The 64,657-nt window shown below is 38.5% G+C and overlaps 4 protein-coding genes across 7 annotated transcripts; 1 reads left to right on the forward strand and 3 right to left on the reverse strand.

Moving 5' to 3' along the window:
• Positions 1–1,395: 1,395 nt before the first annotated feature.
• Positions 1,396–17,296, reverse strand: kdm5bb (lysine demethylase 5Bb). Of its 2 annotated transcripts, XM_062426607.1 has the most exons (28): positions 16,940–17,296; positions 15,427–15,504; positions 14,746–14,868; positions 14,485–14,655; positions 13,883–13,939; positions 12,548–12,697; positions 12,317–12,410; positions 12,081–12,199; positions 11,421–11,579; positions 11,120–11,239; positions 10,872–11,030; positions 10,518–10,699; positions 10,183–10,345; positions 9,944–10,063; positions 9,148–9,342; positions 8,709–8,890; positions 8,427–8,551; positions 8,123–8,273; positions 7,918–8,032; positions 6,899–7,254; positions 5,882–6,020; positions 5,624–5,803; positions 5,377–5,538; positions 4,417–4,902; positions 4,235–4,319; positions 3,909–4,114; positions 3,564–3,818; positions 1,396–1,874 (listed from the first exon to the last, which is right to left on the reverse strand). In XM_062426607.1, exons 1-28 carry the CDS (start codon positions 17,111–17,113, stop codon positions 1,737–1,739), a joined length of 4,644 nt encoding a protein of 1,547 aa, XP_062282591.1. In that variant the 5' UTR covers positions 17,114–17,296; the 3' UTR covers positions 1,396–1,736. The 2 variants fall into 2 exon arrangements, with proteins under 2 accessions (XP_062282591.1, XP_062282592.1); XM_062426608.1 differs by lacking the exon at positions 13,883–13,939.
• Positions 17,297–21,132: 3,836 nt separating this feature from the next.
• Positions 21,133–25,786, reverse strand: tuba5 (tubulin alpha 5; the record flags this gene model as incomplete). The annotated part of the gene is made up of 4 exons (XM_062427144.1): positions 21,133–21,426; positions 21,502–22,182; positions 23,449–23,597; positions 25,552–25,786. Coding segments are annotated over 4 exons (1,359 nt in total), but the record flags the coding sequence as incomplete, so codon positions are not given.
• A 5,833-nt stretch (positions 25,787–31,619) lies between these two features.
• Positions 31,620–41,886, reverse strand: LOC133988038 (kelch-like protein 12). 3 transcript variants are annotated; one of them, XM_062427565.1, is made up of 13 exons: positions 41,625–41,886; positions 41,415–41,528; positions 38,520–38,746; positions 38,050–38,203; positions 37,653–37,870; positions 36,399–36,548; positions 36,166–36,280; positions 35,977–36,083; positions 35,693–35,888; positions 35,403–35,561; positions 35,206–35,304; positions 34,911–35,097; positions 31,620–32,634 (listed from the first exon to the last, which is right to left on the reverse strand). In XM_062427565.1, the coding sequence occupies exons 2-13, from the start codon at positions 41,470–41,472 to the stop codon at positions 32,508–32,510; spliced, it is 1,797 nt and encodes a 598-aa protein (XP_062283549.1). In that variant the 5' UTR covers positions 41,473–41,528; positions 41,625–41,886; the 3' UTR covers positions 31,620–32,507. The 3 variants fall into 3 exon arrangements, with proteins under 3 accessions (XP_062283549.1, XP_062283550.1, XP_062283548.1); XM_062427566.1 differs by lacking the exon at positions 41,415–41,528; XM_062427564.1 differs by having other exon boundaries at positions 41,415–41,886.
• Positions 41,887–44,226: 2,340 nt separating this feature from the next.
• Positions 44,227–54,358, forward strand: ptpn1 (protein tyrosine phosphatase non-receptor type 1). Its single transcript, XM_062427632.1, has 9 exons — positions 44,227–44,496; positions 45,943–46,033; positions 47,488–47,588; positions 48,992–49,090; positions 49,234–49,371; positions 49,546–49,755; positions 49,957–50,118; positions 50,279–50,439; positions 51,900–54,358. Exons 1-9 carry the CDS (start codon positions 44,440–44,442, stop codon positions 52,198–52,200), a joined length of 1,320 nt encoding a protein of 439 aa, XP_062283616.1. The 5' UTR covers positions 44,227–44,439; the 3' UTR covers positions 52,201–54,358.
• Positions 54,359–64,657: the final 10,299 nt, after the last annotated feature.

A 64,657-nucleotide genomic window follows, 5' to 3' on the forward strand; every position in this document is an offset into this window, starting at 1 on the left:
GTTGAATATTTAAAAAATTGAGGAAATAACTCTTAAAGGTCTGACTTCAGATGTAAACTCCTTTCTAATCACCAACATTTTCCTAACTAACTTAAATTTAAGTACACATTTTTTCTCAGTAACTGTAACAGACTACAGTTACATTAATTTTGTAATTAAATTAAATTAACAAAGTAATGCAGGTCCAATCTGGCCCACTAGATAAATTGCTGAAAAGGTCATTTTAGTTTTTATGCTGATCTGATTGTTTTTTTCCCACCCTGACCAGAATTAAAAATACATACATATTGAGGTCATATTAAAATCATTCATATATTGAACATATATTGAATAATCTGTAAAAGACTGAGATATAATAATGTTGAAATTGCAATAATTTTACTTAAGACATCTCAGGCTGTATATCTGTTTTGTAAATAAGCTTTATTATAGTAAAATTATGCTATATATTTTCTGTTTTGTTTTGTAAGTCATTATACAATGGTCAGAACTGAGATAGAATTAGGCTGTATGTGGCCCTTGAGCTAAAATGAGTTTGACACCCCTGATGTAACTAGTTACCCCCCTAAACACTGTCGACGGTCCGGTCTGGAAGTCGTGTGTCACCATTAGTAACTTCACCTGACCAATTAACCACAATCTGAGTGAACTGAGATAAAACATGAGGTGAAAATAATTGTTATAAATATGAATTAGACACAGAGAAAAGAGATAAATATGCTGCCTCTGAGTTAACGAGGACATCTAGTGGTTTTCTTTCTGCATTGAAAGGACGAGACGTCTCCATAGAACAAAAGGGCTTTTTTTATTCCACAATATAAACTTGTAACATCTTCAGCTAAACCCCCACACACCCCCCCTTTTCCCTTCCCCCTCCCTCCCACCCAAAAAAAGTCCTTCCTGCAGTATCCTACGCCGGGTTACACAATGAGAGCAGAGTCTTGTTCCTTCGTCCTGCTACATCCCGACTCCATCTGTCCGTCCCTCCGTTGCTTTCTTTCTGTACATCACACCATCAGCTAAAAGCACCAACACAACTCAGCGGCGATCATCAAAGCCATTAAAAGTCAATTCAGACAAAAAAATTATTGCTCAGATAAATAAACCTATTCTACAAAAAATAAAATAAAATAAAATAGAAATAAAATTGGGAATAATTATATTAAGATGCATGTACCAAACACTGGATTCAAAAGAAAAAAAATGTAATAGTCTTTTTTTAAATGTCTTTTTTGCTGTGATAGGGGGATAAAACTTTGACCCCTTAGCTCTGGTTTAACATGCAAGGAGGTTCCAGAGAAGATAATATTAACCCTTGATTAAACCGTCTTTACTGTTGTAAGACCCCGCCCCCTTTGTGACGGGGGTCTCATGCAGCACACTTCACATCCTCTGTTTTATTTATTTTTGTTTTTTTGTTGTTTTTTTTATCATCATTATCATCGACAACCACAAACATCTCATTAAGAAGAAAGAAATATATATAATATATATATATGTAAAAATACAAAAAAATAACTAAACATTATAGTTCTGGACAACGAGTCAAAGAGGAGATAGCACCGTTGTTACAAAAGGGTCGGACAGACGGGACAGGAGGGGGGTCGGAGGGGGGCAGTGGGTGGGGTGTGAGGAGGGGAGGGGGGTGATACGGGATCAGTGACTGGTGGCTTGTAATAACGGACTGACGAGCGGCAGCCATCCTTCAGAAAAACGTCTCTCCTTCCGTCCTCTCTTCATTTTCTCACACGGCCGTCGTTCAGTGTACACCTGACGCAAATGTAGTCCTCCTTCTCTGCCATCTCGGGCGTGACGCCAACGCAGACCTGGTGGAACCACTGGTTACAGCTGCCGTCGCACTGGACCCAGTCCACCTGCAGGAGAGACACACGGGGGGGAGGGGGTTTCAAAATTAAGATATTCTTTTAAAGTCGAACCAGAAAATTCACTTATATTGTTTTTAATAGCTTTCAGCAGTGATTCAGGATACAAATCTGTGTTTTTTGGCTTGTAATGTGATAGAAAATGTTCATTTAAGATAAGAAAGAGAGTTTTCATTGAATTGGAGCCGAGCCACATTGCTCTGGGAATGAAAACAAAGGATTTGCCCACTGATATCAAAACACTTATCTCTTCCTGTTCATGTTGCTCCGTTTGCTGCTATGACTCATAAATAATGACATGTGGTTTTATGTGTCCAGAAAGTCACAAAGTTTGATTGGGTGAAGTATTGTAAACGCCTCTGACACATTATGAGCAAAAATGTGAGACTATTTTACAGGAAAAGATGTAATACTGTAAAAATACTGATTTAATGACATATTTGGCATATAATAAGATATAAATAAATATTTAACACAGGGACGCAGGATTTTAAGTGGGAAAAAGTAATTTTCATTTCACTGGGTCTTAATATTTTGAGTTTTACACGTAGCATCTTTATTGGTGGAAAATCTGCAGAAGTGTGATCGGATTTCTGCGGGTCTGCTCATGAGGCCAATTTATGATTAGTGCTGTATAAATAAAATTAACTTCACTTTCTTACAATTACTGTGTTTAAATAAAATCCTCTTTCTCTCCTCTAATCCTTAAGCTTAATGATTCAATAATTAAAATGTAATGCTGACAATGTTTCAGCTTCGTTTTGCTCGTGTTACAAACTGTTTGTGCGGAGTTTGAAAGATGTGTGTTTACTAGTCAGGGAGGGTCTAGATAAGATGCAGTGCTTTCAATTCTCAACCTATACCAAGTAATAAAAGTCAGGATATCTCTACCTCTTCTGCGAAGACTTTGACAATTAAAAGAAAACAATTTGTCCCACAACTGCATACAAGAACGACATTAATCTGCTGGAATAACCCTTTAAATGTGTGTAAATTTATTATTAAACATGATGATACTGAGAAAAAGAACCAACCTAATATTGCATCATCAAGTGAATCTAGTAATTATTAAAATGTAATTTTCACTGGACTAATACATGTTGATGTAATTATATAAAGAGCTATTTTGGGAATCATTAAGTCTTTTGTGTCACATTTGTGGCAAAAATGATAAACTATTACACTGACATTTTATAGACCAAAGAAGTCATTAAGAAAATAGTTATTAGATTAATCAATAACCCAAAGAGCTGATGCAGCACTGGCTCATATAAATGAATTATATATTATATTTGGTGAAGTTCAATAAGGAGGATTTTTTTATCCTCTACTGGCGAGTGGATCCTGATCTAATCTGCCACATCTGGTTTCCCACGCTGTCAGAGTCCCTTTAACTCATCACACCTGTCAATCATCTTTCTGCCTGAGCTGGTTGGTTGGCTGGCTGCTCTTTAAACATTGCTGTGATCCTGTAAATCTGTCCTTATGAAACTCAACTCATCCATTAATGAAGACGTTTTATGTTGATAAAGTCCGCCCACCACAGTCTTCCTCTGCTGCTGAACTCGATGAATTCACAGTATAAAAAACACCTGATAGTGATTCTGTACTTAAATAACGTCTCCCTGAAGTGGAAAGGTAACGAGGCTCCGCTGTGAACCTGACAGACGTTTTTCTCACCTCGTCGCCCTCTGGGAGCTGACACCTCTCCGCTGGACACACGGCCATCTCCTCATCAGAGTCGTCGGACTGGGAGAAATCAGAGCGCAGAGAGGACGAGGTGGAGGCCGGCCTCTTTTTATTGATCTTCTGTCTTTTGTGAGAGTGCTTTTTGTCTTTCCCTCTGTGCTCTACATCTGGACTTTCCCTCTCCAGATGCCGCTTCACTTTCTTTTCTGAGCCAGTCGTAGATTCCCTCACACTATTGACATCGTCCTGAAAATAAAAAAAAACAACACATTTAAACAGATATTCAGTTTTTAACAAATTTTTTCAGGATGTTCACTTGGCGGTGAGATTCTGTACCTGGTTCAGTTGCAGATTTTTTCCCTGAGAGTTAAACTGCACGTGGTTGTCACAGTCTGAATCGTCCTGCGATGGCGACATGCATCTGTTTGTGTGCTGGCTGGTGGCTCTGTCCAATAAAACGTGGTAGAGACTCTGGACTTCAGGCAGAGACACCTGCAGCAGGAGCCCCTCCACCATCAGCTCCTCCAGCTCCTGACTCAGACCTGAAACACAGAGAACACAACGGACCACTTAACAAGACTCCAGTTTTCATCTCTTACCATTAAAGATAAATGAAACACAGCACGGGGAATGATTTTTCTTTGTAGTAACACGAGACTCACCCTGCAGCGGTATGCATCTCTGCTCGGTGTAGAAGACAGTCTGAGCATGGCTTGTCCTATTCCACTCTGGAGTCAAACAAGGAGCCTAAATCCAAAACAGGAAAATCACAAACTTCACATTTCTAAACGTTTTTTTTACTGAATTGTTATAAAAAATGTGTTTATAGGAGATGATGAGTGACCTGAGTGTTATTTTGAGTTTCGTTGCTGCTTGACGCCCAGCGTGTGAGAGTCGGAGGAGTTCCCGGTCGCTCTTCCAGTTCTGGTAGATTGAAAGAATGTGAGATCTCTTGAGCTCGATGCTGCCAGTCAACCGTCCTCTCCACCAGATAGTCCAGCGCGTCGCCCTCCGGCAGGCGCACACCTATGTGCCGCAGAGACGCTAGCAGAGGGAGGACTTTGTTCAAGGGGGGCTTTTCTGATCGCTGGCACTGCGGGCAAAGCCACGGCTGTGTTTCGCAGGAGTCCGAAGGGTCTCGGACGCACACGCTGTGGAACGCGTCCCTGCAGAGTTCACACTGCAGCATCGCACCCATGGGCGCCTTCTGACAGACGCACACCTTCAGGTCCATGCAGTCCGCTGTGGGAAGGAGCTTTGACTCATTTGCTGCCCTGAGAGTAGAGTAAGCCTCCATCTCTCTCATCCGAAGCTCCTCCAGAGTTGCCATCTGGTGATGAAAATAAAGACGGAGTGAGAACGTTTCCTGACGGTGAGAGCTCATTAATCCCATCGACTGCAGCCCTTTTATGTCTGCAGGGTCTAAATGTGTTCTTATTATAATAAATCCAGCTTTCTTTACCTTTGTTGTATGTTACATGTTTTTGGTGTATTGTCCTTTGTTTTTCTTTTGGTATACTTTTACTTTATATAATTATAATTTGTTCATTAAATTCTTAATAAACATTTGATCACAAAAATAAATAAATCAATTCAGCTTTCCATAGAGGCTGCATCATGGCTCAGGGTTCACGTTTTACCTGCCTGACCGCAACCTGACGGACATTTTCTTGAGCTTAATGTTAGTATTGCTTAATCACAGGTGGCCTACACTCTGTGCCTGTGTAGACAAACATGGAGGACTGAAGCGGCTGCTCTGTTAATGTGCTCTCAGGCTGTGCAGATGATGTGTTCAAACACTTACTGCAGAGGTAGAATCCTTGGTCTCTGAAAGCGCCTTTTCCACGTCTGTGAGAGTGTTGAGCCTTGGTGTTTTCTTTTTGTTAGTTTTGGGTGATTCTTTCCCTTTCTTGGCCCTCCGCTTTGGAGAACCCATATTTCCAACCTCACATCTTGGACACAGGACCTGTGTTGATCAAAATCACATGAGTCTGACAGCTGATACCTTTATGGGTTTAATATTCATTTAACTAGATTTTGGGGATTTTTACCTCCAGTAGGCTGAGGCTCGAGACTTTCTGAAGGAACGTTGCAACTGTGGATTCTTTCCATTCTTGCACTTCAACCATTAAAGACTCCAACCTGTCCAAAGGCTCCAGGTGGACCTGAATGGCTTGTCCTCGTAGAACCATATCAGACAGACTGTCCACCAACAGAATGCAGCCACTGGCCTGAAAAAGAGCGAGTTATGTCAGTGTTTAAGTCAAAACCACACCAACCCACGGCAGAAATATCAAGAGTGCACTAACCTGAAGCTCCTCTGCTTCCTGAAGCCACTCTCTGGCTTTTCTGATGGTGTCTTTCAGTAGGAGACAGTTTGGGAGGTAAGCGGGGATGCCGGATGCTTTCTCGGCAGCAGCACTGAGGGTCTCAATGGAGTGTGGCGGTCTGGTGGGAAGTAAAACATAATGACATGATAGACTGTTGGTTATAAAGCTTGACCAAAACCTCCATCACCTCCAGGTTAAGAACTAAATGTCATGACATTTTCTACAGACATCCTCACAGGACGCTTTCAAAAAATATCTTTCCAAAAGACATTTTAAAAAACATTGAAAATATCCTGTGCACACATTTTTATTATTAGGTACCTTAAATCTTTCAGTGATTCACAGAAAACCAACACTTTTTTACATGGAGTACAATCTTTAGAACATAAAAACTGTCAAACGTCTCGGGCAAAACACTTGAAAATATGATTTCAAACAACATTTTAAAGCTGTGAAGCTCAAAAATTCAAAGCTGCGATAAACTAAGCATGGTGAAGGAACAAAACACTTTTAGAAAATGTAGAAATTTAAGCCCCAACTTTTAAATTAGTTAATTTGATAATGGAGAGAAGAAATGCACATTCCTGACAGCCATGCCATTAAAAGCCTTGGAGAAGCAACTTGTGACAGTTAATACTGAACAGCACTGAGTACCAATGGAATGAGGGCAGAAATCAACATGATGCTCACTTTTTGTTGATCTTGTTGAATATTCTAGCAGCAGCATTAGCTGGAATTAAAATGAAGCAAAATCAGGAGCACTGACGTAATATTACATTATTAAGCTACAATCAGTGCAAAGACGTGGACAGAAAGTTACAGCTAAGACTGACAAAATAACATTAAGAAATGATTTGCATATGTTTTTTTGGATTAAAGCTAGTGTTAACAGAGCATGAAAACCTATCAAAGTTTTCTTGTTTGACGCTTTGAATGTTTTTCCACCTTGCAGCTTAGACGCTAACACCACGACGGATCAGTCAGTGCTGCCCTCACCTGGCTTTCAGCAGACTGCTCGCCTTGTCCTCCCAGTGCTCGGACACAGTAAGCAGCTCCTGAAGGCGTGCCATGGCTTTCTCCACGGACGGATGAGCCGCCAGGCCGACTCCCTGGTCGATGAGCCTCCTCATGGTCTCCAGTGTCAGGGTGGAGGGCTGGGCGCTGGCCTGCTGCACCCCTTCCAGCCAGCGTGCCTGCTCCAGCCTCACTCTGAGGCGAGGCAGCTCCGGCAGCTCCACGTCGAAGTCGAAGCTGACGTCTAACAGGTCCTGGATCTCGCTGACGCTGGGAACTTCATCTGCCAGGACCTTCTCACTGTGCTGCTGGAAGTCTTCGATGCGATTCAAGAGCTCCTACAAACAAAACAAATGTAATTATATTCAGAATTAATCCTTTTACATACCTGATTTCTGACTTTATTATACGAGTTTTAATTTTCCTTGACTTGCTTTTATTTTCTTTAAATATGGTTTATCTATTCTTACTTTTTTCTTACATTGAAATGGTTTTTACTATTTGTTCTCTTTTAATACATATTTATTTTGATTTGTGTATTTTGCCAAAACCGTTTTGCAACTTTTTGAAGTTGACACACTTTCACAGTCATCCTGTTGGGAAAGTTTCCCTGACTGTTAATTTAAGAAGAGGAACATTCCTCATCCTTGATGCCTTTCCTCTCATAAAAGTGAACCACTTTCATTAAAGCAGAAAATAAATCCTCCATTTATGAAGGTTGTCTATCAGTCACATGTTCACACACTGTCCTGTCTGACTCTTTGAAGCAGCAATGATTTCTTCTGACAGCATTTTTAAGACTGTTTGTTTGTTTGTTTGAGCTCCTCATCGTCTGTTATCTTGAATATAAAACAATATAACACCACCTTTTCAAATGTAATTTCACAAATAAAATATGTCTTACATTACATCCCACAGTCAAACTATGCAGTTGTCTTTGTGTGGTTTGTCTAAATGTTTAACATGAATTTCATTTGATACATTTCTCCACGTCAACCTACCTTCAGCAGCGGGGCTTGAGGAAGACTGCAGGGAAGGTTATACAGCTGCCGCACAAATGAACTCAGCTCCTCTACCGTCAGCTGGCTCCGGGATTTCACAGTTCCACACCGATATCTGGAGGAAGGCGTCCAGTGGATGAAATAATTAACCTCAGTATTCTGTGAATACAAATAAACCTGCTGTAGTAAAGTGTATGGATGTTACCTGGTCTGCCTCTTGCCGTTCAGTAGCTGCTGAGCCACCAACGAGCATTTGTCTGCATCTTGTGTGACCAGACGTAACCGACGCAGCAGGTCGTTTTCAGGGAACCGCTCGGACTCTGATTCAGAAAGAAGGGAGCGAAAGACGGGCAGGCCTAAGGGAGAGGACACCTTGTTAATCACAGTTTGGTACATAAAACAACATTCACAGTTTATATAACCTAATTTCTGAATAACCACTGGCTTTGTTTGTGACTGTGATCATTATTAACATTTGCTTTGTTTTCTTATTTGTTGTTGCTGTTTACCTTTCTTCTTTTCCAGCTTAGCCTCCAGAGTCTCTGACACACGGGAGGCCCAGCTGTCATACAGTTCAGATCGCTCCTTCACAGCGCTCACCATGGGTAACAGGTCGTCCAGTGTGAATCTGTAACTGCAGAAGGAAAGAGAGCGCTGAATTTACACTGAATAGATACACAAATCTACTTCAAAACATGCAGATTTTATATGATAAAAAACATTCAACACATTCTTACATCTCTGCGGCCGCTCATCTCTGTTAACTGTCATTCAGCTCCAGTGGGACTTACTTCAGTGTGTAGTTGGTGATGGGGCAGGAGCAGAGATCGGCAAGGTGGTGTAGACACACCAGCATTCCTGGGCTGCAGGGACAGGTGACGGCAGACAGGTAGCAGGTGGTCCTGCACTTGACACACTGCCGCTCGTCGTCTTGGAGATCGTCATATTTCGCCTCCTGGCTACGCAGCATCCCCTGAAGATGTGAGACAACAAAAGGTGTTGAGAGGCAGTTAAGTGTGATGTGGTGAGCGTGTTTGCTCGAGTGAACATGATATCTGTTTACGCTGTGTTTAACTTGTTATTGTTGTAAAGAAAGCCGTGAACCTTTTACAAACTACCTACAATTCTTACAAGAAAAGAATCTGCACACTGAGAAATGTAATTCTGACAAAACGTTCACAACATGTGCAGTAAAATGGTTTATGAACATCATAAAATGAAGCATCCTACCATTTTCTTCACTTTGTCTCTGAGCTGCTTCTCTTCTCGGATCATGACAACCATGTCTCTGTGGACAGACGACGCCAGGACAACATCAAGCGTGTCTGCCTTCGAAGCCATGTTGCACACCATCTCATCATGGGAGAACACATTGTACCGGTGCAGTATTCGATAGTGGTCAACACACTGCCTGCCGAGAGGCATCTGGTGTGATAGAAAAGAAATGAGTTATTAGGACAGTTATGTAATGTTGAATCTACATTATCTATGTTTAATAAACACAAAGTTTGAATTGATTGATTGAAAGCCAGTTCTCTATTTTTCTTCTCATTCTTCATTAATCTGGTTGCAAAACATTTCATGGAAATGAATCATTCAGACTCTTAGGTTAAATACATATGAACTAAGAGGGTTTGTCTGCCAAACAGAGGGGAGATTTGGGGTAATTGCTGCTAAAGAAGGACTCTGGATTTCTAAACTGGGAAGTGTTGAAGCAATTTTGATGCGATCAATGAAATGTATATAAAAAGGAAAGTGAAAACAGCCTCAATGAACGCTGGAGAAGAATTGTGCAACTTGTTTCCATCATGATGTTTTAAAACAATAATAACTCATATCAGTATGTGTTTGCTGCGCAGCCATCACTCTAGCTGTTGTTTTTATAATTTAAAATCATTTACAATTAAAAAAATATATTGAATATAAGTTCCCTTCTTATGAAATGATGCATGAAACAGATTTTTCATTTATTTTATAAAGAACTTCAATGTGCTGTTACAGCTTACAGTAATAAAATGATGCATACCCAATCAACCGTGCAGAAATTAACCGCCTCAGCGAAGTTGAAACCCTGATTGAAGCCGCTGTGGTAGGCTCTCGGAAACGTGATGACAAACTCACCAGCACACTGGTTTGTTCTGTAAATCTGAAAGACAAGTAAGACAAAGAAAATGATTTATTTTTGTGTTAAAGAAAGCTGCTTGTTGCTGTGGATGAGATGTGGAGAGCATCAGTGCAGGTGAGAACAGCCATATGAACACATACTGGGACTCCGTGGTCCATCAGGGTGTTGGGGTTCATGATGGTGACCAGCTGGTGAAGCAGGTCAGGCTGAGACTCAAACAGCTCTGGGGCCAGTTTCTTCATCACATTCTCCAGCTGCTCTGCGGCAAAACCAGGAGCTCCATACCAGGTTTTTGGTTCCCCCCTTGAAGTAAATAAGACAAACAAGTGAGTATAAGTGTTTAGAATTGAGTGTTTAGTTCACTCGAGCCAAAAAATGAGGAAAACCCCCCCAAAATCTAGACCAGATTTTGGCAGCAGAAGCCACCACAAAATCTAGAAAAGTTTCAGTATGAGCAGATGTTTTTCTCAAGTACCAGTGGAGGTAGTTGATGGAGTAACTCCAGTGATCCTCGATGTGCCAGCAGAAGGAGGAGAAGCACATGCCAACATAAAGCCACGGCAGCGTCATCCCACAGATGTCAGCTGTCACATGAGTCAGGACAGAAGGGTTCATCATCGCCAGGTTGTTGAGGTTCCAGCCACACTTGAGGTATTTCTGCAAGAGACAAGACATATTCAGATCAGTACATACACAGTACATATCATTTAATTATACATTAGACTGATGCTACCAAATACACTGACACATTTTCATTCCACAGACAGAGCTAGACGTTTTTAAATGATTATTTCAGGGGAATATTTTCAGTGTTTTGTCATCAGTTTACCTCATCGGCCGGGGAAACTTTAAATCTTCCATTAGGAATGGGGAATCCGCTCCCAAACTCCTTTGAGGCAATATCTGCTCCATATTCTACAGTAACATCCTCCTCGATGGCTCCCACCAGGCGCCAGAACTCTTTCTCCACCAGCTCTGTAGGTACCATCTGCAAAATACATGAAAGGGCCATTATGTTTTAAAATCATCAAAGAAAGAGAGGCCGACAAACCTACTTTGAAACCGTTTTCTACTTACATGAACTGGCATGTTGAAGTAATCAGATTTGAATGCATCAGCCATTTGCCCAAATGCACGCAGGGAATAATCTCTGTACGCCTGCTCAAAGCCGAACGCCTCATGAGGTTTGCTGCATTCCTACAAGGAAGATTTAAAAAATGGTTGAATAAATATGTCAAATGTATTTTACAGCTGTTCGATGGCTTTCATAAACATTTAATAAACAAACTATCTTTTATGAGTAGACACACTTATTTTGTTTTATAATTTGCAGCGCTCATTAATCTAGAGTCACTCAGACATCGCAGTTTATCTTTACCTGAGCCAAACACTTGGGACATCTCCAGTCTCCTCTGGGGACGTCGTGTAGAGGAGGGATCAGGCAGAAGGTGTGGTAGCTGTCGTCACAGCCGTCACACAGCAACAGACGGTCTTCATCTCCCCCGCTGCCACACATCAGACACACAACCAGATCCACCTGGGGAACACAGAAGTGGATTGTGATGAATATGTTTCAGAGCCATGACTACTGACAGTAGTAACTTAGAGACTGGACTAAATAGAAAGTCAGATAAATTGTCTGTAAAACACTCAGAGAGCCTCTTCAGACAGGAACCTGATACCAAATCACACCAAATTTATTTTAAATATTAAAAAGATGATCTTCTGTGTTATGTGACAGTTCAATAATGTTTAAAAACTAGATTATCCATCATTTCTGCCACTTTTTACATCCTCCTGTCAATGTATTCATTTGTTTTGTATCTTTAAAAAATATATTTTATGCTATTATATGTTTATAGTAATGTAAAGTTTAATTTATTTTAATTTGTTATGTTTTGTTTGTGCACACTTCTGTTCCTCAGTAATAAAAGAAACCACATTAACAGAAGCTAATGGCAATCCTTTACACAACAAACTTCATATAAACAAAACACAAACGGAAAATATTGTACAGCTTAGCTTTTAGAAGACTTACTGGACTCGGAGGAACTGGAGGGAGGTATTTCTTGTACCGTTGCTTGGTTTTGTCAGGTTCGATTATTGGTTCCTTAATTTCAACAGGTTCCTGTTTGACTGGAATGGGAATCTCTTTTTCTGCAGGACAACAGTAAACATTACTAACACTGTCTGCAGACATAGCCATTAAGTTTTGATGTGAGCTCATACTTTAAATGCTGTAATTGTAACTATGTTTTTTCACTGGAGGCTTACCTGGCTCTGGCTTGGCAACAAAAGAGCCCATCCTCCGCCTCAGGTTCGGCTTGCTGTCGCCTGGCTCACCTGGTTCAGTCTTCACACAGATGTTCTGCAGAAAAAGTGAGAAATGAAGTGACATAACATATAATATAACTGTAATATGAGGGCAGCAACATGTTAATAAATGTGAAGAATCATCACTACTGCTGGTTTTATCTCTCTGAGGCTGTCGCCAACCACACCCACCTCACACTTCATGCGCTTGGCTCTCCGAGCACCGGGGTAGCTCTCAGGCATCATGATGGACTGCCTCTGGTCCTGCAGCTTCTGCTCCTTGGTGTCAGGGCTGTCCATGCTTTCTGCCCTCTCCGCTGGCTGGACCGGCTTCTGAACATACTGAAGGAAACAGTATGCCGTTTAAAGTTAAAAACTCTACTTTTCACAATAGTTCATGGCTAAGTTCTTAGTGTGTGTGTGTGTGTGTGTGTGTGTGTGTGTGTGTGTGTGTGTGTGTGTGTGTGTGTGTGTGTGTGAGAGAGAGAGAGAGTGTGTAGCATTAACTGCACTAACACCTGCTGATGCATATTTATCTTGTACATCTATGATTGTGTTGCGATAGTATTAACATTTTATGTAAAGCACACCGAGTTACTCTGTGTGTGAAATGTGTTTCATAAATGAAGTCTGACTTGACTTTGACTTAAAACTACAGCTCACTGGTTATTAAAAAAGTATTTGTGTGCCTGCAAATACCTGTATGCTCAAACACAGTCAGCAGTAAGATATGAATGGAATGAAGCTATAATATGAATATGAAAATACACACAGGTATATATTTAAACCAGGAAGTGTAAGCTTACCATAGCTTTCACTCTACAGGGATCTATGTCACTATTACACTAGTCTACTGGTGGTAATAACATAAATAAGCTAATCCTACTATGTGTGACAATTACTGGGAAGATTCAACAGCTGTCTTATCAAACACATCATTTAGTTTCAACTAAACACAGCCTGAGGAAAAAAAAAAAAAGAGGCCATAAGAAGGATGTGGTTAGTTGTCACACTGCACAGGGAGCACAGAAACCAAGAAGGAACATGCCGAATAAGGAGGAGGACACATTTGAGCTGAGGCAGCAGTGTACAGGTAATGAATGTCAGACTGTTGGGAGCTGCAGTTTAATTAATTATAGTAGCACTAGAGAAGGACTGACGAGAACAGAAATCCTGCTACTATATATATTATTAAGAATAAAAATGAGAATAGAACTGATAAATAACGATCATCTTATTGCTGCCAATTTTTTTTTTTACATTTGAGTCAAGATAAATGTAAATTGTTAAACTATCTTGTAGAGGTGAGATCACTTATTAATTGAGATCCATTAGCTGTAAAAACCAGCTGTCATTTAATCAATGAAGAAATACTGATCTGAGAAGGGTTAATCCCCAATGATGTGTCTGCAAAGATTATAAAAATAAGCTAAAAAAAAACAACACAGTATACTGTCCAGCCATAGATAAACATGCATTTGGTTAATTAGGATGCCTAGTGGCTTCTAAACCATGACACAAACATACCTTTTCAAATTCAGGATCAGCCTCCAAACGCATCAGTTTGGAAGCTGCCTCTGGTGCCTGAGGCAAGAGAGAGCTTGGGTAATTAAACGATTTAGAGTGACCTCTCCAAGAGGTCACACAGTACCAATCCAATGATCTTGAATAAGCTCTCTTGCAATATTAGGGAGCAAATGCAGATACTTTACATCAACGGGCCCCAGATGATAAATTCACAGTCAATATATTAGTCAGAGACAACAGAGTTAAGGGCTCCACAAAAACAGAAATAATAGTGCAACCCCCCCGCCCAAAAAACGGTTATTTCTAAATAAAATATCACAAACATAGTTACAAGTTGCCTGTTCAACACAAATCATGCACATCCTAATAATGCATTTATTTCTATTCATTTTAATGGTGTTGATGTGACCCATATTCCCTTCAAATCTAATAGGACTAGCGGCTTCTTGTTCGAAATTAAATTGAATTGAAATTTAACTTTTTAACTAATAGATTTGCATTATTAGGTCTTTGTTTACAGTTGAGCCATTTGCTGCTGTTTGTACGACAGCTTCTTTTTGGGAACACAATATGCAGCTACACCGATGCAGTGTTCAACTCACCAGGAGGTTTGTTCCACTCTGAAAGAGATTGTAGGGATAGAGGATTTTCTCATAATGCCCTCGCAGGTGTGAGCCGACAGCTTTGCCAGGGGCGAAGCCCATCTGTATTGCAATCTTGGTCCATCGCCTGCCCTGACAGACAATGTCGAATCCACCCTCATCTGCTACCAGCTGCAATGAAAGTAAACGACTTTAATGGTACTGTTGGATTGTATTTTAAAATAAATATATAAATATTGTGTAATGACACCAATCATCAACCTTATTTAGCTTATATAAATCCAAAATCTTCCTCTCCACATGAGGAATCTTAAGGGCACATCCCTGCAAATCCCAAAATTTGGCAATCTGGTCCAAGAAGTTGAGCTTGACTCTGGTTTGTGCCTGGGAAAACATATAAGCAATGACATCAGTTGGCTACAAATAAATTCAATTAAAGCAAACCAACCAAGACGAGGAATTCAGGGCATTTAAGGAAAACAAAGAAATGTACTCGGAAACATAAAACAGGGGCTAAAAATAACCTGAAAAGGCTGATATTCATCCAAGAAAATGCGGTAATGTGTCTTATTGCATTTTAAATACATTATGATAAAATATAAAAATAATAATAAATGCACTTTATGCATCTTTGTTTTAGTTTGGCTTTATCTCCAATCTAAATTTGCAGTTTATCCTCTGTTATATAAAAAATTATTACAGGCATTAATAACATTGTGCTTTATTACATAATTGTAATTATTGATGCAGCCTTCATAAACCTAGTAATTAACTTAATGAAGTGAAGATGGACAACTGATAAATGGACGATTTATCTGGCACACACACACACACACACACACACACACACACACACACACACACACACACACACACACACACACACACAGATATGCAGGTAATGTCAAATATTTATTGGTATATCTGAGTATCAAAGCTCACCTCCAGCTCATTGAGCCTCTGGATCCGAGGAACAAAGTGAAGTCTGTCAACATCGCATGCAAATGGAGGCTGCCAACCCTGAACAGCAACAAAAATACACGTAACAGCACATGAAGGTCATCATAGCTTATAGCAGGGGTAGTTACAGAGTCATATTACTATCTAATTTTCTTTTCCGAGATAATCCCCCCTTGTGACAATAGTTTTTTTTTTTATTTGAAGATTGGACCCAATTTTTGGATTAAAAAAAAAAAAATCTTCACCCATATGGACTTGACGAAGCTTAAATTAAGCAGACGAACAAAGCAAAATCTCCACAATTGCACATTTTTAAACAGAAAATCAAGTTTGACACACAAAAAAACAAGGCCTGCTGATATTAAAGAACACACTGATCTTTTTTCTCTCTCTAGTTTTATAACTCTCAAGAAACAATCAACACAGAGCCTAGCATGTGTGTGGAGGACATAGAGGGCCCCTCATCATAAAAAAACAAGGAGAGCGACCCAAGTTCTTGGTTCAAGTCAGTAGCCAACATCCCCCACTGGCACACAAAATGGCCAGATGGAAGACTCACTCACCAGCCCAGCTTACCACAAAGCCAACATGGAGGACAACACCCTACAACACAGGCTCATGCATGAACAGAGTTTCCTCTTCAAAGACACTAAAATGATATTAACGTGCAACAATGTTGTGTAATAAGACAAAAACTTCCAAAAAACTTGTCTTTCAAGCAACAATGGTGGTCTTTGTAATGGAAAATAACCTCATGTACTTCTTGTGTAACCATGGGATCTTCTTCTTTTTTTATTTTAAATAATCCAGCATAAAAAGGAGGGTATTAGTTAGGATTTGCCCCAGAAATTAGCTACACACTCTCAAGTTTAGGGTATTTATTAGAAAGTGGCAGCTGAGGTGATGGATCACACACACTGACCCAACTGCATCATGATGCTCTTCCAACAAATATATCCACCAATTCACATTAACTGCATGGCTTTACAGCAACCAAAATATACAAGTGCAATATATAATAACATGCACATACTCATGTCTATATCATCTATATCATCTTCTACGTAGCCTTACAGCTTCCGCATTAGCCACCTAACAAGCCAACGCGGTGTGCTGAATTATGACAGGTAGCAGTCGGCTAGCTGTTAGCATTGAGCTAGCTGAGCGGCTCAATGACCAGACCACACCGAGGCTTTGTTGACACACGGGCTGGACGACAACAAACATCCACTTTGACACATATATATCACTCTTAACGTGCTCGAAATGCTGCTAAAAAATATGAGTTTTTAAAAACATTTTACAACGTATATACACCCCCGTTAAAAAATGTGAGCTGAGTGAGCCAGTAGCAGCACAAAGAATGAACATAGCTGTTGTGTATCCGCCATGTTGAACAGTCCCTTTAAATACCCCAAGACGCTCAACGGCTAACCGCCTCAACGGTCAACTAACTGAGCATCCTCGTCGGTTAATCAGCCGTTGGCTCACTCACCGGAGGCGGCCGCACTTTGCAGATGCCCGTTTTCTCGGCGATCGGACGGATCTTATTGATGAAAGCATAGGGATCTTCAAATTCTTCCCAGCTGGGTTCGAAGACCGGGCACTCCGGGGGAGGCTTGAACTCGTCCGGCCGAGGCTCGCTCATCGTTTTCGGACAGGACAGCATAGGACAGGACGCTGCTTTGTTTTTGTTTTAAAATGTGTCCTCCGTGTTTCGGTTTTCCGAGAGTGTTTATTTTTTTTAAATCCCGTTTGTTCACCGTCAGACTCGGTCGACATCAACACGAGAGGAGGCAGCTTTACACACACACTCACACACACACGCATACATACACACACTGACACACACAGTCACACATTCACACACATACACACATCCACGCACAGTGAGGGGAATGTTCCACGGCAGTGAGCACGTCCGCTCAAAAAACTAGACACCACATACTTCTTATTAATGCGTGTGTTGAGTTTAGTCACAGGCTGCCGGCGACACGATCACTTATATGGCATAATATGAAGGGTTGTTTTCTCAGTTTGACCAACACGAGAGTTTCATGCTGTCTAATGCCAAAAAATAAGTGTGATTGGTCTACAGAAAGGAGACGTGCACAGAGGCACGGTCAGGTGCAATTCACTGTCACTGCAACACTGTGCAAGTAAATACCAAAATATCGATTTAAAATGTTATTAAAACAGTAAATTTAAACATTTCAGGAGTCGAAATGAATTGTGTGTGTGTGTATGTGTGGGTTTGTGTAATAATGTGGACTGTCATAGGCTACTTTTGGGGACTTTAGACCAATTAGTTGAGGATGGGAAAGCAAGTAGTGTTGATGGTTAGGTTTGGGTAAGTCTACAGGAAATGAATGTATGTCAATGCAATGTCCCCAAAAGTCTCTCTCTGTCTCTCTCTTTCTGTGTGTGTGTAGCTAGTGAAAAATAATTTATTAAAATGTAAACCTGGGTGAAAGTAGACAGCACTGCAGGACATAATTAATATTTTTTATTATTATATTGGATGTTATTAGATAAAGATGAATGTTTATTAAGAGAAACAAATCAAGTTTATGACTTCTCGAAAAATTGTGATTCATTTATGAAGTGTTTAGTTTAATGTCCTGTCGAAATGATGACAGGTTTATGTATTTGACCTATTCAATGAGATTAGTTGGTTAGTTTGTTGTGTATTTGTGAATTAGAAGAGTTATTTATTATTAAATTCCCAGTGAAGTTTACTGTTTACTTTTGCATTAATGTCATTCTATACAATAAAGTTTATTAATGGTAATCGGCCCCACAACCCAAAAACATTCAGTTTACTGTCATGTAAGACTAAGTTAAACAGAAAATATTCACATTTAAGAAGCTGTTATCACAGAATTTGGAAATTGGACAATTAATTGATTATCAAAATAGTTGACAATTAATTTCACAGTTGGCAACTAATCAGTTAATTGACTAATTGTTGCAGCTCTACAATCTGGCACTTGACTTAGCCTCATTTATTGTCAAATTAATGATGATAATGGGGGATTTCTTGGTGTCCCCAATGTGCAGCCATTGGTTTTACTTGTATGATGCTACATCTAACATCTCATAGACATACATTAGAACTGAAACTAATCATTAATTACATTATTTACTAATTGATTGGTTGTTTGGTCAATACAAAAATTCAGAAAAACCAAAAGAGTTCATCATAGAAGACTGAAGGAACCAGAAAATATGTTTAGGAAGCTGGAACAAGCCAATTTTAAGGTTTTTTTTCTTTTAAAATGACCTGAGATGATTAATCGATTATCAAAATAGTTGGTGATTTATTTTATCATTGCAGCTTTAAAATACATCACACTTGGTATTAGGTTATTGTCAGAGAGTAGGCTTTATGGGATGAGTTTGGCTGGGATTGTGATGTACTTCCTGATCCTAAACCTCAATATTTAAACATTTAATTAGCATCCTTACTTCATTTTAAATAGTTCATGGTTAATAAACAAACTGCACCAACGTTTTCATATGAAGTAAGGAAGCTGGCTATCATAATAAAGCCTGCTCCATAATTTACAGTTTATAATCTATGAAAATAGTCCTTCACCATGCAGTGTAACGATCTTTGACGGGGGTTTTTTGTAGAGCGATAACTACTTGTGTTTATCCGTGAATAAAACCACAGATGATATTTTGCATAATGCAGTACAGTGACAGTAAAATGAAACCTATAGCACAATGTGGGTCTTTGTGAACTATCTTATGTTTACACTTATCGCGGATGAATACGTATTCAGGTGACACCTTTCACGGCCGCCGGGACTCCTTGTTTAAATAGGCAGCGTGGGCAGCTGCTCGTAAAGGTTTTATAACTGAACGCTGCTGATTAATCAGGAGCACCTGTTACCTGTGTCTGTGCACACACTTCACATCCAAGACTGGTTCATTTAGATTAGTTAACTCACTTCAGATCATAATTCATCCACTGAGTGTAATATATATGTATCTTTAAAGGCTAAGTTAATGATGCAAATCCATCAGTGAGTAGTTTAATGACTTATCTCAAACAAATGAACATTATATGAAAAAATGTATTATATGAATGAATGAATGAATGAATGAATAGCTTTATATCTATCCATCCATCCATCTATCCATCTATTATGACAGTCATACTATCTATCTATCTATCTATCTATCTATCTATCTATCTATCTATCTATCTATCTATCTATCTATCTATCTATCTATCTATCTATTCATCCATCCATCGGAAGCAGTGCCTTCCATGATTATGATAGTAAAACTCTCTGCTTCAAGAATCCATCCATCCATCCATCCATCTATCTATAATTAGCAGGACCAACGCCTTCCATAACTATGACAGTCGTATTGTCGAAATGAAAAAAGCTGCATCTGTTCAAATAATAATAATCTATCTATCTATCTATCTATCTATCTATCTATCTATCTATCTATCTATCTATCTATCTATCTATCTATCTATCTATCTATCTATCTATCTATCTACACTGGTTTTACTTTCTGTATCCTCTCTTTCACTAATAGTTCTTCTCTAGAACTGACCAAACCAGTTTTTGGCATTTCACAAGTATTCAACAGCTACTGTGTTTGTTGACTTGACAGGAAATCAGACTCAGACTTACTCTCATTTATTTGAGGTGATACGACAATAAAAATATTTAATGCTGCGTGGGTTGTTTTGTTTTTTGCAGCGGATATCTCGACATGTCCTGATAAGAAGAGCAAAGGTGCGACTGACAACATTAACAATGCCTATGTCTGTTCAAGTGCACGCATGATAATGAGCCAGCATACAGGCTCTGAAACTGAAAGCAGCTACGAATGTGCAATAAAGATGTCATCCAGACATGTTTTAAAATATGTAGAAATACCCAGCTTTGAATCTTTTTTTCCCACAACAAAAAACGTTCAATTATCTAGTTAAAAATTCTTAAAATGACATTTACTTCTTCTCCCTCATTGAAAAAACCCCCAACATAATCTATGAATATTTTAAGTTTAACTGCTGGACCAAAGACGTTTCATCCTCCACTAAATTCTACATCCTCAGTGTTTGTGCACTGGAGGCTTCAAGTTTCTACATCACATTATATAACTTGTACACTGAACCAGAATTGCTCCAAATTAGTTGTCACAAGTCATGGTTGCAAATACACACCTTAAACTGAAACTTTCTGTGACCACAGAGAAACTTTCCACTTTCAACAGATGAATGTGAAAACAGCCCTCTAGTGTTTGCACAGTGAAGCTAAAAAAAGGCAAAACAACAAGCATTCGAGTGGAAGGGGACTTTAATTTTATTATTTACACCTGTGACACTTCCTTCCGTGACATGTCAAACATGTTTACCCTTGATAAAGATTTAATTGTACCTAGTTATTTATGATTAGTATACTTGCATGTTTGTCTTGAGGTAATTGTTTGTGCTTGTAGGACACAGAATATTCCAAAACAAGCTTTATTTCACAGATTCAAATACAATAGATATGGATATGACATCTGATACAAAATGATCATTATCTCTGACGTGAGATGATGATAATGATTAAAAAAAACATTTAAGAGAGAAAGATAATCACTTTGGTTAAGAAGAAGATACAAAGTACAGCTATGAAATCATTACTGACTCGGTACATGTGGCCTCACAAAATTTCAGTATTCTTCGTCCTCGTTTTCAGAATCGTAGGGCATGTCACCCAGCTCCTCGTAGTCCTTTTCAAGACAGGCCAGGTCCTCTCTGGCCTCTGCAAACTCTCCCTCCTCCATGCCTTCACCCACGTACCAGTGGATGAAGGCACGTTTAGCGTACATGAGGTCAAACTTGTGATCGAGACGAGACCAGGCCTCAGCGATGGCGGTGGTGTTGCTCAGCATGCACACGGCCCTCTGCACTTTGGCCAGGTCTCCACCGGGAACTGCAGTCGGACGCTGATAATTGATGCCTACCTGTAGAGACAAAGACAACGATCAGAAAGATAAAGCAGCTCAAATTTCACCTCTTACCCTCATAATGTCACTCACCTTGAAGCCAGTTGGGCACCAGTCGACAAACTGAATGGAGCGTCTTGTCTTTATGCTCGCGATGGCAGCATTGACATCCTTTGGGATGACGTCACCTCTGTACAGCATGCAGCAGGCCATGTACTTGCCGTGACGAGGATCACACTTGACCATCTGATTGGTCGGCTCAAAGCAGGCGCTTGTGATCTCAGACACGGTCAGCTGCTCATGGTAAGCCTTCTCAGCGGAGATGATGGGCGAGTAGGTCACCAGAGGGAAGTGGATACGTGGGAACGGGACCAGGTTGGTCTGGAACTCCATCAGATCAACATTAAGGGCGCCATCGAAACGAAGGGAGGCAGTGATCGAGGAGACAATCTGACCAATCAATCTGTTGAGGTTGATGTAGCCAGGACTCTCGATATCCATGTTACGTTGACATATGTCATAGATGGCCTCGTTGTCTACCATGAAGGCACAGTCGGAGTGCTCTAAGGTGGTGTGGGTGGTCAGGATGGCGTTGTAGGGCTCCACCACAGCAGTGGACACATGTGGAGCTGGGTAAACGGCGAACTCCAACTTGGATTTCTTGCCATAGTCGACAGAGAGACGCTCCATCAGCAGGGAGGTGAAGCCAGAGCCGGTTCCTCCTCCGAAACTGTGGAAGACGAGGAAACCCTGCAGGCCTGTGCACTGGTCCGTCTGGTGAGGGGGACAGAAGGACAAGTTGGTCTCCAGTGAGTGTAAAAACTTCACTTAGGAACAATATTAGACAAAAAAGCTTTCAACCACATCTGATGGTCTTCATCAGTGGATAGAGTTTGCTCAGTTGTAATCATGTGACCTACAATGGGGGCAGGGTATAACATCTGTCTTTCATTAAGGATGGTCTTTATCAGTGATGATGATAGCTGAACAATGGTTGGACATGACACAGTAAGTAGACCTTCTGGCAAGGGTTTTTTTTATTTCAGAAGTTAAGAACGAACTTTCATACTCATGTTTTCCACACTTTGAGTTTCACTATGAATGAAAAGTGTGGGACAAATAAAATATATCCACTACTATTATTATCATTGTTATTATTACATGTTTGTGAACTTCAATCACAGGGCTAAAGTGGTTCAAAAAGCCACAGTGAACAGTGATGGAAGAAGTATTGACATATTTAAAATAAGCAATACAGTATGAATACAATACAATACTGTATTAGAAATATAGGACATACTCCATTGTAAGTAAAAGTCGTGCATTACAAATCTTTGACTTAAGTAGAAGTTCTGATGTTTTGGTTGTAATCAAAGCAGAATCAAAGAAGATCAAATCAAAGGAGATTTAATGTGTTTTTTCCATCCTGATCAACAAAAAAATACCCCTTAAATGTCAAAGTGAAAAGAGATAACTGCAAAGCCATCTAAATCATTTACAAATATAAAAAATATATAAAACATATAATCTGTTTTGCAGGTAAAAGATCTTGTTGAGAACCACTGGACTAAACTAGCTAACTGTATATAAAGTAGTGTAAACTAGCTCCACCTCCAGCAGCTACAGCAGTAACATGCTGCTCTAACACTGATGCTTCACTATTAATAATCTAATGATGTCATATATATATATCAGTCGGAGGGATGACATTAGTAGTTTCACTTTAATATTTGAAGTAAAAAAGACTGAATCCCAAATTTAGAGCATAAAATAAATGTGGTCTGCTGACGTAAGAGATGTGAGTTTGTAAAATAAGACTGTGATTATTGTAAGAGCATCATTATTCCTACAAATAATCTAGATTAGGAAAAATGTCATATTAGAAATAATAGCGGACATGTTTTTTCTTTTTGTTGTTTTTTGTGGTTATTTCTGTAAAGGGCACACTGACCTTTGTTCATACAAAAACAATTAATGAATCAGGAAAATTCACTGTAATCTGCAGTAATTTGTCCATCAGCTTTTATCATTATTACTGACCATTTTGCGGACACGCTCCATGACTGCATCAATGATTTCTTTTCCCACAGTATAATGGCCACGGGCATAGTTGTTGGCTGCATCCTCCTTTCCAGAGATCAGCTGCTCCGGGTGGAAGAGCTCTTTGTACTTTCCAACCCTCACTTCATCTGAGGAGAAAGATTTGATCCAGGACATTCATATAAACCACAACTTCACTTAAATAGACAAACCAGATTGCTGCTAAATGTGAATGTTTTCCACTAAAAGCATACAAGTGTGCAGTTTATCATCGTAACTGTCACATCATCTCCAAGCTTTTAATCCCAGTAATGTTTTAAATTCGTCACGATCTGAACATAAAGACACCAAACAACAAAGATACCATACAACCATATTAGGCTGGCTTTTTGAGAACTGTTTATAAAGTGATGGATATTATTTCTAGATCAATATTTTCCATTTACTGTTATGGTGAAGCCATAAAAAACAGGGTTTTGAATTTTAATGTTTCTCTCCACATGTGATGACGTACGGAGCCTCAAAACAGATAAAATGTTATCAGACAAGTGAAAACTATAACTGAAAAATATATAATACAAGACTCACATAGTCTCATTATCATAATAGCATTAGGAAAATGGAACATGTTGCTTGGGAAAAACAGGAAATACATACATTTTTTAATGTGTTTCCCCCAAAAAATAGGAAAAACAAACAAAAAAATGAAAAAAACTAGTGAAAGATAAAAAGAAGGGTAAAATAAATCATATTTATTATTAATCATTTCCTTCTACACCCCATTTCCATTATTGGTAACTATTTAAATTTAAACCAATGTGAAGCACTATTATTTCCAGTTTAGCAGTACAGTATGTACCGATATATACACACACAGGCTCAAGGGAACAAAATAATAAGGAAGTAACAATATGGGAACTAATGAATAATTTATATTGCTGTTATTTTTAAATAACAGGTACCTATTCATTCAACATTGCACCTTTATTATAATTTAATAGCTTTTCTGGTGTATGCATGTATGTATGTATGTATGTATGTATGTATGTATGTATGTATGTATGTATGGTGTCTGCTTGATCTTTATGCATATTTCACTCGGTGACTCAGTCATGGTCTGCTACTCGCTGCTATTGTGCTGATGGATGTAACCAGTATCATTAGATGATGCTCGCTCTCTCTCTCTTTTTTATTTTCCTATATCAGTCTGTGCTTTTTGGTTTCTGTTTAAATTTGTACTTCTTGGGATTTTTATCCTTTTATTAGTTTTCATTTCTCTTGAAAAGAAAAGTCAATAAAAACCTAGATAATAATAGTAATAAAATAAAACAGTTGGACATTCATGATGATTACATACTGCACAGTAACAGCACATAAAATCAGTGGTACTTTAGATGGAAACTCTTGCTTTTCAGGTCAGCTGTATTTTAGGGCTACATCTAATGATTAGTTAAATTGTATTTTAATTGTATTATATTTCATTATTTTCATTTATGATTTTTCAGTTATTTTCTGAATTAATCAATTAGTGGTTTCATCTATTAAAAAACAAACAAAAAAGTGAAACATGTTGATCTCTGTTTCCAAAAGCCTAAAACGCAACCTAAAATCTCATGTTTTAACCCGACTGACAGTCCACAACCCAAAGAAACCAGAAAAAGTCTAAAGTATATATTATTTTTTATAACTCTTATAACTCCTTACTCCAAATATTATTCCCTTGCACCTACAGAACATGTGTGTATTGAACTGTGGGGTTGACAAATAGTATTGTATATCATATATTCTTGACTTGACAAAAACAAAAACATTTTTGTTGAAGTTTGAAGCTTTTTAAGCATATATTTAAAGGTCATATTGGAAACTAAAATCAATCCTATATTTCACTTCAGTAAATGTTAGCCAGTGCTGAATAAAAGGTAAAAGGAGTCAGCGCTGGTCTTGTTGCCTGGATACCCGTGTTTGCCTCTGCAGTAACCTGCATGACCCGTGTGGATGGAGATGCACTCACACATGAGGTCACACACATTATGATGATGGGAGCTGTAATAAAAGAAAAAAACGGAGGTAAGGAGGGTAAAAAATAAACATGTGGCTGCTCACCAACCACTGTGGGCTCCAGGTCGACGTATAAGGCTCGGGGAACATGACGCCCAGAGCTCCCAGTGTTGAAGAAAGTGTTGAACGGGTCTTCACGAGAGTTCGGTTCTGCAGGATCGTCCAGGAAGACCCCGTCAGGACCGACACCGTGCTCGAGACAGAATAGCTCCCAGCAGGCGTTACCTGTCTGCACACCTGCCTGACCCACATGGATGGAGATACACTCTCTCTGCACAGAGCAACAGTACAGATGGAAGTTAAGTTAAAGATGTCTGTCAGAGTTCATTACAGTAACAGCATCAAGTATCATAGTAAATATAACAGCCCTGTGGTAGTTTTTAATCAACATTTTTAATACCCAAAAACTGGGCCAGAAGAACACTCAACAAACAATAATCCTGTGCCATACTCTTGACCGCTGCTTTTATTTATTCTATTCAATTCTATTTATTTTATTTAAGTGCAATGCCCTCCACATTATGCTATCATAGCTACGTCTCTTCTTTAAAAAATAGCCTACTATGTCATCTTTTTAGCTGTGTGTGTGTCTTGTTTTTATTTGGTTGTCATGTTTTTATTTGTCTTTAAAGCACAAATGGAGTGGCACCTGTAATCTCATTATATGTCAAATATAAAGATGTCAATAAAGCTTTCTATTCTATTCAATGATTTACAACCATTTGTTTGAGATGTAAACCTCCAAATAATGAACAAGGTGCTTCTTTAAAATATGGTTTTGTTAGAAATATATATTTTTGCAATCCATGAATAATATCCACTAACCCTAACCCTAACCCTACATCTGACATCTACAATTTGAAACTGCTGTTGAAGTAAATGTCATGGATGTGTATTTCAAACAGAAGAGCGCACAGCTATGGAAGCAGACAAAGGCCAGAAGGATTTAATTAATATATAAATATATATTAAAACATTTGTTTTAATATTTATTGTTGAAATGTTAATACCACTGAATTTATAGCACTGGAATATTTCACTTTGAAAAACATCTATGACATTTGTGTGGTTTGAACTTCAAGTTTCAAGTTAAAAAACTTGATTTGAAGTTTTTGTTTTTAGGGTTAAAAAAATTCATACAGAAAAATTAAATGTCCTTTATTATACCTAAATATTATGACTAAATTTAGTGAGTGAAATTCTGATAATAAATGTCAAGTCAGGTCATTAAAAGTAGCTCAAATTGAATTGGTGAAATTCATACACCGAGATGATACATGCAAACTTGAATCTGAATGAAATATATCAAATATCTCTCCTATCAGGTTACGTTTTGTCAGTCAAATGATGTTACGAGCACATCATGTCAAAGTTTTTTTAACAGAACATACATTTATTTACCAAATGAATGCGTTAACTGAATGTTTAAAGTATGGGATGTGGAAATCAATGGTGTTTATGATGCCAGAGTGAAGAGAGTGTGTGTAAGTGTTGTAAGAATGCATGAAAGCAAAGTAAATGAAATGAAACCAACATAACCTAATCAAAAGGGGCGTCCGAGGGAAAGAGGAGAGAGCTGGAGCAGAGTCTCAGAGAGAAAAAGAGAGCTGTGCTGCATCCAGGCGAAAGGTAAACTGGGAACGCCCTCAGATGTTTGATCGCCTGCAGCGAGCTGACAGAGAGCAAACACGAGATGACACCAGGGGTCATCACATGATCCAAGAAAGAGAAGTTCAACCTGACACACTTAAAATTTTCATAAATTTGTGAACTTAGAAAAAGAGTCAAAATTTTAAATTTGCACCACTTGAAATTTGAAAGAGTTTAATTCATACCATATACATTCAGACTGTTTTTAAAGTAAACCATTGCATTGCTGGGCCTATAAATTCAGTGGTAGTTACATTTTTAACATAAGTATTAAGTAGTGATTAAATCTCATAATTATGTTGATTTGTGTGTAAAAATTCAAACTATTATATTAAATAAAACCTCAGCCTTTCTGTGCTTCCATACACAGCAGCTCGGAATGCAAAGCAACAAGGTCCTATTGATACGCGGCATTGTTTGTTGTAGTCATGTGCTCCTTTTCCAGTTGTTTAGTGTAAATAATGTCAAAGCAGTGCAGGCTTCACGCCAACACTCAACTGTTGCATTTTTCCAAGTATTTGCAGCAGTCGTGTTTCAACATGCTTAGAATTTCAGCTTTTGTTTCCCAGGAGGAAGAACTTCCCCCAAGATGATTTTCTGCTGTTGAGTGACATTTGTGAGACGTGATTGGACTAAAGTTTGGAATATGAATACAGATTTTTTTTAGAGTAATAAAACTCTCTTGCTTCTTATAATAAATCAAGCGGACAGGTTAATTATGTTCAGGTTCATTCAGGCTGGAGGTTAAACTTTCAGCTCCTCTTGTTGGTTACTTACCATAAACGGCTCGTCAATTATTATTACTGAACATTCACGAGACTATTAACACTAAATGCAAAAAGGAACATGAAGACATCATTCGAAAGACATGCATGTTAACACAAAGAGCTGCATCTTTCATGTAAAATGCATGTAATGTGCAATATTGGATATGATAATTTCTTACCGTAAAGATTTTCATTGCACAAATCATATAACCAAGTGTATGAGTTAATGTTGAGCTTAAAATTACATAATGTCTCGGCTCACATCAGTTTTTTACCATGAGATTTTCTTACCATGTTGCTCCAGATGATAGAAGAAGTTGGTTTTATGAGAGACTGTGAGTAGTTGGTCCGTCAGTGCAGCTCCGGACAGACAGACGTGTAATGCCTCTGCAGTGTCCTGGGACGGTAACGTGTCTCCAGACGCTCTTTATACCTGCAGACGGACTCAGAAGGCTGTATGTTAATGACTGAGGAGGGTGTAAAGTGCACCAAGGAGAGGGGAGGGATGATGACTTTTTTTACTCCCACGTGAAACTACCCCTCCCTCAGTGTTGTGTTGTATTAGACACATTTTTCTTGTTTTTACTGGCAGAATTTTGACAGAAAACTTGACAAATTTCAAATTTTGTCGTCTTTCACATTAATTTTACACTAACTGTCCAACTGATTATCAATCAGCATCTTACAGTGGTGCCATGAGTAACTTATTCAGAAAGTAAGAAAACTAAGTAAGTAGGAAAAGTGCAACAGTGAGTCTTGTTTTATTTAGTCCTCTACACACGATGGTGATTAATCATCTTTTCATCAAATTACAAAACCCTGAAATAATCTGGCGTGCAGGTGTTTCAAACTGGGAACGGTTGTTTGACATGTTTAAGTTTTCTAACTTTGTCTCAAAGTAAAGGATTATATTATTAGTATATCTGATTTCTCCAATATCATACATAAGGCCTACATGTTTTTAATTTACTGTGATGAGAAGCAACTAAGTACAAAGTAACTGAGTATAATTTGAGGCACTTGTACTTTAAGTATTTTTCCTTTTAATGTTGCAACTTATTTCTACTTCACCACCTTTCAGAGGCACATATTGTACTTTTTCCTCCACTACATTTATTTGACTGCAATAGTTGTTGCTGATTTATACTTTGAATATAAAACATATGCAATATAAAACAAAATGCACTGTTACAAAATGAAGTATCAGTTTGAAACAGCTTCCCCAAAACCAGCAACAGCATTAAAATACAGCACTGCTCACACATTAATGCAGAATAATCCAATAATATATGATAACAACACTCACAGGGGTGAGTAAGACTTTACATGCAAGACTTCTAACAGAGTATTTTTATAGTTGTACTTTTACTTAAGTAAATGTTTTGAAAACGTCCTCAACCACAAGTGATTTATGAATGTTGTTGGAGACGTGAAAGTTGGAACATTTAATTGTGAAGATTATTTGAATCGGTTTTCTTTATTTTCTTCATCTTTTTGTACAATTTTTTGAATTTGTTTATGCAGCATATACAGCAATTACTACTAATAATAACTACTACTCAAGACCTGCATTAAAAAAAAGATAAATGTACAAAAGTGTAATTGGCAAATGTACTTGAAGTATATCAAAAGTCAAAGTACTCAGTGAGAATGATTTTTTTTATATTTAAGTATGTTGTTGGATTATTGTTACTGATGCATTTGAATGTTGCAGGTTGTAGCTAATTTAAAAGTTTATTTGCTGTAGTTTATAATAATGCATTGTGTATTTTCCAGCACTGACATAAAGTTTAGAGGACTTGAAGGACAGAAAAAAAACATACTGAAGAAAATAATTTGTATTTGTAGTTTAACTGCAATAAAAAAATATTTTAAAGTTTTAAATCAGATAAAAAGTAAAAGAGTTGTTCTCCTAATTGAACAGTGTTTTATTTTCCTAATGCGCCTTTAATTGTTTAAAATTGTACATGAAATCACAAGCAATGGTAAAACTTGTTTATTCAGAAACGTTTTATGATTTGGTGAAAATCCAAAATTATCTGGCTGCCGGTCTTAATGGTGCATTTATCAAAACAATCACACTGACAGATGTAATTACCCTTCATTGTTATACATACTCTCTTACTGGTCGAAGGAAATCATTTCTCAGGAAACAGAGGTGTGACAGTGAGATTGCCCAATCCAAAAGACGGAGCTTCTTTAATCAAAACATATTTGCAGATAACTTTCCAGTATGGTGAGTTTTTCTGCCAACATATTAAGTCTGGTGAACATCAGTTAATCTTTTAATAGAAACAATTTGGATTGTTTTCAGCAGTTTTTTCCAGTCATCAGATCAGTCATAGGTTTTCTTCAGAAATGTTGACATAAGTTGACTCCTTGAAAATCTATTAAGTAGACAAGTAGAGAGTGTTGAGAGTGAAGATCTTCCTTTTTTAATATTTTATCTAAATATCAACACAGCCTTCACGTCCCGAGAGGTTTGGAGAGTGAAATCAAGAGTTTGGTGGTGTGAAGACATCTGAATTTAGTCTTTAAGTGTTTCCTCATGTTTAAACGGAGGCGTTAAAGCCCTTCCATCAGTCAAAGACGCTGTTTTTGCTTCTTGTTATTTTAGTCGGATGTTTGAGCTTTAGCAGTGCAGAATGATGTTTATGCAAAGTTTGATGATAAACGGCTGTTTTCACATTCGTCTGAAGAGGAAACTTTCTCTGTGTTTAAAGTTCCTCTCCAGACATATTTTAACCCTTTCATACTGCTCATATTAAGGCATTTCACAGTTATTAACTCATAATTTATATCTCTATACGTGATTTCGTAACCACAAATCATTCGTGACTAACCTCATCAGTCATTAATAAATTTGTGATTAATCCTTGATGAATCTTTCAGAGAGCAGAGAGTGTATTATTATTTTTTTTTTTTTTTTTAAATATATGAATCAAACACTCAACAAAAATGTGTATCTGCTGCACAGAAACATTTTTAGACAGGTGAAATATTTCTAATTTTGTATATTCTCGGTCACATTAGGATAAGTAATCTAATGTCTGGCTAAAAAAATTTTAAGGTGTTTTTTTTTCCTTCTCTAAAATGTAAAAAAAAAGGTCAAATTAGACCCTGAACAGTATGTAAGGGTTAAAATGACATCATCTTCAAGTCTTGGTGTTTCTGCACTAAGTCCACTAAGCGGACTAAGCGTCCAGCAAATTTCCACATCACACTTGTGTAGGTTGAATATTGGACCAGAATTGGCTCAAAACCAGTTTTGATGTGACAAAATCTTGCTCAAAGACACACTCCTTAAAGTCAGATTAAAGGTGAGCACAGAGAAACTTTCCCTCTTCAGCAGATGAATTTAAAACTGGTGTCTAGTGTCCAACCATGCACGGTGATACAACTGAAGTAACAGGAACTGAAACGTGTTTTTTTTTAGTGAGGGTGTATAACTGAACACGATTTTATAACATCACAACTAATTTGGAGTCAATTGTGGTCCAAAGTTCAATTTCTGCGAGTGTGATGTGATAACTGGAAGCCAGTCATAGTTTGGTGAATGTGAGACATCGAACTGCTTCGAGTGGCTTGCTGGTACGTCAAATTTGCTCGGTGGATGTGAACGATGAGTTTTCTTCAGCAGAGATAACGATGACTCAGCAGTCGACTCGTGAGATGACGCACCACAGAGAAAAAGTGTTAGTTCTTAGTGTGTTTATTCACTTCTCAGGCAACAGTGATGGCAGGACTGTTTGTGTCCTACATGTACATGTCAAACTTAAAAGCTGAGGAAAAATAAAATAAAAATCACATGCACCTCATATTTATTACTTAGTGATTCTTCAATTTTGCCACATTGAGGGACAAAATAATCAGACGTACAGTTCAGTCATTTTCTAAATCAATATTAATCTCTAAATATATAATCTGAGAGCAACAATAAGTAAATAAACCTTTCGTAATAAAGTGATTTGAATGTAAATGCACTGTTGACAGGAAGAATTACAAAAAAAGGGGCTGAATTACTGACCCATTAATGACCTCGCAAATGCAACATGAGTACACTCGATAACAAGCTAACGCAACAACCATCAAAAGTCAAACGTGAGGCAACATGAATGTTCACTGTTCGATGTAGGCCAAAGTCATAAGGCATATAGCAGCAACTGGAGTCTCAATCTGCTCCATCTTCTCCTTCTTCTTGTTTTTCTTGTGATGAGTAGAAATATATTGCACTTTGAAGACAAACTGAAAAAATAATCTCACAGGTAACGACAGCAACAAGGACCACCGAAGAGAGAGAGAGAGAGGGAGAGAGAGTCATGCAAGTGTCGATGGGCTGCACGGGAGAAGAAGTCGACCGGGTCGAAGCTGAATCTCTGTTGCACAGTCCAAATGGTGACGTGTTAACCGTCCAGCGGAGGAGGAGGCCCAAACTGCTGCATTCAACAGGTTGTTTTAGGAGAGTTCCTTATTTGCATACAGGCGAACAAACAAACATCTCCCTTTGTCGCATTCTTTCCACAAAGTCTAGCTGCCTGTCCTCTTTGCTGCTTTTCCTCTCGTGGTTCTCGTTCTTGGCAACAATCACTTTTCTCGTAGGACGCAGACGCCCGCGTCGCACCGCTGCGTCGCCATGGAGGTAACGACCTCCCACGAGTCGATGACGGGATCGTAACATTCAATACTGCTGAGGAGAGAGTTCCCATCATATCTAGAAAGAGATATGAGACAAAACAGAGAGGAACTGAAAGTTTTAACCACAACATAAAAAAGGCACTGCACCTAGCTGTAACATGGAGCTGAATGTAATACAGAACAAGGTATTACAGCGGGATGTGCTTGCTGCAGCATGTTCAATCAAAACCTAATTCAGATGTTGAAAGCACTGTGGTCAAGTCTCACGATACAGCTGTCTTTTGTGTGTTTGCACTGCAGAGACATGAAGAACATCTCAATTACTACATCTGAACTCCAGGTAACAAGAAAAAGGAAAAAGAAAAAAAGGAAGATAAAGTGGTAATTTAACATAATCAAACAGATACATTACCTTGGATGGTGTTATAATTCACTGGTAGATTATCTCTGCAGCTCATTTAACTCTTAATTTATCCCACTATAAGAAAGTCTGTTTGACAGATTTGTGTTAAAGTGGAGATGCTTCACCAAAACCTTTTAATTATTCCATTACATCTGGAAACTTGTAATGTCGGTTTTGATAAACATTAAAAGCATTCTTTCAGTTTAATGTGTAAAATGTAAAACAGATTCAGAATGAAAAGCACTTTTTTAATATCATCCTTTATATCAAGATCTAAAAAAAAAAAAAAAGGTTATTCAATAGAACTAATAAGGATTGTAATTAAGTTAGGCTGTGTTGGTGTTGGTGTGTTTCTTTGTGAGAATAAATTGGGACAGGTAAAAATTTTTCGACGGACGACCCTGCGTTTATTAAGCTGGACTGGCTCTCAAACAAATGAGCAGTATTGATGTTAATCTGCCAGAAGGGACTTGTTTGCAGGTGTTTCGCTTTCACTTTTAACTGTAGCCTTTGAAGTATTTTATTTGGTGCAACCCTTGAAATCCTATAAAATCCTTTAAACACCAACTTTTAAATTTATGTTCGCCTCCATTTACAAGACAATTATGGAGTTAAGGATGCTGTAATCTTTCTTCTTCTCTTTAATATCCATAAAGAGGTTTTTCTGTATCGAGGCTACTTTAAGAAATGAGGAACAAAGTCCACAGTCCTTGTTTCAATGTCAGACTAAATTTTAAGGTTTCAGTGGTTTGGAGTTACAATAAATTGACTGTCTGCTATAATTACAGGCATTTCAGCACGAAGTTCCCTTTTTGTGTTTCCCTGAATGGTGTTTCCTTGCTGAGCCGTGGGATACGCCCTGTTAGTTTGAATGAGGATACCACAGACTGCTGAGGGTCCACATTAGCTTGAATTAACCTTAAAAAGCATTTTTATACAAAACATAGACCGTGGATTTTGTGCCTCATTTCTTACCGTGAAGCTCTACGAGGATATCACTTCATGACCGGTGTGAAGAAGAAGAGCGATTAGAACCAGTTCAAATGATGTGTTGTATGAACTTGTTGGTAATCAAACGTGTTTATAGTTGCTCCAGTGGCCACATCTGAAGCCAAAATATTTCCTCTGCCATCCTGCTTGTTTGACGTCAACTGGAGCCGAAGTCTGCACAGTAGAGTCGGCCTGTGAGACGATGGCCCACTCACGACCCATCTGCTAACATGGAGGGGGGTGGGATTTATGAGCTGCAGCCAGCCACCAGGGGGCGACTGAGACATTTTGGCTTCACTTTTGGGGAGCTGTAATGATGTCCATATTTATTTACAGACGTGGTTTAAAAACAGGGATCCTGCAAGGTGTTTATAGTGTTGCACGTGAAGGGTGACAGAGATAGATGTGTCAAGACGGGGAAAAAACAGGCTTGAGATAGAAGATTAACCCGTGCAAACTTTCTCATCTCTGCATAAAGTGAAGTGGGTGTGGATGTTTGATTGTCAGTTTCGGAAAATTGCTGCCCCCGCCTCTAATCCGATATCGGAAAGCAGCTCTGACAGAGTAAACACCAGCCGTCAGCCTCTGAGTAGTCTACTAGTAGAAAGTTGAACCTATCCTTTAAAGGGAGAATGAGTAAGATTTTCCTAAAAAAACTACCTATAGACTTTTAATCCATCTCAATCGTCAGTATCTGCAGAGACCCTGCCCTCTGCCTGTATTTTCTTATTATGCTGTGTTGCTACGTGTCAACCTTTGAGCAGTGGGTGTGTAGCCCCCTCCGGCAATAACAGCCTCCTGGGTGTGAGGGTGGGAAATAAAAATGCAGCGACCTCTTTGTAGCAAGCACTTCTTTTGTCACTGAGTTGGGGAGGAGTGGCAAGCTTTGAATGTTTTGTTTAAACTGTCTTTACCGCTGTCACAGAAAGCAGGAGGGACATTAGGACACTCTTTCTTACCCGGCGATGGCGTAGAGACGTCCTCGGAGAACAGTCGCTCCTACGTAACATCGAGGAGTAGTCATACTGGCTACAGTGGTCCAATAGTCTGTTCTGATGTTGTATACTTCAACAGAATCGAGGTGCGAAACACCATCAAAGCCTCCTACTACGTAGATGTGGTCGTTGAGTAAAGCCACACCAGCCCCTGAAACAGTATAAAGGTTTCAGGTGAACAGAACCACACACTGTTAGCTGTAATAACCCCTAACCCTCACCCCAACTTCATTTGGTTTTCCTAACCTGGAGAACCTACCTGACCGCTTGGTGGCCATGGGTGTGACACTTGTCCAGTGGCCTGTGTGAGGGTCATACCGCTCCACTGAGTTCAGTATGTTCAGTCCGTCGTATCCACCTGTGAGGAAACATCAAAGAAATGCCTGTGTTTTCTCATTGTCACCTCAAGTGTTAAAGCTAAAGAAGATTGAAAGGTTTTGGATTATATGTCTGTACCTAAACAGTATATAAGTCCACTGGCCACCACCAGCCCCGCCCCTTCTCTTGCTGTCTGCATGTCTCCCAGCATGCTCCACTGGTCGATGTTTGGGTCGTATCGCTCCATGCTGGTATGGCGCCGGCTGCCGTCGAAGCCACCGGCAACATAAATCATGTCTGTCGAGAGTGAATACAGAAAAAAATGTAAACTTAACTGACATTGTTTATTTTTCTGAGAGAGAGAGGTAACAATTCTCAGTGAAAAAACAGTAAAGGTGTGAGTCATCTGGCAGAGAAACCCCCCTCACCTCCGAGTGTTGTGGCCCCAGCGAGGCCACGACGCACATTCATGGTGGCGACGGTGTACCAGACACCGTCCTCGTCCGCCGTGTAGTCCAGGCACTCCACGGAGCTGAGCCTCGACCGACCGTCGTAACCTCCGATCACATAAACCCGATCGTGAAGTGACACTGTGGCGACGTAACGCCGTTTCCGTGCAATGTTCTGTAAAAAAACATTAGTCCTACATTAGTCAAATCCGCTGGGATTAAAAAAAACCAACACAAAACTCTTTGATGTCTTAAACACCTACAGGAAGAAAGCTCCATTCTTGTGTTTTCGGATCATATTTTTCAACTATGTCTATTGGTGATTGTTGGCTTCCGAACCCTCCTATAACCAGCAGGACTTCTTTGGCACCTGAAAAAAAAGAACCTTCTTTATTACCCAAAATAGTGTGAATTACAAAGTATGTAAATAAATATAAAGACAGGATTCTCACCTAATCTGGCTTGTGTGCGTGGGCCTTGCATTTCACTCCTCAGCTCCGGTCTTAAGTGGAATTTCTTGGCCTCGTCAACAAGGTCTCGACATGGCAGGCTACACCGAATGAGGGGCTAAAACGTGTCAAAACTTGCTTAATTACAATGGTGACTATGACGAAAGCTTCAGTAGATAATCCTTCATTGGAAGCTTAAGAGTGTTATTAAAGAAGGACCTGTTGTCTCGGCTCACCTCAGCATCAATGACATCTGTAATGTAGCGGGGGGTCAGCAGCGGCATCCGAACAAACTCGAGCATGTCTGGCAAATAGGGCTCTCTTTCTTTTCGGTTGTGTTTGACCCAGTTCAACACTGCTTCAAATACCGGCTCTTCCGAGTCCACCTGCATACAGACAGCACAGAAGAACAAGTAAGTCCACTCGTTAATTAAGCAATTAGCTGATAACTGCAATTAAAAATGCTCCAAAATATTAATTAATGACTGAAACTCTCCATTTATGACTTTTAATTATTACTATTAATTGTTCATTGACTGTAATTATTTCTGTAACTATCAGCCATCACCGAACTGAACATTGTGTCTCGAACTGTATTGAGAATCATTTTACTACAACATAACTCAATGTGCAATACTGCTTTTAAATGTTTTTTTAATATATTTATTGATTTGGGATGATTGTGTACGTGTGTGTGTTTGTGTATTACTGTTTATTTTAAATTTTCTATATTCAGGGCACGGCACAGCATAGCAAATTTCATTGTAATTCTTGTGCAATGACAATAAAGTCTATTCTATTCTATTCTAACTACAAAGAGACGTTGAGCAACAGAAAAGTCCGCCAGAGAAAAAGCAAGCCACAAAATTTACACCCCGAATTCCTCACACGAGAAAGACGACACCAAAAAGAACAGTTTTACTGAAGGCAAATTATCCGTGTCTGTGATTTACATGTGTAGTCTAGTTTTATTTTACAAACACAACAAAAATGACAGGAAGAATCTTTTGAGTGAATTGATGATCTATAAATCATCATGTGATAATAACTGTGTTTTCACAACGCAAGGCATGTGGTTGGGAACAGGAATTTCCTGGGCACAAAGACTTAAATCAGTTTTTCTTCTCTGCAATTTCATTGTCAGCCCCCTCCACAGTAGTGAGCGGTACTGGGGGGGCCCACTCACTGAGATTACAGCAGGTTGCTACTTGCTTTTCTCTTTCATTATTCAGGGGATTGAAAGACAATATGAAAGCTGTGAAAGTCAAGCACAGTTCACACTGTGCACGTCAAGCCATTTTTTTCATCTGCAGTTATAAAGATGTACTGAACAGCAGATATGTCATTAATATAACAGACTGGTTTCAAGTGTTTCAAATAACAAATGTAATTATCCGTAGTATTCAGCAACAACACATCAAGCAGCCTTCATAGTGCGTGTGATGATAACATCGAAAAGCTCAGTGCCTCAAGTCATCCAGTGCTCTTACCTGGATTTCATCACATTTTATAAGCTTTTCGACTTCTGTCTGGCTGAGCAGCATGAACTCCTCATGCTGGACCACCTCGGAGAAATGTTTCTGGGAAAAGAGCTCGGCAGCCTGCATCAGGTCAAGGCAATTGTGAGTTTCGGCAAAGTCCCGAATACCCAGACAGTTGGTGGGATCAAGCTGACTCTCCAAAAAGTCACAGCATGCTCTTTTTACCCCTGAGGAAAAACAAAAATACATTTATATACACACACACAAGTATCATTCAAATTCTGACAAATCCCGATAGACTCCCCAGTCACTCATCAAAGCGGCGCCTTGCTGTGTGTGTACTCACAGCGATATTGGCTGGCTTAAGCACACACATTTCAATTTTAGGTACAGCCGGCACTCCTACCTTTGAGCTGAAGCAAGCACGCTGCAGGGAGCAGTTCTTGTACGTTCTCCACTGTAACTAACACAGTCTCGGTGTAGACAAAATCCAACAGGATCTCCATAGTCGATGCTGTGAGCCCCTGGATATCGACAAAAGATTTTCCCTTTTCTGCAAGCTGCAGAGGCACAAAAACAGAAATTATCAAGTGTAAATATGAGCAACATATAATTAAGGGATGTCTTATGAGCATCGAGCATTATATTGTTGCAATTCTCATAATCATGTTGCATGAAGCTCAACTGTGTGAATTTTAGTAAAATCTAAAATTTCTCGTAAAGAGGCCAAAAAAAGTAGATAATAAGCATCATATCAGGTATGTAACTGGGGCATCTTAGATATCCCTAATTCTCTAAATTCAACATATAGATGCACAGAAGTCATCTTGCTCCTTTAACAGTGAGGTCTCAGTAAATAAACATTTTCAGAGTTACCTCGCTGGTGAACATGGCACAAAAGTAGTCACTGCAGGCAGCCAAGACGATCCGGTGAGCTGGAAAATCTGTGTTCTCCACCCTCAGTGTGATATCGCAGAGTGTGTTGCTCTTGCGTAGTGAGTTCATCGCGTTAAGGATGGATTTGGCATGAGAGTTGGTCATGATGTCTTTGGGAGCCATGCTGCCTTGAGAATCTCTCAAGGATCTCAAACCGCTCCAGGAATCTAAAAAAGAAAAAGAAAAAAGACATGATTGTTAAAAGATGACATTCAGAATATTTTTCACACACTTTGCATACAAGTCATGCAGCACTTACTGGAAGTGTGAGTGTTTGTGTATTTACTGTGTGTGTGTGTGTGCACAGCATGGGCGTGTAATGTGTGAAAGACACAGCTGATGCATATTTGATGATTTGATCTACAGCTGCAACTATACAGTATAATTAATTCCAACAATTTTGATCATCAACTAATCATTTGGAGTCATTTCTTAAGAAAACAAATTCTCTGATATCTTCTGTAATAAAGTGAATTTCTTTGGGTTGTGGACACTCAGTTGGTTGGGACATTTGAGGATGTCATCTTAAGATGTAGGAAACACATTTCACAATTTTCTGACATTTTAAAGACCAAACAACTTGTTAATTAATCAAGAACAAAATCGTCTGATTAAACGATAATGTAAATAATCATATAAACCAAATAAACTTTTGGGTATTTTTAGTAATACGTTTTTTAGTTTTTTCCATCGGATAGTCAGAGATGTTTTTCTATGTGATGTTACGTGTGGCTGCAGTAAACTGAGCAATTTCCTGTGAAGGATTAATAACGTACCTATCTAAGGTTTATCGCCAAGTACATTTCCGCATAAAATCTGCCTTGGTGTTGAAGTGCATGACATTTTACAATAAATTAAGATAAAAACTATTTAAGTGAGAGCAGCTGACACAGGTTTTACATTAAGAAGAATAAAATAAAATGTACAAAATATTGAACAGGAATGTGCAAATGTTCATAGTGTAAACAGTATATAAAGAGTGCAATTACTACTATTACTACTACTACTACTACTACTACTACTACTTATAATAATAATACTACAAGTTAAGTCAACGTAAGGAGCCTAATCAATAATGAAAATATAAGATTATGAGATTTTACGTTAACATAACGAAATGTAACAGAGTGAAACAGAATTTTTCAGCATACACGATTATGTTTTTCACTGCTGATACTTGAGTCTGTAAACTTTGCATGCTGGCCATATTACGTTAAAAATATAATAATATTACCCATGATTGATACCCAAGCTGTTCTGTAATTAAATGGACAAACTGTTAAAATTGAGTTAATGCAGAGTGACTGACAGTTGTACATTCACAAAAAGTGAAACTCAAAGTCAAGGTACAACCGATACTGGATTTTTGGGGCCGATGCCAATACCGATATTAGGGAGGAAAAAAATTCTCACATCGATATATTGGCCGATAATCTTATATATACAGAATATATACAGAAACGTGGTTACCAAACACTTGTGTCAAAGATATGTGATGGAGGCCATGATATTTTACAGTTTAAGAATAAACTTAATTGTTATAAAACGCCTTCACTGGGAATTTAATATGTATATATTAAACTTGAATTAGGAAAAAAGATTAAATATACATAAAATGGAGCCTATATATCTTTAAAAAACAGCACATATCAGACAGCATAAACACGGATACCGATGTATCTGAGATAGGCTAATATCGGCTGATAATATATTGGTTGGGCTCTACTTGAAAAGTAAAAATTACCAAATCAGCAGAGTAAAAATACTCCACCGCGAGGAAAAGTCCTGCATGACAAAACCTACTTAAGTAAAAGTACACAAGTATTATGAGCTTGGTGTAGTTAAAGTATTACAGTAAAAGTATTGGTTTGGTGCCTCTGACTGATATATTATTATATATGACATCATTAGATTATTAATACTGAAGCATCAGTGAGTAAGCAGCATCGCTGACACTTGAATCTGTAAACTTGACACCTGAATGCAGGTCTTGTACTTCTGATGGGGGTGTTTACATGGTTTGCTGTTGTGGTGCCTAATATATTACAAGACTTTTCAATAAAGACTATGTCAGATATATTCTAAGTGAGAGGCGATATAGGTTTAAATTTTAAGTATATAAACTACTAATAATATTAATAATACGTAATAATAATAACAAAGTTAAATCAACGTAAGGCGCAAAAACAATGTACAAATGTAAGATTAATAGATTTTATGTTAATATAACCAAATTGAAAAAGGTTGAAATAGTGGTTCTCTTCAGCTATACACAATTATATTTTCACTGCTGACACATAAAGGCTGTAAACTTGACACCTGAATGCAGGTCTCGTACTTCTGATTGGGGGTTATTGCATTGTTTGCTGTTGTGGTGACTAACATATTGCAAGAATTTACAATAAAAAACTAAAGATATATTCTAAGTGAAAGGCGCTGATATAGGTTTACATTTTAAATTGAGGATAATTAAATGATATCTACAAAATATTGAACCAGAATGTGCAAATGTTCATAGTGTAAAGAGTAAATAAAGAGTGCATATACTACTACTACTACTACTAATAATAATAATAAAGATACAAGTTGAGTCAATGTAAGGCGCCAAAACAATGTATAAATGTTAAATTGGCAGATTTTATGTTAATATAACCAAATTTTACACACTGAAATAGTGTTTTTCGTCAACATGCACAATTATGTTCTCACTGCTGACACTTGAGCCTGTACATTTGACAACTGATGAATGAAGGTCTTGTACCCCTGATGAGGGTGGGGGGTGTTATTTTTGCATTATTATTTTGCATTGTGAAGCAGCTTTAAAGCTTAACTTACCGTTAAAAGATCTGAACACTTTTTCCACCACTGGGAGGCAGTAACTATAGCTACACATCAGCTAGCAGCCAACGACAGCTGTGCGCTATAAAAACGCCAACGCTAGACAACAAACTCAGAAAAATAACAAGACAACAAGTGAGCGACAACACAGGAAGCGACACACACGCACAAACACACAGGAATTTATCAAGAATTTGTACATAATACCTGTGTCGCTGTGTGATAAAGCTGAGTCAAAACGTCTGGCTAAGTTGCTCTGCTAGCTTAAAAAAAAAACAAAAAAAAAAAAACCCCAGAGTGTCTTGTCCCAGCTCTGGAGAAAGAAAACTAACAGCTAATCCATGACGACCTCTGCCAGATCATAGAGGACACCTATGTCTAGGCTCTCAAATGAGTGTCATATTATTCCCTTTTTCCCTGTTTTGTTAAAGGCAGCTGTAATATCTCGTTGACTATAAACTGCAGCAGGTCACAGAGAGACTCCACAGATTGCACGTAAACACACCGTTACGTCAGGGTACGTGCGCGCTCGGCCGGACGTGGAAACAACATTACTTCCGCGCGTTCGTGTTTTTTATTTATATTTGCACAGGGGCGGATGAGGTTTTTAGGGCCCTCAGGCTTCATTTTCACCCCTTTTTCTTGAACTGGAATTGTTGGTATTGGCAGTCAGGGTTGGGAATGTTACTTTGGAAATGTAATAGGTTGCATAATACTAGTTACCTTAATTTAAAATGTAAAAAGTAATATAACTATTTCAATTACTTAATCAAAGTAATGTTACTTATTGCATTTAATTACTTTTTGATTATTTTTCTGTGTGTACCCATTAAGCACCAAAATCTAAGTTCAGGTGTTTTCCATGGATACTGACATGATGTATCTCTCATTTGAAAATGTATTTGTTAGTTCAAGTAGATTTTGGAATATAAAATAAAGATATTTTTATGAAAAATGTCAAAAGTCTGGCATGTGGTTAATTGCTACTGTGACACCATTTAAGCCCACGTCATGGTTTATTTACAAAATACAAAAAAAATATTGTTTTCAAAGAATTAAAAACAGCAATATATGTATTCAGTTACATGTTAAATATTGAAAAATGAGGGGAGAAAACCCTCCTGAGCGTAATCTTAAAGGTCTGAATTCAGATGTAACCCCCTTTGTAATCATCAACATTTTCATAAATTACTTAATTACACATTATTTTTCAGTAACGGTAATGGATTACAGTTACATTTATTTCGTAATTAAATTACCTAACGCCGTTACATGCACCTAGTTACTCCCCAACACTGAGTATTGCACAAGTGTTCGGCAGCATTATTATTGCACACATAGCAAAGCGTGTATTGCACATTCTCCAGTACATGTTCAGTAGAGGTTATCTCAGGCTGAAGAGATATCAGAGTTCAAAAGGTTTATGGCAGTTGAGAAAAAGCTATTTTTTTAGTCAGTTTAGTGCATGCATAGATTAATGTGAAGCGCCTGCCTCATGGGAATAAGAATACTGCAAAACATTTCTTAAAATAGTGAAAGAGATGTATTATGAGCACAATGTACTTATATTTGCTTATAGATCCCCTCCATACCTATTTTAAATGCATAGAAAATAGTCTACTTTGAGTAATAATTTGTGTCTGATGTTTTTCCACAATCAAAATCAATAATCTTGTTAAAACCACTTGACTTTGCAACACAGATATTGAAGCCACACAGCATATTTTCTCTACTTGCGGTCAATCCCAACCCAAAATGTATCTACTGAGCTGAAATCACTTGTGTATGAAATATATATGAGTTCAATCTATTAAAATTAGTTTTGAAAGGACACATTGTAATGCACACAAGGTAATCACAATGTAAAGTCAAGCAGGAACTAGCAGGCGAGAGGGGGGCGCGAAAAGCTATTTATTTATGAGGTCAATAGTGACAGGCACAAATGAGCATTTGAATCTATTTGTCCTGCACTTTGGTACCGAGTACCGGCAACCAGATGGCAGCAGCCGATATTATGTAGATATAAGGTAGCAAAAACACAACCTTTCTTATTTTGAGCTGATTATGCACTAATTAAAACATACTCATGAAAATTCAATTCAATTTCTACTAGGTTTTCATCCATTAGATGTCACTAAAATCTACACACTGCACCTTTAAGATCAAGTTTCTCAAAAAGGCCCCCAAAAGTGTATTAATAGTATTGATTCTTTTAAAGGAGATGCTGATTTTATAAAGCACATGATGTCAGCCACACACACACAACCACATCATGCTCCTGCTCAGGTATTTGACAGCAATGGTTGACTTGCTTTGTTATCTGTAAATGTATTGTTCAATAAAGCATTTTTTGAAAAAAGGAAAGGGGGGAAGAGGAAAAAAAAAAGAAAAGATGCCTTCCGCGCGTCCTCGCTGGTGCACTCATGGATGCATCTACCTCTAGAGCCGCTGCAAGGATGGCACTGTGACTCCTTCATACAGAAAGTGACACATCTCGGTTGGACTAGAGCCCTTTAATCCAGTCTCACACTTAAACAACCTGCAGTGGATTATTATCTCTTTTAAAATAAAACACATTTTTGCCGTGTGTTTTTTTTTTTGCAGTCACTCAAGGACGGCAGCTTGGGGCTACACACACACACAGACACACAGACACACAGACACACACACACACACACACACACACACACACACACACACACACACACACACACACACACACACACACACACACACACACACACACACACAGGAGGAGGAGCCTGCAGCGTGTTTCCGCTCAAAAAGCAACCAGGCCGACAGAGAGAGAGGCTACACTGTAATCTATGCTGCCCTGCTGACAATTACTCAACTGTGGCGGAACTGTTGTCAGCCTTTTTTTGTGGGACACTTTACTTGTAAAAAATATATATCTGTCAAATCACTGTGGAGCTGCGGTTGTCCACACGGGGAGTAAGATAAGAAAATACTGATAAAAGACAGAAAGAAAGAAGAGGAAGGAGTGGCAGCTGGACTGTCCGCAATGGAAGCCGAGTTTCGGGAAATCGATGAAAACGGGAGTTGGAGCGCCATTTATCAGGTAGGACCTCTGCGTAAAAAAAGCAAAGGTGGTGAAGGGCTGTTAGTGTGTTTTAGGCCAATTGAGCTGAGAGATAGTTAATGCACAAAATGAGAAAAGAAAGTGCATCGTTTGTTTTTTTTGTTTTTTCTGCTGTAGTGTTCAGCCTCTTGTTAGTTGAAGTCTGTGTTTTCCGCCTGCTCCGATCAATCCGATGATTGATTGATGGGTTTGTCTGGGTGTCTGAAGCCTGCAGCTCATCCATCACATTACACCCAATAAATAAACATAAACTGTGCTTAAAATCAGTGGTGGAAAGTAACTAGGTACATTTACTAAAGTACTGTGCTTAAGTGTCATTTTGAGGTGCTTGTACTTTATACTTCCACTCCACTACATTTCAGAGGGAAATGTTTCACTCTCTACTCCACTTGCATTTATTTGACAGTTTTAGTTACTTTTCAGATGAAGATTGGACACAATGGATAATATAGCAAGCTTTTAAAATACAACACATTGTACCTTTTTTGTCTTTTGATGTCTTACAAAAAGCCGTGTGTAGTCAGGTCACATTTCAGATGTCTATGAGTTGTTAACAGCTCCACCAAATAGTGATTTTTCCCTCTAAACTTCTCACATGGTTTCATTTCAATAAATGATCCAATATTTCAGCAAAACTCAAAGATTAGAGAAAAGGTCAAAAATCTGAAAACAGATTTATGTATCAGAACTTTCCTCTCCCATTAATCATCTCACGACCTCTCACATTTATCTGGTGACCATTTGGAGGGGGCCAACCCTTAGATTGAGCATCACTGGACTAAACTAGTTAACTGTATACAAAGTAGTTGGAGCTAACACTGATGTTTCACTATTAATAATCTAATGATGTCATATAATAATTTATCAGTCAGAGGGACCAAATTACTACTTTAACTGTAATACTTTAACTACATCAAACTGCTAATACTTGTGTACTTTTACTAAGTAGGATTTTTCTTGCAGGACTTTTACTTGTAATGTAGTATTTTTAAATTGCCGTATTAATACTTTTACTTAAATAACGGATCGGACCACTGACTGTAAGTGTCGCTTTTTTTGACTTTGCAACTTTCAGTCACTCTGAATTAACTTAATTTTAACAGCTCGTCCGGTTTCTAGCACAAAACGGCCATTAATTACAGACCAGTATGTGATATATGAAGTGTTAAACATCCTATACACCCACTACACAAACACACATGAAGAGCGCACTTTAACAGATGTGTCATATTCAGTACATATATATTTATATACATTAAGAGAACTTGACAGAGTTGGACGTAAAAAGAAACATCACCCCTTTTAGTATCGTTCATACAACTTTAAAGCACATGACGGCCACAAAGACACAGCATGCAGGGCGTATGTTACAGCAGACCTTTAATGTGATGTTAATATGATGTTATTCTCTGTTTATTGTTACAGGACATTCGTCAGCAGTCATGTGAACTCCCTTGCAAGGTTGCCAAATCACCCGAAAATAAAACTCGGAATCGTTACAGGGATGTTAGCCCATGTAAGTTGCCTATTATTATTATTATTATCATTATTAGTATTATTATTAGTAGAAGTCTTAGCAATAGTAGCACTGGTCCCATCTTCTCAAATGTGGCTATTTGATGCTTTAGTATGTTGTGTATGATAAGAAACTGAATATGTTCGGATATTTTGACTTTTGGTTTTGGGAATTTGTGATGGGCATTTTTCAGTTTTTGTGGGTATTTTATACACCAGACAATTAATTGATAATGAAAATAATTGCAGCCCTACTTGAAAACCTGTCTTAAACTTCTCCTTTAACTTGATGACATTAAAATGTTCAGAGGACAGTTTAGGAGTCCACCTACACTGTCTGGTCAGACGTGAGAGTGCTGAAGTGCAGTAATCTCCTATTTATGTTCAAACATCAGCCAGTGGTGACTTATTCTTCACAGACACAACAGCAACAACGCGCTCGCTAAGCCGATCTATGAATGTCATACAAACAAACTCACTTACTGCTGTTTGACCTCAGGTGCAAGAAACTCAGCGGCCATTTGAAGAAAAAACCCCATGTTAAAAAGGCTTACACAATAGGCAGGGCGTTGCGTCACTGTGGACGGACTGACGTAATAAAACACATTGCTTTCAATTTGATATCTGTGACCCTCTTTCCAGAGAAACAGTCATTATTGTGTGTTTACTCAGGGAGTTGGCATGGTGATAGCAAATTAATACACAGGTTTTGTCTTGTTTTTAAAATAACCAATCAGAGGAGAGCAGGATGGCAAAATCTAATCTTTTGAAAGCAATTTTTATAGGCTTCTGTTGTGCTTTTTATATTCTTTTATGAATTTCCAGTTTTTAATTAGTTTTACTGTGTTTAATTCTTTCAAGCACTTTGTACACTGCTGAGAAAAGGCTATTTATAGATACGTTTTTTGAGCGATTTCAGTATATCTTGATTTCAGTGTTATTCAGTCATCTGCTAGTACACACTGCACTGAAATATAGTGAAATGAAAGAATAAGTATTTGGCAAACGTCATATTTTTATATTTCAAATGAAAAATCATTCAATTAACAGTTTTTCTGCCATGTTACAGTTCAACTGCTGAACTATGTGGTTTCCTCTTTTTCACACTGAATAAGCAAAGGCAAATTTTGCAAACCAGGCTGCAAATACTTACCGTATATGCCATCAAGGGGTGTTTCTTATCCATTTTTAACAAGATGTGAAAATCAGTAACCTGAAACTTGTTCATGCCGTTTACTTTTTAACTGAAATGTTCTTTTTCTTTTTTTCTTCACTGGATATCATCAGGGAGGTTTTGACATTATCCATTTCAGCCTTAAAGACAAAAGCTCACACCTGTGTTTTATTTGTCATTATCTTCTCAGCAGCTGTGTTGGTCTAGAGTTGCATCTATCGTCCCTGGGGGTCGTGAGATAAGAAACTCATTTTCATAATTCTTTTTCTTCTTCTTCTCAGTTGACCACAGCAGAATATGTCTGCAGCTGGGTGGGAATGACTACATTAATGCCAGCCTAATAACAGTAGAGGAGGCACAGAGGAACTATATCCTTACTCAGGTGAGCATAGAGCCCACAGTGCTGCACACGCTTTATTTCATTGGTTCTAGTAATTTGATATTGGACTATTTAAAGATCCACTCCAGACATGTTTGAAGGTGAGTCTGCTGTACCGAAAAATATGTCACAAAAAAAGTTCAAAAACCTCCTTAAAAGTCCTTTTCTCCGTCTTCTCCAACATCAAATAATCCAAAATCCTATAAATAAGTAAATATTGTGAATACTGTTAAGTCCCTTTACAGTGTATTAGCACTGGAGGCTTCAGGTTTCCATATCACACATGTGGGAAAGTTGCCTATTGGACCACGATTGGCTCTAAAATAGTTGTGATATCACAAATCAGGCTTGCAGGTACAATTCGTAAACTGAGATTTAAGCTGAGCACTTAGAAACGTTCCACTTTGAGAAGAAGAATGTGAAAACAGCCGGCTTGTGTCAAACTCTGCACATACATCATCCTGAACAGTGAAGATCAAACAATCAAACCGAAGTAACAAGAAGTGAGAAACAGTTTTCAGTCAGGGGCAGCTTGTCTTTTGTGGCATTAGCGGGGGTGTAAGTTCAACTTCAGGGGAAGGGGAGGCCCAGTGATTAATAAAAAAAGCTGTTACTTTCTAGATTAATATAAAAAGGTAACATTGTTGTCCTGTAATGTATAATAATGTTATAACAAAATTGGATATGCTCTATACAGTAGATTACAGCATTGTTAAAGCACACACCCTTAAAGTCATGTTTAGTTTTCCTTGACAGAGACCTGATACTACTAAGAGTACTGCTCCCTGATTGATGTGCAATTCTAGTTTCTTTTTAGGATGATATCAGAACATAGATTCACTTCATTGTTAACCAAAAAACATGCAAAAAAGGTGGGAGTGCTTTTTTTTTAAAGCCCTGATCTCAGTCTTCCTCTCAGGCTGACTCCGGCAGCCTCTATAGAGATGCGAAACCTGCAGAAAATAATCTATAGCTACTCATAAAGCTTTTTTTTTTCTGTGAGCACACAGTAATAATCAAAGGCAATTCCTCTCTTTTCTCCTCTGAACCTGGCAGCTGGATATCAAGAGGAATCAGATTAGAGAGATTTTTAGTGAGCAATTGAAACAGAAACTGTCAAAGTGAGGGGGGGGTACAAAAATAGTTCCCCCGATTCATAGTGGAAATTTGCACCCTCAGTTTACACTTTGTGTCACACTCTACTACCAAGACTAGTAAGTGAAGAGGAACAGCAAACACACGCCCACGGACACTTTAGTACTATGTGTAGACTGAAGATATAATGCACTCTTCTCTTTTTAAGAATAGCGCGATAAACAATATCAAATGTCTTTTTGAGATCTTTAAATAGGTGTGTGTGCTGCTCTTCAGTCACACTAAGAATAAACTCCATTGTTGTATTTCAGGGACCCCTTCCAAGTACGTGCGGTCACTTCTGGGAGATGGTGTGGGAGCAGAGGACTCACGGTGTGGTGATGCTGAACCGAGTCATAGAGAAAGGATCCGTAAGTGTCGCTTTCTGACACTTTTACAGTGGAGCGTAATAATGTGTGACAGTTTCAGTTCATCTTGTGAGCCGCAATATTCTCACCGCTCTTTCTGTTTCTGCTGTACAGTAAGTAACACTCGTCTACGTTTTGCTTTTAAGGTTAAATGTGCCCAGTATTGGCCGCACAGAGAAGAGAAAGATGCTGTCTTTGAGGATACCCATTTCAAGCTTACCTTCGTTTCAGAAGACATCAAATCTTATTACACAGTCCGTCAGCTGGAGTTGGAAAATCTGTCTGTAAGTTTTCTCTTTGTGGAGGTTATTTTCTGTGTAAAAGTGAAATTTGGAATGACTGGAAAGGGGTAACATCAGTAATATTCAAAGCTTGTGGGTCCTGGTTTGTCTCTTCAGTCTTTTAACTCTTCTTTGATGTCTGTATTTGGGTTTTTTTTCTGTCATCTTTCCGTGTAGACACAAGAGACTCGAGAGATTTTACATTTTCACTACACCACTTGGCCTGACTTTGGGGTACCAGAGTCCCCTGCCTCCTTCCTGAACTTCCTGATCAAGGTGCGAGAGTCAGGTTGTCTCAATTCGGACCAGGGACCAGTGGTGGTGCACTGCAGCGCTGGCATCGGACGCTCTGGGACCTTTTGTCTCGTGGACACTTGCCTCTTATTGGTTTGTACAGAGTTCTGCTGTTGTGAAATCTTGAGAAATGAACAGACTTCCTCTCTTTTACCATTTTTATTTATCTGTTATTGCCTCATGCTTGTCGTGAGCATGTTTAGTAGTAGAATGGCACTAAATCCATGAATCGGCGTTACACCCAGTGGTAATAAAGCAATGACTCAATCTGTATGTATTTGCTGTTGTATGCAGATGTCCATGCGTAAGGACCCGTCTTCAGTGGGCATCCGTGACGTTCTGCTGGAGATGAGACGCTATCGTATGGGCTTGATTCAGACAGCAGATCAGCTTCGCTTCTCCTACCTTGCTGTAATTGAAGGTGCCAAATACATCAAGGGAGATACCTCTCTGCAGGCAAGTTCCTCTTCTCCAATCTGCTCTTTGCTCCTAACATTCAAATTTCAGTCAGTACTCACTCAGATTAAAACACCACATAAGCATAATTAGTTATATGCGCTAAAAGAAATGGCATGTATGTTGCAAATACTCAAAGGGAGTTTGTTTTCCTCTCAAGGAGTCGTGGAAAGAGCTCTCAAACGAGGAGGACGATCCACCAGAGTTCACCCCTCCGCCTCCTCTTCCTCCTCCCAGAGACCCTCCAAACGGCAGAGTTGAGCCATCGTTTTTTCCAGACAGCGATGAGATCATCCCACAGATGGAAGTCCGCAGTCTTGGGTAATCATTTAAATCATATCTATCGTGGCCATTTTCAGAGCAGTCGTTTCACCTCCCACCTCAAGGTATCTAGATGATAATATGTTCTATGGAAACCTACGAGTCTCCCCTCGGGTCTCTAAACAGTCTTGAAACAGTATAAATTGGGTATGACTGGAATGATTCGCAGTATAAAATGGACTATTGTGACCTTTATGATCATCACAGCCTCATGGAACATTACAACCATACACTGCAGACCTCAGGCTTTCAGAGGATGTAGGGCTTTCCTATATTAACAATAAGGGTTTTTTTTTCAGAAATTCCCAGAACAGAAGTGCTTGCCATTCAATTGCATAAAAATACTGGTTCGAAATCACAGCATGAATTTTTCTGTGGCACTCTTCAAGATCTTGGTGTTTTAATGTGTTATTTTGTAGGGATTTCTGATTAGTTTCAATTCTCAAGTGGTCAAAAATTTTTTCATTTTGCACCAAATCTGTTTGATAAATGGTACCAACACAAAAACAACTTATGATACATAATTGAGCATGGGAATGGCGTTCATATACTTCCATCATCATATTTTAAGCCCTTGTACGCTCTTAACTTTTAAAATTTGAATGGACACCTAACAAAACACACAATGTTTATTACAAATTTAATACTAGATACATTTGATTCACAGCGCTTTGCTGCATCTCAATAAATCTTTATGTTCCCAGCTTTCAGGTGACATAAACCACTTCTATGTGGCTTATATTGACCTGCTAACTACCCCTAAAGATCCCCCTTTTACCCCCTAAAAATGGGTCTATGGTAGGGAGGGCAGGAGTTTTAAATGATTGTGTGTCTGTCTTTAAATTATCATGGTTCAGGACAGGGTTGCACCAGTTATTGTTAATCCATCATGTATGTGTACAATCCCCCCAAAGTTCATAGTAACTGCTACTTAGTTTCAAAAGAGTAATTTACTAAATCAAGTCGCAATATTAAAACTTGAGAAATGTCTTCATTAGCAAAGACTTTAGCTGTTTGATCTTTGAAACATCATCCAATTAAAAGCAATCAACCACTTACTTCTTACAGTAACTGTTTTAGGGGGACACATGTTATATTAAATACATGACAACATTTTTTAAATATAGACATTACTGTTTTATTAATATAAACACACATGGAGAAAATCTGTGTTTCAGAAGAATGGGGAAACATCTTGTCATGCTAACCTAGCTGATGTTATTAGATCAAATGTTTTATAATTTGAGGTGTATTGTTATTTTTGTGAAAGGAAATTGAAAATCTTTGAAATTTACAGCATTTTATGAAGTTTCAGGTCAGATGTTTTGACTGAAATGTGTTTGACACCCCTGTACTAGAGGAATAGTCATAGATTACTAAAATCAGTATGTTAATCCTCCATTGAACATTTATTTTTTAGACCTAGATGTTGACACATTCTCGTCTCTTTCCTCTTTCAGGTCCTCTCAAGAGGCCAATCTGCGAAAGAGACCCATCGCTGTCCCGCAGCCTCCTTCCGACAGTGATGATCAGCTCGACGGTCACCTGGAAATACAAGATCGTACCTCCAAAGCTCCGACCAAATCCCAGCAGCAGCACGAGAACGAGGAGCACGAGTCGCCTGAGTTGCCCGAGGCAGCGGAGCAGCCAAAGGAAAACTCTCCTGTGCCGGGGACCTGGTCCCCTCTACTAGCCAACGTGTGCCTGGGCACTGCACTGGCTCTCAGTGCTTACGTCTGTTATCGAGCCTATTTCCACTGATGTCTGTCCTTCCTGCTCCTTTTTTTGTTCCTCCCTTTCTCTCCACTGTTGTTGCAAAGTGGAATAGGCTGGCCAATCAGCCTGCTTTGACTCTGGGTTTACTCTGCGAGTGAGCGGATTAATTGGACTTCAGCAGATTCAGGTTCACTTGTTTAATTTTACAAATGCAGTGCGAAGGGTTGGCTGCTTGGAAAAAAACCCCAAAACAAAACAGGTTGCCAATCCTTATTACCCACCCAAACGTTCTTTCAACATGTCATTATGGATGCTCAGGGCCTCAGTTTTTCAGGTGTCACATCCCAAATATATGTGCCGACTTAAACACAGACTGAATATGTATCGCAGTCCGTGGAGGAAAAGGGTTTGTTGCAGCTCCCCTGTTCTGTGAACCAGGATGAATGGCCTGTCAGCCCATTTTACATGCATCTCCTCTTTAATTTACCAAATGACACTTGTGTGAGTGTTCTTCCATTTCATCCTTTTACTAATATGTCCTCTCAGTTTTCACTTTATCTTTCTTTTGCTTACAGAAATGGGTCAGAAATCATAGAGCCAGATTTTTTTTTTGACCAGCCTGTCTGAAAATATGCCAGTAAGAGGGAGCGTATACCTATTTTTGTTCTCTTGTTATGGGTCTATATTAAACCCAGCAGTTAAGGTGAAGTGTGTGTGTGTGAAAGTGAAAGTAAGAGGGAAGCAACCTTGTGCCTACTAGATAAGAGATGCATCGGTCCTGCAGGAGGCATGCTGGTTGCGTACATACAGTCTGTGTGTCATTGTGTATGTGTGTATGTACATTTGTGCGAGTGGTAGTTATTTGAGCTTTCTACTGATGCTTGAGTTAAATCTACTCTTGTGAGAAATATTAATATAACATTTACAGTACGTAAAATGTGAGATGTAGACTGGGTTGCCTCCTGTTATTTGATCCCCGCTGTAATTTCTCATGCTGGTAGTTTGACAGTAACATACAAAGAAAGTGACTTTAAAGACAAAATGTTGCAGGGACAAAATGAGACATCTCATTTGTCTGGCATTTTTAAATTGGGCAAAATCTTGAAATCTAAAGACTTGAAACTTTGTAAGTAGGGGCTGCAAGTAGCGATTATTTTCTCGATTCATTGTTTCGTTTATAAAATGTCAGGAAATAGTAAAAAAAAATGCCTGTTTTCATTTCTTAGAGATGTCTTTGAATGTCACATTTTGTCCGATCAACAGTTAAAAATCCAAAGATATTTACTTTACTGTGTGTGCCACAAAAAAAAGCTAAAATCCTCACAATTTAAGAAGCTGATGTTTGGCATGTTTCCTAAAAAAAAAAAATCACGGTCACTTAGTCTTCTGTCAAATAATCGTTTCATCGTTACTGTTCAAGAGAGCAACTTTTTGAGTCGCGGGTGGATGAAAATAATGTGGAAGCTTTTCATGCAAAGAGAATGTGTATTCCTGTATAACCTGAGCGCAGCTAATACACGCTGTAAAGTAACTTTGTGAATGTGTGTTGAGTCAGCGGAGTCCACGAGAATGCCAGCTTCATGAACCGAGACACGAAGTAGCTAACACCCAACTGTTTTTGCCAGCAATACAAAATATTAACAGCGTGTCATCGCCCTTTTACGTTATGAAACTTTTCTTCTTTTTTTTAACAAACCAAAAAACCAAACACCAGCACAGGGATGAAAACAATACACTGTAGTGATGATCTGATGTATCATGACGTGGCTCTGAGCTGGCAATGTTGTTTTTGTATGACTATGTTGAAAGTTTTTTTTTTTTTTTTTTTTAGCATGCTCCATTTGTGAATCAAAAGGTTTGTCCTAAAAAGAGATTAGTTAAGCTGCTAGCATTCAGTTTACCTTCGTGACTCAACAAAGTTCAGTACTTGAGTCCGACAGCTGTACCTTTCTTTAGAATGTATGAAAGTCCGAAACACGGACAAACCCTTACTATATATTTTTTTCAAATCAGGTTTCAGTGTGCTGAGTTTTTTGTTGTTGTTGTTGTTTTGCTTTAGTGAGGGATTAAATCTCAGCACCTGTGCAGCCATTGCACCAGGTTTTTCTGTTTTTCTATACTCATGCTGATCTCGAAAACATGTATTTTTTTATTTACATTTGTTGTTTTCCTTTTTAAATAAAATTAAAAAAAATACTGCCAATTTGTTCTGGTTTTTACAACTGATTTATATTCTCAGTCTTAACTTCTGAACAATGACTGTGGTAATAATAAAACATCACACATCAATGTTTTTTCATGTTTTTGTCAGGTCAATATTAGAAATTAAACAGACAGATGTAACATTCAGCACAGTGAAGGATCAGACAGTACTAGAAAAAACAAACACCACTTTCTTATTAGTTCCTTTTATACAGAACACACAGTACATATAGTTCATCACCTTTTATAAATACTTAACCACCAAGCCACAAGTCAGCTGCATACATTTCAGTTTGATTGTCTGTGACTGAATATGTAGATGTTGACCTTTGAACATTTTGTGCAGTGAGAGAATTTTAAAAGCAGCTTAATGTTAAACTTTTCAAAGCAGCTTTTCCACATACGTTGTTCCTGTTCATCACCACATGTATGAGTTAGTAAATCCACAGGTTTTTTGTAATTAAAGATATGTTAATGAACGGGTTCACAACAGCATAGCAACATGCTCACAATGACAAACCTAGCATACACATGTTTAGCATTGATAATGTTCTTGGTTAAATGTGCCAGAATGCTAACATGAGCTAATTAGCTTTTTATTTAAAAAAAAAAAAAAAAAAAAAAGTGGTCATAAAACGAAGCTTTAGGCAAATAGAGAATTTTTGCCTGAATATGGATGAGGTTATGAAAGGTGATAAAAGGTTAAGTGATTCAAGTTTTTACAATCCTGCTCTCAAGACATGACTGTATCAGATCTAAAGTAGAACAAAGTCAAAAATGAGAATGTGGTGGCAGGAAAGTAAAAGTCAGGACGTTTTTACAATCCTGCTCTCAAGACATGACTGTATCAGATCTAAAGTAGAACAAAGTCAAACATGAGAATGTGGTGGCAGAAAAATAAAATTCAGGAAGTCACCAGTCATAAATGTATTTTCCTGAGAATATCTGCACACAATTTGGTGATAATCCATCAAGTAGATATTGTTTATGGATGAGTGAAAAGTTTGACCTGCTGGTGACTCTGTGGTTCTCAAACTTTTTCACATCAAGTACCATTGAACTGACCACGGACCCCCATTTAATAAGAATTTTGCTTTCAGAGGTTTTATTATAGAAAGTGTATGAAACCCATCTCCAACATTGTCATACATTGTGTCACTGTTGTAATTCCAGGAGTACGCCTCTGGGTGGCGCTGCAGAGCTGCGGGGGTCAATGTGTGTTCAGTAATGTTAAACTGACAAAATGTTAATAAAGTTATGGAGATAACAGCACATTGTTGTTCTTGAGTTATACAAATAGAGATCAACAATACATGGTGTCAGAAGTGCTACACCCATGATGGATTGAGTCTAATATGCCTGTGAGGCAGAGCTGGGGACTCGGACTCGCGACTCTGACTCGAGTTGCACTTAAGTCTCACTAAACTGTGACTTCAGACTCGACTTGGACTCGACCTCAAAAGACTTCAGACTTGACTTCGACTCGAGGCTTGAGACTCGCGAACAACTTTTATTTCATGTTATTATTATTATTCTCATTATTTATCTGTCATTCATCTTTTTGTATGATCTCTGGCTCTGAGCTAGATGTACACACCAACGTCATGCCACGCGCATGCGCTATGTGTGAAGCGCGCATCTTCAGTATCAGACATTGACAATGGCGAGTGCGATAAGTTCAGCAGGAGTGCCTCAGATCATTACGTTTGGATACAATGCCTTCACACTCCCGTTTTTCCCTGGTTCTCCCATATTTCGAACCCATCTCCCGCCGCCCTCCCGTCATTTCTCCTGTAATTTACAAGCCCCAAATTTGTTTGTTAATAATAATAAGAAGCACACAATAGCAAAGGTTTTATTTTGAAAGCTCAGACAGGAAACCACCGCAACTCCGTTATTTAGTGCCACTAACTTAGTGGCTCCGCTACTAATTATTAAAAAACACAACGTTGCGTTAACTATGGTCATTTTATATATATATATATTTTATAATATCCCCACACATTCCCTGCTGTGTGTTGTGTTAAGCAGCAGATAAAAGGCAGCTTGGAGAAAAAAATAATGAACATCTGTTTGTACCACAGTGCTAAACTGCAGTGTTTCTGTGATGTTCATGTTTTGTTCATTTTGTTGTATTTTACAACATTGTTAAAATAATTATTTTATGGTTGAAGAAAATACAGTTATGGAATTGAAATAATTCTTAGTGTATGTTTCTTCACATCACATTGCAGTAGATTCTCTATAGTGAACCTACAATTGATACATTTTCATACTGTCCTATATCAAGGTCTAGGTCAAGGTAATAGCCGAAGGTATATTTGGTTACAGTTTCAGGAGAGGGCATCTCAACATACAAACAGATACATACATACAAACTTCAGTGACAGCAAACAGTTAAAACACCACAAAAACAGACATGGGCAGGTGCTCGCAAGGCTAACTGATCAGGATGAAGGATTGTACAGCTCTAAGGTCAGAATTTGAATTTGATTTAGTGTTGGCGAGAGACTTGAGACTTGACTCGGACTCTTGACCAGAGACTTGAGACTTGACTTGGACTTGACCCTCAAAGACTTGAGACTTGACTTGGACTCTAGCTCAAAGACTTGAGACTTGACTTGGACTTGTAAAAAATGACTTGTGAACAGCTCTGCTGTGAGGACCAGTTCGACCACTTTGCAAAAGTTTGGTGAATGAAGGAGCGTCACGACCAGGCTAAAACCTATGGATGAAATTATAGTGAAAATAATACATTTATTTCCCTTATTACAGTGAGGACTCTACTTTAACAATCACTGCACCAGAGAGAAGTCAAAGGATCTGTCATGGGTTACCGTCCAGGCATTTATATTCTGTAGAGTAGCGTCTGGCGCCCTCTACAGTGTCTCAGGACAGTCCCCTCTATCAGGAAGTAGGAAAAGAAAGCACATGTGGGCTGCAGGAGGTCAGAGTTCAGCCGAACCAGAGCACAGGAAGTCCATCTGCAGCTGTCCTGATGTTGTGCCATAGACAACAATGCCTGTAAGTTGAAATCTATCAAAAAGCAGTTCAATAATTAATGTAATTTTGTGTGAAAATTGAACTGAAAAAGTATGTTTGATATTTTTGACATTCATGATCCCCAAAGGATGAATCCTGATGACTTAAGTGACTCTGGCTCCACCATGAGCTTGATGTTTTGGGGTTTAGATTGAAATATTTGGACATCTGAAAGGGTGTCAATATAAAGAAAAATATAGGATAGGCCAATACTGGACAGGAATATCAGCTGACTGATGTATCGATCAGGCTCTCATTATCATAACATAAGATTTAGTACAGAGCTGACTGTGTTCGTGCACTCATACTCATCTAATTATGCTTTATTCTGTCCTTTCAGTTTCACTGTTATTCCCCATTTTAATACACATTGAGTCTACAGCTATATCCTGACTCATGTTTTTTATAAATGGAGTTTGATTAGCTGTCTACTTGTGGTCGTTACACCACAAAGAGGAAAGTACAGAATCACTGAAATCAACAGACTTTATTGTAACTTGAACGTGTAAACCAAATGTCACGGCAATCCTTCTAATAAATGTCTGTATATTTCAATCTAAATCATAAATGTCAAGCTCATGGTGGTGCTCGAGGAAAAGTCGGAGAATCACCAAAGTCATAAGGAAATAATCCTCTGGGGATCATGAATGTCTGCACTATATTTTACAGCAATACATCAAATAGCTATAATAGATACACCGATCAGCCAAAACATTAAAACTACTGACGGGAGAAGTGAATAACATTAATTATCTCGTTACAATGGCACCTACCAAAAGGGTGGGATATAAAAGGCAGCTCGTGAATAGTCGGTTCTTGAAATTGATGAGTTGAAAGCAGGAACAATGTTAAATGGAGAGTGAAAGGATCTGAGCAAGTTTGGGCCAAATTCAAGGACGGACAATTGATGACCCTGTGACAAACCTTGGGTCCGGGCATTCATGTACCACCAAAATATTGTTGCAGACCAAGTGCACCCCTTCATGGCAGCAGTATTACCATGAAGGGAGCCCACACAATATTAGGCAGCTGGTTTTAATGTTATGGCTGATCGGTGTATTTCAGTCTGGATCAAAGTGTTGGACTCACTGACCGGGGTGAAATCCCGAGAGCCACGCAGCTTGTATGGCTAAAAAAAAAGAGAAAAAAGAAAGGGAAGATAACTTAATTTAAAGAGAACAAAAAATGATGTTAAGTAAAATAAATTTGGACATAAAATAAGAGACCAGAAATGCAGTTACAATGCAGTTAAGACCGTTCAAATTTAATAAGGAGAGATTAATGTCCAAGAGACAAATCAGTCAAAGTCACAACAGAACAGCAGTTTTAAATGCAGATTTTAAAGGGGGACTAAAGTTTGGGGAACATTTAAGATCATCAGGAAGTCAGAAGCAGCTATAAGGAGCTTCACCCTTGTTTCGGACTCGAGGCCCAAACAGCTAACTGCTTCCTAAACAGCTAAAAGACCCACCAGGTTTATATTCTTTATGTTATCTTGAGATTATGGTACTGAAATACCTCCAATTGTCTCAATCAATCAATCAATCTTTATTTATATAGCATCCAAATCATAACAAAAGTCATCTCAAGGCACTTCTCGCATAGAGCAGGTCTAGACCGTACTCTTTTAATTTAATTTAAGGAGACCCAACATTCCCAAATGAGCAAGCATTTGGTGACGGAGGCAAGAAAAAAACCCGCCTATAACGGGAAGAAAGTTCAAGCAGAACCGGCCTGAAAGTGGGCAGCCATCCCAGTTGGGATTGGGGGGGGGGAGTGAGAGAAGAAGAAGAGGGACAAAGTAGAAAGAAAGAGGATAGGGAGAGGGGAGAGAGAGAGGAGAGAGAGGAACATTATCTCTGGAGATCTTCCAGTTAGATTGTGTCTTCTGGACTCTTATCATGTGCTGTATAGAGTTACAGAAAATGAATTCAACATTATAATAACTCTGCGTTTGGGAAAGTGAAGTGAAGTTTTTTAAACGCACCACAAGGAGGCTCTGTGGGACTGTAAAACTTGCGTATTCCTGGCTGCGTCTCTCACTGACATCTCTCTTGGCTTTTCATTGCAGTCCACTCTGTCCTGGTTTCTGTATCATACCTGAGTTTGCTCATCAATTATCTTTTATTTATAGTAAAGTGGAGTCAGGAATACTCCCCTCCTGGCAGAACACACACTGCCTTTTAGTGTTTAGGGGAAAATTGATGTTGCATACCACAAATATTAGTCTCAGTTTGCTTGCTTCTGTCAGTAAGAAAATCGTTTGTCATGATTACCTTCTAAAATTGGTTCTGACCGCTCTTGCCTCAACAATTAAGGGCTTACAATTAATTTGTTTCTCAAGAAGTGTTCGTCAAAACACACCCACTTCCTTTTAAAGCACACAAAACTTTAAGTTTGGTGTCTAAACTGCTTCACTAAACTAGACGCCAAGAATGAGTTGAGGTTGAGTTGACATTCATTTTAGTATAACGGCCACAACAATGATACAGAGTGTACACTGAGTAAAGAACAACATGTAAAGAGATACATTCACTTCTTGAGTAAACCCCACCAAACTGGCGGTGTGCAGATGATTTGGCAACAGTCTTGGCTAGAACTTCCTGTTGTGGAAATAAGAGGCAGGCACCGTGCTGTAGAGGAATGTAACTTAAACAGAGTGAGTAATGGCACTCCTTACCACTGCTGACGTCAAGCAGCAAGACTAAGCATGTAGCACTCATCTGCTTAGGAAAACTACAATCAAATAGCTGGCCAGGGACCGGAAGTCACCTTAAAGTCACAGTCGTTCCTTTTGAAACTGGAGTCTGATGTGCCAGTTTTCATGACTCATTATCTTTGTGCTGAAGCTTGTTATCAATTTGTTACTTTACTTATAATACGTTAGATGTAATTTAGACAGTGTGTCAGATCTATAGATGTCATCTACTACACATTTTTATTGTTTGTGATTTTGTTGATCAGATACATTTCTAAACTTGTCAAAAGTCAAAAGTGCATTGTGTCAACCCGCAGTGTGTCCTTACTCAGCCTAATTGTGAGCAGTGCTGACTCCACAGTCACAATCGACCAAAAAGGATATCTGCCCTGCCCTGCTGACTCTTCCAGCATGTGTCCCCAGTTTAGTTATTAACCTGGAACTTCCCAATAGCTGGCCAGCTGTGAGGGGTGTGTGGGGTGGGGGGCGGGGGAGCCGATCTTTGACTGTAAGTCTCTTTTGTAGCCTGCAGATCATTTTCGCAGGGAGCCGAGGAGCAGGGATCAGGAAATTCCTGAAAGCGAGGAGAGTCAGGTCTTTCCAAGTGTGACTCTGCAAAGCCTGAGTCACTACACGCACGCACGCACACACGCACACACATGCTGTACAATGGACGCTGAATACAAGGAAGTGTGAGTGCACTGTCAGGTATACCATGTCTCTTCATGCCCATATCATTTCAAAACTTAACTAAGCCAAGGGAGTGAGCTGTCAGTATCGACCTGTGTACATCCAGTATATTCAAGTATTGCACTTAAGTACATTAAGTTTGAGGTTCTTGTACTTGAGTATTTCCATTTTATGCTACGTCATACTTCTACTTCACTACATTTTATACTAAATTAACTAAATTCATACTTTTTACTCCATTACATTCATCTGACTGCTATAGATTCATGTTTGGCATTAAAAAAATAAATACAATGTTAGTCCTTTAATTCCCCTCACAGTATCCCCTCATAATTAGTCTCTAAACCAAATTTCTAAACCACAAATCTGTTTTTCATTCATAATCAGTCATTAATAAATGGGTGCTTAATCCTTAATGAAGCGTTCAGAGAGCAGAGTCTATTCTTTAGTTGTTTATGGAGAAAAAACGTTCATAATCACACTATTATGGTCCCATGGTAAATAAAACAGGAGAACATAACAGCCCTCACGATTTCAATGACTGAATGTGAAGAATTAACTTTTGTCAGTGGTGATATATGATTTTTTTAAAGACAAATAAGGGTCACATTTCTATTTTTGTACATTTTGGGTCACTTTAGGAAGAGTCATACAATTACAGGCTAAAAGAGCCGTGTTTTAGATGGTGTTTAGTGTTTTTATTACTCGCAAATGTAAAAATGGGTCATATTTGAGCTGAGCAGTAAGGGTTAAATGAATAGTTGAATGTTTTGATAACTAATTTGCTTTCTTGCCAAGATTTAGATGTGAAGATTGATTGCACTCTCCTTTTTGTGTGGTAAATATGAAGCCACAGCCACAAACTGGTTAGCATAGCTGTGGTCCTTTTGTATGGATTTAAAAAAAAAAAAAAAAAAAAAAAAAAAGATATGAGATGTTAATTAGTGAGCTTTTGAGGCGCTGAAAGGTGGATTTAGTAACTTTTGGCTGGCTGTTTATCCCTGTGTCTCGTCTTTGTGCTAAGACAAGCTAACAAGCTGCTGTCTGTAGCTTCATATTTAACAGTCAGATAGATATGAAAGTGATTCCCAACTTATTTGGCTTGTGACTCTTCACAAAAAGACAGTGTCTATTTTAAGGGATCTTGTCAGCAGTTGTAAGCAGAAGACTTCCCTTCTACATTTCTGTTCAGAGCTAAAGTTATTATCCAGTGTTTCTTTTTGGAAAAGTAAAGATAAGAGAAATGTCCAGAAAATGACCACATATTTGTGTTCAAGCAAAGTGGGAGATGATTAATGGGGAAGGATATTTTCTTCTTCATTAATCATCTCCCACTTTTATCTGTTGACCCTTTGGAGGGGAGCTGACCCCTACGTTGGAAACCACAGGACTAAATGAACTGTAAAGTAGGTTAAATGAGCCCCACTTCAAGCAGCTAACAGTAAAATGATACTTTCATTTCAATGCATTAGTATAAATAACCTAATAATGTAATTTATGGTAATAACAGGGGGAATTTTTCTGCAAAATAAATACTTAAAATACTTAAATGATGCTGATACGTCTGTACTTTCACTTTTCACTTTACATTGTTGTATCAGTACTTCTACTTGAGTAAAGGATTGAAATACTTCTTTCATCACTGGTAGACCCAACCACTCTTACTGAAGTCAACATGGAAAAGCTAGTACATCTTTACCCCTAACTGATCATTATGATTGTTTTTGAGTCAAATGGAAAAGCAGTGTGTTCTTGTTTTCATTAGGTTGCAGTCACTCAGTAAGAGGCTGATTTCTCTGGTTCGTCTGTTGAGACATTCACCCCTTAGCAGTTCCTGTTCCTGTTCCTGTCCCCCCAACTGTCAGACACACATCACTGTGACATATAGTACTTCGAATGTCATAGGCTAAGTTCATGCATGTAGGTCATAGCGTAAATACAAGTTAGAAGCTGGTGCTTCCCCCTCAGTCTGCATCAAAGGTCCCGCATCCTTCCTTTCACTGAATGCACCTAGGAGTGACGTCGAAAATCTACAACATAAACAAAGCCGGCTGACCTGCCTCACCACAGATGCCACCACTGCGTTCTTTTGGGTTAGTATTGTTGTTTACATCGCAGTCACAGTGGAAACATACGACTGCAAATTTGGTCCACTGATGTGCGGTTGAATCTGTGACAGAGGCGCTCACATGCTTGTCAATGATTCTCTGCGTGTAACAATAACTTCTTGGAATGAGGTAAAAGGTAGGACGTGCTGAACGTGAGGATGGTCACAGAGTTAGGCAAGTGTGGGAGGAAAGTGTTTTCATGGCTGCCACATTTGTCAACACACCCTACTTCCTGTTGCGTAATTTGTACATATCAAAGACCACACATCACTACTATATTATATCTACTACTAATCTGTGATTTCATAAGGGTACAACTGAGAACTTACTGTACATATTTTCCTTCAGGCTGTTTTACATGTAGTCACAAGATCTCACCCAAAGAAAAAAACCCAACAAAAATAAACAAACTTCCCAAAGTCTTATCTTCTTATTACTGATCAAAATGCAAATCTGTCCTCTCTGAATAGTATATATGATATATTAATTTTGCTCTTTGCAGGATTGTGAGAAAGGTTTTAAGTCCTACAAACAGCAACAAAGATAAATGGCAAGGCAAGGCAGCTTTATTTATACAACGCATTTCATACACGGGCACATCAATGTGCTTTACATAAAAACAAATTATCAGATGATTAAACAGTAAGAATTGGAAGCATAAAAAACATACAATAAAAAAATAAAACCCAATGATAATACAAAGAAAACAAAGTACAGAAAAATAAAACACAAAACTGGACTGAAATAACGCATAAAATAATGATTTGCATTAAAATGATTAAAATAACATACATTGCGAATGAAGGGTTAACATTTAAAGTTCTTTAAAAGAGCTCAGTCATAATAAGCACATGCAAAGAGTAATGTTTTTAACCTGGATTTAAAAATATTCACATTTTGGGACTGATTTCAGTTCTGTTGGTAGTTTGTTCCAGTTGTGTGGGAACTCTGGGGTTTGACTACCTGACCTCAAAGCCCTACATGGTTTATTTTCTATTAGTCATTAATGTATTCTGGACCTAAACCAGTGATTTATAGACCAGTAGCAGAACTTTAAAATCTATTCTATAGCTGACTGGGAGCAGGTGTAAAGACTTTATAACTGGAGTAATGTGCTCTGACCTCTTTGTTCTGGTCAAAACTCGAGCAGCAGCGTTCTGAAAAATAAAACCTTCAGATCTGTCACTCCTTGATATAATGAATGTGGAGCATTTACAGTAAATGCTCCTCACAGGCATGAGGTTTGCACAGTCAGAAGTAAATGTGGTTAATATGATCCGGATTTTCACTTCCATAATATTCACAATTTATGAGGCCTTGTAGTCAAAATAAAACAGGATGTTGGCACAACTGAACACTGTCAGAGTGTGAAATCTAGGAAAGTTTTAGTGGAGAACTTTGAGGAACAGTGCAGTGGGCTGAACTTTCTATACTTTGTATACGTTTGAATCTTCGGCCCCTCGAAAGTCTTTTGGATGTCATCATTTTTTAGCTCTGTAGCATCAGTGTAGCAGTGTCTCAGTGTTAAATCAATGATGGTTCATATCTGCTGACTGACTGTGGGCGATTTCCTTCATGTGACTTGACACTCAATGAATGACAGAACTCGTTACCACAAATTAACTGAATATTGATGTTGAGGAAAATACTAGCAGGTCATTATATTAATAAATCTGAATTAGCGCCTCTTTTTGGTGACTTAAAGCGTCATCTCTTGTTTGGTGTTGAACAGTAAACAAGTATATTTAGTGCTCTTTATACT

The sequence above is a fragment of the Scomber scombrus genome, chromosome 10, assembly GCF_963691925.1.
Source record: "Scomber scombrus chromosome 10, fScoSco1.1, whole genome shotgun sequence".
Lineage (NCBI taxonomy): Eukaryota > Metazoa > Chordata > Actinopteri > Scombriformes > Scombridae > Scomber > Scomber scombrus.

Excerpts from the sequence above, each read along its gene's own strand:
- kdm5bb (XM_062426607.1), bottom strand. The coding sequence starts at position 17,113 with ATGCTGTCCTGTCCGAAAACGATGAGCGAGCCTCGGCCGGACGAGTTC. Across the intron at positions 10,064-10,182 it reads TGATGGACCACGGAGTCCCA|ATTTACAGAACAAACCAGTG; the intron begins GTATGTGTTCAT and ends CTTGTCTTTCAG. Across the intron at positions 6,021-6,898 it reads AGCAGTCTGCTGAAAGCCAG|ACCGCCACACTCCATTGAGA; the intron begins GTGAGGGCAGCA and ends ACTTCCCACCAG.
- ptpn1 (XM_062427632.1), top strand. The coding sequence starts at position 44,440 with ATGGAAGCCGAGTTTCGGGAAATCGATGAAAACGGGAGTTGGAGCGCC. Across the intron at positions 44,497-45,942 it reads GTTGGAGCGCCATTTATCAG|GACATTCGTCAGCAGTCATG; the intron begins GTAGGACCTCTG and ends TTATTGTTACAG. Across the intron at positions 49,372-49,545 it reads TGGAGTTGGAAAATCTGTCT|ACACAAGAGACTCGAGAGAT; the intron begins GTAAGTTTTCTC and ends CTTTCCGTGTAG.
- LOC133988038 (XM_062427565.1), bottom strand. The coding sequence starts at position 41,472 with ATGTGTAGCTATAGTTACTGCCTCCCAGTGGTGGAAAAAGTGTTCAGA. Across the intron at positions 37,871-38,049 it reads GTGCTTGCTTCAGCTCAAAG|GGGTAAAAAGAGCATGCTGT; the intron begins GTAGGAGTGCCG and ends GTTTTTCCTCAG. Across the intron at positions 32,635-34,910 it reads CGTCTCTACGCCATCGCCGG|ATATGATGGGAACTCTCTCC; the intron begins GTAAGAAAGAGT and ends ATCTCTTTCTAG.